Raw genomic sequence first — 72,089 nt, forward strand, 5'->3', positions numbered from 1 at the left:
GGACCCAACTTGGTTATTTAATCTCTCGCGCTCAGGAGCGCAGGATCCTGATCACTCAGTCCAACGCCATGTAAATATTCCGCACGCAAAGTTACTTTCTTCGCCCTACTCGGCCCCAATGTTTGCCCCAACTCTTGACGAAAAGACGCCATCACCGGTTACGCTACCAGATCCGCCACAACGGCCGTCTCGGGGTCTAGTACACTGTATCTGGGGGCTGAGCCGCGTTGTCGGCGTAATTGAGTCGATGATGGCAAGTGAAAGAAAAACCGAACGATGAAAGAAAGTGAAGGAGGAGAGTGTCGCAAAATCGGGAGAGGAAGTCGGTTCGCTGTGGCGGCACGAGCAAGTACCCTCCGAGATGGTACGGTGAGGGAGGGAGGGGAGAGGGGGCAGTATCGCGTGCCGGTGTTGGCTGTGCCCGCACGAGGCGCTCGACGGTGCGAAAAGAGAGAGAGAGAGAGAGAGAGAGAGAGAGAGAGAGATGCTTTATTGGGAGAGAAACGAAAGTCGACCCTTGAGGGCACCTCAATCAAGACTGAGTCTAGGGGGAGGATAGACGGTGAGCAGAAAAAAGATAGAAAAGGAGAATAAGATGACGGTTCACAAGCCGCGCAGCATGGACAGTACTGGCGGCATCATAGCCGGTCCGAGAGTCCCATGTCCTTTAAAAAGTCCAGCAGGGCTCGGAACGCTTTTTCGCGATTTCATTTGTGACAATCCGGGAACAACAGGATTGATGAGGTGCATTAAGGCAGTTCCAGTTTCGCATACGACGCTCTCGGCGCTGATCGAGCCTGCGAATGTTGTGGATACTCACACAGTGCATGCGCGAGTGTCTCTGTTGCATGACAGTTTGGGCAGGCGGTTGAACTGGCGATGTCAAGCCTGTGACTTCTTTCCGCCCAGCGGTGACAGCCAATTCCCAGACGAAGAACGAGAGCACGGTCAGCTCGGGTCAGTCCCCTCGGAGGAAGCGCGTGCGGTGGCTTGCCGGATGCAACTCGGGAGTCAGGGGGCATGGCTTGGAGGTCCCTTGGCATAAGGTACCGCGCAACGTCCAGGGGCCTGATTACCTCACTCATCGAAGTGGATGGATGATGCGCTTCTTTTCCAGGCGATCAGACTCCTCATTCCCCTGATGCCTACGTGAGCAGGTAGCCATTGCAGATGAATGCTAAGGCCTCTGGTGCTGAGGCTTTGCGGTTTGTTGGCAAGACTTTGTACAGCGAGACAGCTGAGGTGGACCCGGTCGAGCCTCAGGAGAGCAGCCTTCGAATCTGATATGATGGCTTCTTTCCGGTTGATGAGATAGCGCTCGCACTCCTTAAGGATGTCCGCAACCAGGTGAAGGCCCGTGATTTCTGCCATTGTGGAGCTGCTGGCCACTGGTAGGCGGCATTGCCTGGCTGAAGCGAAGGCAGACGCGATGGATGCTGCAGCCGCCGCCCTCTTGTCTGGAAGCACGGCGCGAACCTTGGAGAAAACACGAGGGGGGGGGGGGGGGAGGGGAGGGGCGTGCGCGTGCCTATGACGTGCGTTCGCTTAAGACGCACTTCTCCGTCCCATCCTGAGACTCACTTCGCGCCGCCGACGCAGAGGCTCATCATCGCAGCCGTCGAGAGAACCCACGATTGAGTGCTGGCTTAGTGCAATGCTGCTGCGCCCAAATATCGCGTTATGGAATATCGTAATTGCCAACTATTTTTTAATGCGAAGCAGTATACATTGTACCAGCTAAGTATTCTGTCGCGACCGTCCGCGTGAACAGAACACTTCCGTGAACAAATAAAAGAATTTACTGGCACCGCCCGGCATTGAACCTGGACCCGAATAGAGTAACTTAGCGACATCCGGCCGTCTTACCGACTAAGCCAAGCCCACATGAGGAGGCGGGAAGACAGACGGTGCACTCAACGAGCACAGCGGCGGGTCTACCGCCTGCGATCATTCAAAGCCCTCGTGTGAAGTGCAAATTGCATAAGTTGTGATAACGGCGTTCACGTGGTTTGGATTGGCGGCGAACGGAAATGCGTCTGGGTAGGAAGAGGGCTGGAAGAACGCACTTGGCAGTGACGCATGAAACAAAAGCGAGGGGGAGGTAGTGAGAGAGATGACGCCATAGCCGCGCGTGCCGCCCTCTTCCTTACCCTTCGCTGACGCTCCGCTCCGATTTTTTTATGCCGTGGCTGCTGCATTGGGTTGTCTCTGATTTCATTCTTTGTAGAGCCACGAGCGTGAATTCAAGTGACGTCACATGGGTGATCGTTGTGGGTGTCGCAGTCCAACCATCTTCGGAGCGTGGATTGGAGCATTTTTTTTTGTGCAACCGCTCTTCAGCAAACACAGTATTCCTTTATCGCAAACTGGGAACATCATTGGTTTAACATGGGCTTCACGGCAATATTTTGCGAACATGCAAAGCGAAATGAATCACAGGTGCTTGCAATGAAATTAAATTGCAACAGACATTTTTATGCCAGCAGAAGAGTAGTTCAATAAGAGGAGAAACTGCCACCCACGCTAATTACGGCTGCCATGCGCCCAGGCAGACTCACAAAGAGCCAACGTATCCGGGAGGCTCTCGGGTGTTATCCCATTCCTTTAGTGCCCCCCTAATGTCGTCTGCATTTGTGCAATAATTACCACGATCAAATCTGCTTTTGAGGTATCTCTAGACATTCTCAATGATATTCATAACAGCCCCTTTAGGAGTCTACTGCACAACCGCGCAGCTCGTCCTTGTAGCAAAGCCTTTACCTTGCGTGTAGTCTGGACGGTATTGCAATCTTGCTGAAGCAAGAAACTGGCATCCTTAAAATTTCCTCCTGCCGCATAGGGGAGGACATGTTACGCAAGCAAGTCACAGTAGCTGTCAGATTTTAAGGTTCGGTGGCGGACTAAGGCCCACTGCGCTGACTGCGCCCCAAACGTTTAAGGAACAATGGCGGCTGCTGAAGACGCGTCATGAAGGCAGGCAGGTATATTTTGTTCAAAAAATATATCTGGTGATACTCAGTTGGCCTTTAATACATGATTCAAAAAGATGTTTAGCTGAAACACTTCACCGATATGGCGAGAATAGAAAGCAATACTCAGTTTGAGGCTGATGAATTACTAAAAAGAAGACAACCATGCATTTGAACTTCTATATTATTACTTGCGTGCAAGTCACTGGCCTGTTTATTAACATGCCAGTCACTTTATACAAATGATTATTTTTTCGGGGTACATACAACTGTATGGACTCCATACGCGCTGCTGTTGATCTCATCTCGTAGAGAAGGTGGATTCTTTGGTAATAACGACCACTCGCCACTCCTCCAAAGACCACTGCTCGTGAGCGCGAGCAAATGCGAGCCGCTTCTCCTTCTGTATTGCCGTTAAGTACGGCGTTTGCGCATCCACGCGTCCGTGTGAACCGGCGTCTTGCAGACGGTTCCTAATTATTCCCTAACTGGCGTTCAGCCTCAGGGCATCCCGAATTTCTTTCGCCCCCATGAAGAGCACCGACAACAGACGCAGCGACAATCATAAAGTCCACTTCGTCTAAGTACAGCGCTCGGGACCTGGAAGGGGAGCGTCATCGGGGCGGCCGTGCTCGTCCGCAAAGCTTCAATTATCCTGCTGGCTCCCGTTGTGAACACTTTCCCCGCAATAAAGAACGATTTCGCACCTGACGCACAGTGTAACTCTAGGCGACATCTTAAACAATGGGCAGTGCTATCCGCCTCCTGGCCATGGCGGCCACTTTTCTGGTGAAGGCGAAAACAGAAAACGCCCGTGTTCGAGATTTCTGCGGACGTTAAAGTTCCCCAAGTGGTCAAAATTAACCCTGAGCCCTCCACTACGGCGCGCCCCATCCCCTGTGAAGCGTCGGCGCATTAAACCCCACAATCAGTCAATAAAAAAACAATGTCCGCCGATATATGCGAGCATGCGGGCCTGTCGTGGTAACACAGGTGGCAGTCGTTCTCATCTTGGATAATCTATAAGGTGCCATGAGCCCTGTTAAGGTGACAGAAGGATAGGCACCAAGCAAGAAGCCCACGGCACGCACAGTGCCGGACTGTGACAGTGAGATGGCAATGTTGACGACGCTGCCAGCGTGCATTAAACATGGTGTTTCAGCGCCTGCAAAAGACGCAGGACAGAACGAGCAGGCTGAGGAAGATGAACAGTGTGCGCAGCTGTTGGAATGGACGCCAAAGGCGCATACACCAATGCATTTAAACAGTTTTTAGAAACTTTCTGAGAAGGCTAGCTCGTGTTATGCACAACACATGTTCGGATGTCTTTGGGACCAATCAGAAAGGACAAGGACAACCTGTGCGAGCGACCCGAATACTTTGTTTATTACTGTGAGTCGTCTACTTTGTGCATGGCCGATGTAATTAAAGCAACCCAAACTGCAATTCTGATTAAACTCACGTCTTTGCATTAAAAAGGGCTGCTGCAGATATTTGCTTTAACTGTAACCACTTGTAATTCATTTCTCCCTGCATATCTGAAAAAATTACACCATCTTCCCGTGGGGAACCATGAGGAGGATGCGAAGCATCATAGGGGTTCTGTGTAGGTTCTGGTGTGTTGCCGTTATGTTGTTTCATTTATCGGAGCACGAATGGGAACGTAGTGTGAACCCCCATGCAGAGTCAGAGAAATGTAGAGAAATGTAGAGACAGCGAAGAGACCAACACCGGCGTTACCTGATCCAACACCTCCTGGTTCTTGTCTTTCTTTATTGCGTGCTCACGCTCCTACCCCGCTGCCCGGTCTCTCCGTCCTCTTCTCTGGTTGAGCTGCAAGGCGCGTGGCGCTTCCCGCCACAGCTTTACCACGGGAAATTCAACATCCTCCTCTAAAGTCTTCAGTTCGTCGTTTCCGTTGACGTTCAGCTTCGCGTGCCTTCGTTGTATCAGTAGCTTCTTGACGTAGTTTGAATGAGTCAAGGACATAAGGCGCATTCGTAGCACTTGCTCCTGTCCCGGTTTTGTAGCGCAGTGGGAAGAGCGCCACGTACCTCCCGTTGCTGCCAGAGAGTCGTGCACGGATCAAAACTGGGCGCCGCTAACTATTTCTTTGTTTATGGTTTAGGGGGAGAGGTGCGGACGCCGGACGACGGCGGGTCGACTAAGAGATGCTTTGCATATAAAATATTCCCAATCACTTCCGTCTCAAGCAGGGACACCGCTCTTTTTAAAGGAATTTCTGCAAGGCTGTGCCTCCCGCGTAATAAAGTCTATTTGTGTTAAAGTAACTAGACTCCTGTAAGCTCATTTCCTATTTCTGTTGTGCGTCTATATGTATCGTAAACGCAAAGCAGCCAGCACGCGCATGCAATCATTGTTTTGTCATTTTTTATGTGTGATGCATGATGCTGGCCGCCAAAGCTGCTTGCAGCAACAAATTCATAATCGACCAAATAGCGGGCCACCGCGGGCACGCAGGAATTCTGACGAAGCAGAAAGCGTACCCCGCAAAAGGGCGCAATTTTTGTCTTTCGCGGCGTTCGCGTAATGAGCCTGCGATACAGCTTCGCAGGAACCCTTGGCGAGCAGGGATGGCAGTAGCGCGGCAAGCGCGGCTTCAACTGAGGTGGCGATAAGGACGTCAAGGTGGACAAGCCGGATGTGCACACGCATTCTCGCTATCTACGGCACATCCACGGGCGCATCGATTCATAAATCGCGCTGGCATGCAGTTTTTCCTACGTTGTCTCTTCTGCCCGCTCCGGTCACCGTTCTTGTGTCCCATTTAACATGGAGCACCTTGCCTCAAACCACCCAACTAAAATTTCAAGCTCAACAGCCTTTTTTGTGGGAATCTGTGAGCCCCCTGTATTTCAGAGTCGCTTTCTTCGTGAACGCTTTTAAACCCTTCCGACTTCTTTAATTTTTACTGTTCCTGGCTGCCCACCGATCGCGACCCGGTTGTATTAACAAGCCCCTTTCGCTTCCGCTGTCCTCTTTTTTGTTGTACCGGGCTAATATACTGCACTTACTCTGGTGAAGACTAGTCGTCTTTGTTTTTCACGTGCGCCTGACTTTTCATTCATATTACTTTTGCACGCTTTTTCCGAGCACTCGTTGTCCCCAGATTATATATTTATATGTACAATATAATTATGTGCACTTACAGTTCTTACGGTTTTGTTAGTGTTGAAACACTAAGAAATTTCCTGTGAGTGCATGTGACGAACCTAATTAAATGCGTGTCCCATCTGCATCTTTCTAACACAGTGACCCCCTGGTGGCCAGCATGGTTATCAATTTTTCCAGCGATAGCATATCAAAAGGATACAACATACTGCATTCAACACGTTTTGTAGATGAAGAAGACGAAGAAGAAAAAAGAAACAAAGAAGGTAAGGACGTCGTTCCCCGCATCTAGCAACGCTCCATCAAAATTGCCCCTGGAAACTTCCATGCCAAAAGCATTTCCTGGAGTTGCAGCGACGGCCATAAAGCATCAATCAATCACCTCCAACCAAATCACCTGTACAACCAACAGCCTCACATTGCACGCATCAGTTGATAAAGGAGACACGTAGGGGCACGTGAAGGCATTACAGGACACCAGAAAATGTCAGAAAATGTCCAAAAATGTCAATTTTGCAGAAAATGTCAATTGATTTTTCTGAAGGAGAATCGTGGCATCACAGAACGCAAAAACGATACTTGCTTCTGAGCTAGTGAGGTGAAAATTGCTCGTTCGCAACACATGACACGCATATTCTGCTCACTCCCGGTCAGCGCCTCTTTTTACTCCCAGCCCCACACAGGCATACGCCATCCGTGTATTTGGAAGGATAGGGCAGGAGCCGTCAACACGCCATGTCTTCCGATCTGCCACATTTCTTCGCCAATACCCTCAGGAGTATCGGCTTTCCGTGCACATGCGGACGCCCGCGTCTGAGAACAAAATGGCGTGTTCCCCTTCATAGATTGTAAACTTCTTGGGCTATGCAAATGCGAATGTAAATCTATCTTCCACACCTCTCTGGCTTTCACATCTCTCGCAAAGGGGACCGTGCGCTTCAACCCGCGGCAACCAGCTTCGTGCACTCGGCGTCTGTGCTTCCCACTCGAGGCACGAACTTACGTGACCTGGCGAGTAGAAGAGCACGCGAGATATCATGCCACGAACGCTGGGCTAGGGGTTCTCAAAGCGCACGCTCACGTGCACTCGGTATTTTGTGTATTTTTTTTGCAAACTCATCACGTGGCGCAAGCCCACGCGCAAGCCTAGCTAAAGCCAGGAGCTCCTCACGAGGCACGCGCTCACGTGCGCCCGGTATTTGCTGTTGGTATTTTTTTCTGGTAAGGTATTACGGCTGAACTAAAAGCTTAAAAACCTTTGCTGTTCAACCAACACAACTGTTTCCGGTTTCCTATATACTGTGCAACTTGTTGACTAGGCAACAAACAAGCCTTTCTCTTCCGTGCAAGTTTGAAAGGGGAGGGTGTCTTTTCTCTGCTTCGTCAAGCCTCACGTTCTTCTCCTTATGTCTGGGTCCTCCTACAGTAAGCACGGTGGAGGTGCGCTCGCGCAAATCAATTCAATTCTACCGCGTTCCACTGCTCGCTCGCATTCTAGTGGGACCTTCCTTTACCGTAGGACCTTGTCGATACAAGTTCTAGGCTCTTCCCCAAACCGTTTGGTAATTTTGGGGCAAAACATTATTTTTTATTTTGTATATATTATTTGTCATTGCCATAACTAAGCACACATCTGTTTTGAACTAGAAGAACACTGCGAGTAACCTTTATCAATTAATGTCTCCCTTCAACGTTGTCCAATGTTTTACTTTCGCTCAGCAATGGCGACAAGTGTGAAAATGGTGCCAGAGTTGTTGGTTTAGGAATGTTTTTCCCACATAATTTTCTCCTTTCAGCACATATTTAACCTCTGGCTTGGTTGACGCTGATTTGAGGAGTAGAGAGATATACAGGCAGACCAAAGTTTTCTAGTTTAAGTAGCCCAAGAAAGGCTATCACCTCTTAAAATGTGCTCACGGGCGTTTGACAGCCATTGTTTACACGACATATACCATCTCGACAGAGACAGAAAGGTGTAATGATCGACATAGATGTACCGGGAACACCATTTCTTTCCGATTCCTGATGAAGGTCTTTCATAAAACGGCTGTTGGACACTAGAGGGAAAGCGGCAGTCAGAAACATAAACGAGGCGACTACTTCCTTCATATATCTTTTCACTGTACGAGTTCATTATGTGCAAAACGTTATTTCCGTACCTTGCTTTTGTGGTTTAAGAATGAAGCATCCGTTCAGTTTAATTCCTGATTATAATAAATTCGGTAGATGTTGTCCTCTCCTTATCAGAACCTATTTTTTCTACAAACCTACCATTTGCACACGAATATGCTGCTTGCAGTCGGATATGCAGTCAGCGAAGCATCGGAAGCCAAAATGTGTATTTGTATGCGTTAGTGCGGAGCTTTTTTTACTTCATCTATCATCGATATTCATTAATACCGCCTACAAACTCACAAAGTAAAAGCGACATTATTCCGGGAGCAAATGTCGGGGCCTAGATTTTCATTTAATTCTGTGGGCCTGCTCTCTACGGCATGCCAAGGAATGAGGCACACTGCGATTGAGTACAATGAGAAACTCTTTACTCAAATGGTGTTCATTCTCAGTACGCGTCCGGACACACACCGACACCAGCACCAAAAACAGTCTGTCCCCCGAGTCTCAGTCCCCGCGCGCGGTTCTTCTTCACCAGCGCCAGCTCCCTCACCTCGCCACCCGCTGCCCCGTGTCCGTCAGCGCCATCACTCGGGCGCCGACGTCTCCAAGTCTTGCGGCCCGGCAGCCGCACGGCAGGCGAGGGGGGCAAGGAAAGGGAGCTCGCAGCGTGGGGCTCTGGGCAACACCCTCTAGGCCAGAAGGTGTCGTGCCAAGGCGCTCCCCAAAATTCGCAATGCAATTGCGACGACCTGCCGAAGGCCGGCCGAATAATTATGTAGGCGCTGTGGTCGGCAACCCGCGCAGTCGGCGTATTCAAGCCAATCCAAAAGCCTCCTAGAAAATCGCCAAGAAGGATGCAGAAAGGAGAACAAGACCTTCGTATTTATGTTTCTGTTTAAGTAAATTTACCTAAACGGGTCCAGCGTGATTAAAATAAGGCGCACGAACTCCATGCTTTATTCTGCACAAGTAATCTAACAATGCTTACGAATTACTTGTGTGTCCCTTTAAAATACGACAAATAGCGCTCCTCTTGCAACTGCGCACATTCAGACGTTTCGTAGACTGTTTCTACATCGCTCCATTAGTTAAACAAACAGTAAAAAGAGGGTTCATTGAGAACAAGCCGCAGAGTGTCCGGCGAGGTTAACCTTAGGCGCGGCTTTGGCTTATTTATTCCACCTCTTAAAGGATAATCTTGACGAAACTCTCTACATGGGTGTTTTTGGTTTTTGACACACAGAAAAGACCACTGCCGCGGCCAAGAACAGAAGATCTCATTTATGACCAACCACGCTGTGTCAGCAGACCGTTGACATCCTTTTTTCGTAGCCATCAGCATAGGCGTGCGCACAGGGGGAGGGCAGAGGGGGGGGGGGCAGCCCCCCTCCCCTAACCATCTGAAGGGGGCGCCAGATTTGCCCCATACCTTGCCGATGTAACACATGAACGAAAAGCTTCTGCTGCGAAATATTTTGTATGTGTTGCAATTCCATCGCATTAAAATAAAAAATTTATAACCATCCCTGTTTGCGCTGCATTCGGACCGCTAGGCCTTCAGTGGGAAGTGGTCGGCAGTTCCTGGAAGGGGGGAACAGCGGTAAGACTTCGCCCCCCCCCCTAATCGAGAACTCTGCGCACGCCTATGGACATCAGCACCAATTTCTTTCGTAGCAAGTGTTTCCCTGTATTGCCGGCTCCAGATCGCACTACTTTTAGGGGGGAGCCCTATAAAGGAATCACCTTCCATGACTTCCTCGCTCGCAGTGGTGCCGTGCGCCATCATCACTGGAATGTGTAGCTCAGCCAATTGATCTAACGTTGAACATAGCGGGGTTTCAAGTGCTTACGGCAAGTTATAACCGAAGGCCGGCGCCCCTTTCCGTTGTCAGCCGGCTTCGCAGGGGTCATGACATTGTTTTGGCGCTCTTTGCCCATAGTTGACTTCGTGCCATAAAAATGCAGTCACCATCATCAGCAATGGTAATGAGTGTGAAAAATTATTAGCCGCTCCACTCTCCGGAATTGGATTACCAGCGAAGCTTTGTGGCGTAAGTAAGAGCGGTGAAATAGAGTTCAGGTAAAAGTTTTATTTCTCTTGGGCGTTTGCAGCGGTCATTCCCGAGGAAGACACGTAAAGTTACAGCCGTTCTCTGTACATCATGGAAGATAAATTTGGCTTTGTCGCAAGGCATCTTAGCACGCGCAGAGCGAAAAATTGGCCGCGCCTCTGCTCCTTTTGTTGGAAATGTCGACAAAAGACGATAGTCTTTCGTCGACATTTGCCACGTAAATGCCTCTCTTCTCCTTCCCGCTCACCTTTCATGTTGTTCCTCTTCCGTCGTGCTCCTCCCAAGGTAAACACACTAAATGTTTGCTAAAGGTAATTTAAGTTTACCGTGCTCCACTCCTCCAGGCCGGTGCCTCGATGCCAGCGCCGCCGTACGGCGGAGACGCGCGTGAATTGGGTCGCCTTACTACAATGTTTATAGAACCACGTTGCCCTTCCCCACTTGCGTTCCAAGCGGAAAGTGGAACCTATCTAGTGGAACGCCTGGATGCTGTTGCTGTTTGAGTTCTTAAATATCGCCATGAGCTGTAGGAGCGCTGGCAACAGCAGGCGATGATTTTCTGCAGTTGATGTAGTTTTTCCTTTGCTATTGCAAAAACGAAACACTGATAAATTTTTAATAAAGGAACACTGCATACATCACTTATGTATTGATTTTTCGCCTCATATTTCCGTAATGTCTTCTTCTTATTTAACAATGTTGCCAACTATGAGAGTTAACACCGGACTGATACGTTTAGATTTGGCTGTGAGTATATAAGACAATTGTGCAGATTTCTTTTCGCTTTGGCCGGGTGGCTGAATCGAGTCACAGACAGACTAAAAGTAGCCAAAGAAAGACTATCGTCTTTAAAATGTAGAGAATAACCCTGGCATTTGTCCGTCGCGCACTCGGACCACTTCATCCTGTAGCTTAGGTAGCATCAGCTACACAAACGCTTCCCCTACGCGTTCGGGGTGTGTGCAGCTCTCGAGTCCTAGTCCCGAGCTCCTTTCGTGAGAAAGACGAGCATCCCGATGTGTTCTTTGACTGCACAGTCATCCTTCAGATCATACGCCGTTTGGAACATAAGGACACACACACCGGGAGGTTCGTTTGCGAACTCCTCACGTTTTAAAACGGCTCGCGCTCCAAAGACACGGGCAGCCCCGGGAGTACTTGTTCGCAGACGCAAAAAGTACGGGAACCCTAGCCCTAGCCATATAAGCGTCGCTTAATTTTTTTTTAATTGCGAAAGTTTGGTCTACAGCATAAAACGGTGGAGGCGAGTGTGTTTAAATGTACGTAAACAGGGAGTTTTCACTAAGAAACTCTAAAAGGCTCGGGTGATACGGCCCAAAGAGCCAGCGTCTGTAGTCGGCAGGTCGGCCTGGGTTGAGTCCCACACTATGTAGTACTTGCGGTCGGGAACGTTTGAGGCCACGGCAAGTCCACAGAAGATGGTGAATGTCTGCGGTTGTGCAAAATGGACATGTCCGGCCAAACGGAGCCCGTCGATCCGGGGGCCAGGTGTGGGTGGGCGTCTAAGCTTCGTATGACACGTTGTTGCCGACAACGTCCTACCAGTCAGACACACTCAATGCGGGTGTGCGTTACTCAGACTTTGTTGCACCACGTGCCCAACACCTCAGTGGCACTTTCGTTCATTTACAACTCACCTATCTGCTCAAGCTAAACGTTCATTTGAGCAGCTAAGAACAACGTTTATATTGTGCGTCCTTAAGTGTTTTTTTTTCAAAATTCGTCACAAATCATATTAAAAAAGGCCGTACTATAAGCACGTACACTCTATTGACCGCATTATGATTACTAATATCGGTAATTACATTAAATACAATTCTACTCGCTGAAACAGCGTGTACCTAATCTTCTCTTCGTATTAATTCCTTCTACAGCTGGCGAACCTGACTATGATTATCCGCCGCCTCAGTGGCACTTTCTCTACGTTCAAGAAAACTGCACAGTGGTTCAACTACTGGACAATTCATTGCGCGTTCAAGGTAAGAAAGCTACAAAATTCGAGATTTTGAAATATATTTTGAAAGTATATTTGAAATATTTGAAACCCCCCACGTGAACATACTCTTCAACGCATCCCACCGGATAGCTGGTGGGATGCGTTGAAGGGTATGTTCCAGGGGGGAGTGGGGGGGGGGGGGGGGGGATGCGAACCGGTGGTTGTTAGGAGTAGGCCTCTTTCCGGCTGGTTAGGTGCGCCTCGATGAGCTCCTCAAGGGTGTTGTGAACCCCGAGTTGCTCGAAACAGATTGTTGACGGGTTTATAGCCACCCAAGTGCTACTTTGTAACTTCTCAGCATGAGGGCGTTTAATTTATTGCTCTCCGCAGGTTTTAGTGTGAGCTACCGCGTGCCGTATGTTATGCGAGTAATTACGCGAGCCTGTACAAGACGTAGTGTCGCGTTCCTTAAGGTATGATGGCGGTGCGTGATTCGTCGAATGAGGCAAACTAGTTGCATGCCGTTGGTCGGCATTTGGGTAAGAGTTGCGTGGCCGTCTTGTTGTATTTAACGCCCCAATACAATGAATAACAGTCACCTTGGGAACGGGTTTATCCTGTATAGTGAGCGAGGGCTCAGGCTGTGGAGACGCAGGTGGTCCGGTGAAAAGCAATCGAAAGCGGTACGGTCGGTCCTCATGGCGACCAAAGGCAGATAATCTAGTACGATGAACGATAGTGTCTTAGGCGACGCGTTGTCTTTCTGAATGCTGGCGGTCTCCAGTGCGTGTTGCACATCTTCAAGGAGTCACGTTGAAGCTGCATCTTTCACTCACAATTTGCGGTTCCAGATTTATTCGCCACAATATATGAAGCGGTTCGGACGCTCTGTATTGCCTCGGTATTTTCGCTCTTTGCATCGGTAATCTCAGCAAACCAAGAGGGGTATTTTCGTTTGTGCGAACTTCACCGTTAGGTGGATACCTTGCATCAGCACGCATGACGGAGCCATCTTATATTAGTCGGGCCCATATGTGGGGTTCCTACATTGCTCCTAATTTGGCCCACCACTCCAACTACGGATGGGAGGCCATTTTCGTTAGACATCACGCACACTATAGGCAATGTGTGCGCTCTACAGTAAATGCACGCTTCTCTCGTCCGTGTCTTTTTTTTTTTTTTTTTGTTTTTTATAAAGCAATCCCAGCAGTCCTAAACTGGTCGGAATTGTTTGGCTGCCATGATCAATATACAAATATTCGGCTCGTTCAGCCCTTGTTTCTTTCACTCATTTTCCAAAATGGGAAGCTGCGACAAGTTCTGTGGTGGGCCGTCGGAGAGCCACAAAGGTATTCCGGCAGCCGCAAACTAAGTAAGAGTTGCTGTTCTCGAGGGTTACTGGGAATATTTTGAACATGGCGTGAGCCGTTCCCGTGATTTTTTGGACTTAATATGCTTATGAACGACTCCAGTGACGACAAACAAACTGCGTGAGACAAGGCAGACAATATCACGCATTCATAGCAAACCCCTTTCAAAACGCGCGCGACCTGACGCCACGGGTCCGGCGCTTTGGCGGAGTGCTTCACTACATGAGGTGGTGCCGTTCTTGAGTTGTAACCGAGTATAGCTACACGTATCGCATTGATATAAGACTGCTGTAATTCTGCGCCACATTTTCTTGTGAAATTTTACTGATGACAACTACTTATCCAACACTTATTCCTACTGCATACTTCCAAACAACACACTGTACCGTCTCTATCGCGGTTTTTAACATCATTCTTTCGTACATTTCAGCTGGTTCAGACACCCCATCTGAAAGACAACCGGATTTGCTGCGTAACTGTGAATTGTGGGACGCCTTCGCGGGAAACGAAAGCACAAAATGCGAAGAATTCTTCTACTGTTACTGCGACACTAGGAACGTCATTACAGTTAACCTGGCGGATGTATGTTGGGGTAGAACCGAAAAGGATACTGCCTCGGCTGGTGACGGTGACGGTGAAGATAATGGCAGCGAAGATGGGCAGTAAAATGAGGATGCTGATGCAGAAGTAGGTGCTGCAGCAGAAGGAGGAGACGAGAAGGATGACGATGACGACAAAGGAGAGTAGGTGCAGGATCACGAGGAGCAGAAAAAAGAGGAAGAGGTGAAAGACGGAGAGGAGGGCCTGAAGAGTGGGGCAACCACCTTTTTTCGCCGCCCTGTAAATTTATTCAGGGTGGAGGTGCAGTGAGAGAGAGAGAGAGAGAGAGAGAGAGAGAGAGAGAGAGAGAGAGAGAGAGAGAGAGGGGCGAATATTACCCAGTTTTTAAGGGTAGTATGAGGCTTTATTTCTTTGCCTAGTTTGTTCGCATATTACAATAATTTGTTCGCAGAAATGCTGAATTCGTACACGTGAATTTCTTGTGGAAGAAACGGTTTAGAAAAAATTGGCCGCATATCTGCTCGCTCTGCTGCAAACGTCCGAAGACAATAGTCTTCTGCAACTCCCGCCCCTCCTCTCCTTCGCCCACCTCTTATGCTGTTCCTCTCTTGTCTCGGTTGCCCCATTATACATGCAATAGAGGTGTGCTGCGTTCAATTCAATCTTTCAGCCTTTTTTGTATTTTGTAGTTAAAATACTGTTCTAAGGCGGTTTTATGCGTGTGTGTGTTTGCTACCGGAAAACCTATGCCCATTTCAGTTTTTAATAAAACAAGCGTCTATCTTTTATAAATGCACAGTGTCATGTTTTGCTTCAAATATGCCCAGTGGTTTCTGGTTTTCCGGAACAGTGTTGACAAGTATAAAGTATTCTACCACATTTCGTAGGTTACGTATGTTTTGCTTATATAAACGTCTCGTTCAAGATTTTTTTTACCTTTTGGCGGGGTGGCTGCATGGAGAGAAATAGAGACAGACAAATGGCAGTTTGTTTTCCTTTTAAAAAAACGTTAAAGGCTGAATGTCGTTTTGTTATATCTGAAGGATCCCTCTTTTTGTCGATTTCTTCAGTTATCTTAGGTGACCAACGCCGCCTTATTTGCACATAAGTAAATAAATAAACCTGGCATTTCTCCCTCCCGTTTTCTTTTCTATTTCTGTGACGTAGATATCTCATTGCCGACTACGAGCGAGGCACAGATATACTCGGCGACAACTTAACGGCACCGGAAGTTGCCGCTGTGCCTTATCACCGTAGCCGGATGTTTCTCCGCGCGGCGCAAGTAGGGCGTTACTGGGAATATTTTGAACATAGCGTGAGCCGTTCCCGTAATTTTTTGGACTTAATATGCTTATAAACGACTCCAGTGACGACAAACAAACTGCGTGAGACAAGGCAACGATATCACGCATTCATAGCAAACCCCTTTCAAAACGCGCGCGCACTGACGTCACGGGTTCGGCGCTTTGGCGGAGTGATACACTACATGAGGTGGTGCCGTTCTTGAGTTATAACTGAGTATAGTACGGTTTGCGGTTGGCTCCAAGCGTTCCCACGCTGACGCCGGCCCCTTTTACTTTTCCCAATCATGGGCGATTCCAACGACAAAACGAAACTCGCGCTGAGGAGAGAGTGGTGGTTGTTTGAACAATTCGAAGCCCACAGAACCAGCAAGGTTTGAGCTGCCAGTGTTGCTGTGTAAGGTTGCCATCCAGATCCCATCAAGCCGGCCACAGGCGAACCACCGCTAGAGTTACAAGCGATGGAACTATTCCTGGTACAGCCCGGGAACACTCAAGGCTGTCACGGCTTTAGAGCACGGAAATAGTATGCTACATCATATAGTAGCAAGAATTCAGCTCGTCAGAAGCCCCGGTGCATAGTTTTGACAGAAGCGCATTGGGGCCGGCGCGTCCAACTACATTTGCTGGCGCAGTGACTTCTCGGCGTATTCCGAGTGACTCTAGATGCAACATAAACAGGGTTTGCTGTTCTGTGGCAGATATGCACCCGTGTGTGGAGACACATACTGTAAAATTATGTATTCCGTTCGACCTAATATGGTCTTGTTCGACATTCGAAAGGGGCCGAGAACAGCTGGTAGCCAATTGCCCACCACCACGTACGAATGCGGAGCACCTGGAGCGCCTGCGTTCCGATGATAGTCTTCTCGGACGCGTAGCAATTTATTCACTTGCCAGTGGTCTTTACAAAGCAGTGCAGAGTGGTCTGACAACCCTAGTAGGGCCTGGAAACGTCCAATTTGTGTTTTATAGCGTACATGAGATTTTCATTGAGGCTTTCGACTCCCCTTCCCTCATCTTCCAATAACCCACAGGCCCTCAGGCCTATTTCTAAATTAAAGTCGTTCATTCACTCATTATTCCGTTCGCTTTTATGTACCTTGGCGGGAAAGGGCGACTCTCTTCGAGACCAACACCTTTTGTTCGCGGTCGTGCTCGACTAATGCGGGGCATATAGGAGCGGGTAACAATTCGTCAGATATAGTTGCTTGCAGTGTATGCGCGGGTTCTCGTAGTCGGGTGACGTTGCACCTAAAGCAAGGACAAGGACAGATTTCTGGAAAAGATGCGGTAGAGGGAAAAGCTTAGGCGCGTCCCTTGGGAGTGCTCACGAAAACCGTGGTCGATTCCCGTACTTTGTTTGGTGTTATATGGCAGTTGTAATGGCCTAGATCAATCGCATCTACTACGTATAAAGAGCTATTATTTGTGTAATGATGTTATGCCGGCTAGTAATTACCACAGCTGTAAATTCTTGCACTAGCGATACAAGCGAATTACAACGACAGCGTTCGCCCCATTATGTTAACCGCGAATTCAAGTAGGCCGTATATGTATTTAAATAAAAAAAATTTGAAAAGTGTTACTCTATCTTTATCAAAATTACCTATAATTCAAAATTAAACAGCAATATACTACACACAATCTGACTCGCATGATTGCAATGGTCATCACTTGCCTGTAATTGGTGAGTCTATCAACCGTTTTCTTTGCGTTGAACTTCAGGAGGGGAGCAGGATGGGGGGGTTGTGTCCACCCTGCACTGTCCTTGATGTGCTCTCGTGTTTTTTGTGCTTGGAGTCAGATTAACCCAATTAAAGTACCAGTCAATAGATTGTTGATAACGCCAGGGACAGCCAATAGGCCTTCGTACTGGCCCGCACACAAAATGTTTGAGAGGAGTTCTAAAGTTCCTCTTATGTTCATGGGTGTTCCCATTTCTAAATAAATCAGTGTTCTAGTAATCACTTCTTTCCAGAATTTTGTTGGAGCGGTGAGTGTGAGCAGAGTTATCGCTAATCAGAAACTCATATTTCCTGTGGCGCGTTTCCTTTCCGTTTCACCTTTACCCTAGCACCGTGCGAGCGTTCCCCTCGGATATTAGAGAGGTTTAGCAGTCCGTCCGTTCCGTTGTCTCCGTAGTTACCGGGTTGACCGGGAACTGCCTGGGCACTTAGGTATTCGTCACGGTAGGGGGATTAGTTCCGCAGGCCCTCGCCCTTCCTCCTCGATCTTCCGCGCGCGCAGGCGCAGAGCGGTCTCGGTAAACCCGGTAACAACGTAACCAACTGAACGAACGGACTGCTAAAACTCTCTATTGTCCATGATGTTCCGCTTCTAAGTGACGTCTTCAACAACTTCCGTCCACTCGCGTCTGCTACTTCGTCCCAAGCATCGTTTTGGAACAGGATCCTTGTAGCGAACCGGGGCAGCGTTGTCAAACAGGGCGTGGTTGGTTTCGTGCCGTGGCAATCATGAGGACCAAGTTGATAAAGAAAAACCTGGCCATGAACTTCTTGCTTCGCTGCAAATGTTGTGAAAACATGATAGTGTTCTGCCGGCCCTACTACATAAGTCTTCGTATCTTTCCCTTGCGGTTTCTGGGCCTATGTTCGCGTCACGACTTTCCCTTGATTACCGCTGTCATTGTCGCTGAAGGGAGGAAAACCGCTTGATCTAACGCCGTCCATTCTAGAGGTATATGCACTTCGCACACAATAGGTCTCTTCGATTTGGCTTGCACTGGCTGCACTAGTTCCGAAAGTGCCGCAGCGGTGCCGGCCGGTGTCGCGCGCGTGCAGCGCCGGTTCAGGAAGTGCAGGTGCAGCCACGACACTAGCGCGCACCGGATACAACCAAAACGAGGACACAAGTGTAGGCCTGCAGCAGCAGCCGGGAGACGCGAACGTGAGCTTTGTGCATCGCGAGCATGGATCGGCTGTCAGACATGGCACTTTTCGAAGCTGCCGCGCAGTTCGCGCAGCTGCGCGACTCCGACAGCGACGGCAGGGAGTAGTGACTCTGACGACGAGTTCGCCACCGTGTGCATTTCCGTGGCGTGCGCGTTGGTACGCGAAGACGCCAATCGTGCGTCTGGCTACGAGCGTGTTGTCAGCAGATACAACGAACAAGAATTCAAGAGGCTGTTCAGGCTGTCGAGGGAGACGTTTGATTGCCTGAGCTCAAGGTTCAGCGCTTCGGCCTACTATCCGAGCGCAGTGCAAAGCCGGCAACAAATATCAACTCAGAGTACGTGCCTCATTGCGCTTGTGTACATACATCGGCTCGCAAGTGTCGATGTACGCGATCGGAGACAAGTTCAACGGGACGGAGTTGTCGGTGCATGCCTGTGTCACAGGGGTCATTCACTTCCTCCACTCAATTAGCGCTGAAGTCATCGGCTGGCCAAGTAGCGTGGAGGAAGTGACGCGCATCAAGGCCGGGTTTCTGGTGGAAAGGGCCTTCGAAATGCCATTGGCTGCATCGACGGGTCGCATATCGAAATACCGACGCCAAGTGAATCGGCCAAGTCGTATTTCAACCGCAAGAAGTGGCCTACTATCATCTTGCAAGGCATCTGCGACGATAGAAACAAGTTCCGAAACGTTTTCATCGGGTTCCCAGGCTCGGCGCACGACGCCCGCGTCCTGAGAGAGAGCCCCTTCTTCGAACGCGCAGCCGTCGAGTGCGGGGAAAGCTACATTCTTGGGGACAACGCGTACCCATTGATGCTGTGGCTCATGACCCCATTCAGGGACAACGGGTGCACATTTCCCACGTGGAAAAGTAACTTTAATAGGCGACATAGCCAGCAGAGTGGCCATTGAGAACGCCTTCAGCCTCCTGAAACAGCGTTTTAGGAGGCTGTACTTTGTAGACGCCAGAACTGTTGAGCAGTCCTGCTACATTGTAATGGCCGCGTGCGTTCTGCACAACTTCTGCAACGACGACAGACTTCCTGCAGGAGCCGACGTCATTGCGCCGTGATGATGTGGGCAACGACGCCTCCGAAGGGGACTTCGACTGCAACCAACGAGGCTACGCTCAGGCTTTGAGAGATTGCATTGCTAAAGAGCAGTGCTAATTGTGGACACCCTTGCCCTGCCAACGCAAAGTCGACGTGAAAGTGCCTTGTGTTACCACATATCCGACATTACGGAAACTGCTATGTTGTTGAACTGCATCCACTGTGAAAGGTTGGGAACTATCTGAAAAAGGGTGGTGTTCACATCATGTGCAAACCATGTGCATAGAGAACATTTGCATGAAAACAGAGTTGGCACTGCTAGAAGAAACATTTGCATGAAATTAAAAAGTGTGCAGTCCTGACACGCCGTTTTTATTGTTTGTTTCACTTGTACTTTGTCGCAAGCAGATCTATGAGGCGGTCGAATCTCTGCATTCGCTCCTTGTGGCGTTTTTTCCTCTTGCCACTGCTGGCGGGCTTTATGGCCTTTTCCCTGGCCTCCCCTTGCTTCGCTTTGGCCTCCCAAATCTTTTGGAGCGTCTCCAAGAGGGGACCAAGCTGTGACCTGCTATGCCGCACTCTCTTCGGCACAGGACCCCCCTTGTTGTGCACCGACAAGTCCTCAGGAGGTCCATCTCCTCCACCCTCAAGGTCCTTCGGCTGCAGCGCTGGCCCTGGTGAAGTTGTGGATAAACGTCACGCCAACAGACAGCACTTTGCTTACACAATGCAATTTCCACTTACCCTGGGTGGGTTCCCTCCTGGTAGGATTGCCTTCCCAGGCCCCAAAAGGATCCTTGGGTTTATGCTATGTTCCTTCTGTAGAACTGCGGCAAGCTCCCTGTAAGAACACTTCAATGGTTAAACAGGTTCATGGTGTCTTGAGGTGACTCAGGGTATGAGGGATGCCAGAACTGTTGAATAGTTAAATAAATAATTCCCACTTACTCCTCGTGTGCGCAACTTGTGGGGGCACGGCCAGTGGAAGTGTTGAAGTGTTTTTTTTTTTGCCTTATATGATCGGTACAAACTCTTCCATTTATTTTCCACTTGGGTGGCCATCATATTGCATAGGAACTCTTTGTTAATGAGCTCGGTTATTTTAATCCAGAGCTGTTTTTTTGTCCTAAACACAAAAGAAAAGCACAGCTGAAGTAATGTGTGGGTAAAGTAAAGTAACACTTGACTTACACGAGTCGCATGCTAGGGGTGCACAACGTTTTATTTATAACTTAGTAAACATGCGCTGCTATTAAGTGCCGTTCTATCAGGATATTTGTATTTCAGCTGTCACATATTTGAAGCACTCGAAGCAGGAGGAAAAGATGTGTGAACGTTAGTATTTTGTAAATAATTTTAAATTGCTTGGAACTAGAAATTCGAGCGACAATGCCAGAGCCCCTGTACAGTTCATTTGAAGCTACTGAGTTCAGAGATCTAGCGCGGGGAGAAATTATGGCATCCTGAATGTAATTCTGCACACAAAGGATAACATACCAGAGTGTTCTGGTCTTTCTTACCAAGTCCTTGAGCGCGGTGTACTAGGCAATGTAGAACTTCGTTTTCCGGGCGCTCCACAGTTCCGCCTCATCTTCAGCCAGTGCGGCCGCACCATCATCGCCGTCACTGCAGGCGGAAGTCGGCGGTAGCGCCGGAGGGGGCAAATTCTCATCGCCGGCTGCCGTGAACCGCAACGTTACGTGCTGCCCGTCTGCAAAAGTACACACCAACATGTATAAAGTCGGCACAGCCTTTGAGAAATCACAAACTGCGACCCAAAGCAACGTGACGAGGCCGACATGGCTACGACCAAAAATAAAACCGCTCTTGAACGCTACACGCGTTTATCGCCGGCATGCAACAACGCTTACCGGACGCCTCGTACAGGTCGCAGCCGCTGTCGCCCTGCATGGGTGACCCGTCCGGGCTGTGAAGGAGGTACACGTCCTTCTCCACGCCGTCAAACGACGCGCAGCGTCGTCTGCTACGCGTTGGGCGGCCCGTACGCCATGCTGCACTATTCCGGCACCTCCTTTTCGGCGAGTGCACGGCGACCGAGAACTAGTGCCGAGGTGGGCCTGCACTGTACCTGCACCTTGGCAAAACGAGGAAGGAAGTGCAGAGGGCGCGCGCGGCACCGGCAAAACGAGGACGACGGTGCTGCACCCCTTGAACTGGTGCAACTAGTGCAGCCAAATCGAAGAGACCTAATGTGTGCACTAACGAATGACTGAGTACATGGAGGAAAGAATACTCAGGAGAGGCCCCTAGCATCCCAATGCATTGCGAAAAGTGTGGAGGAAGTGATGTCATTTTTCTTGAGCCCATGGACAATGTTGCTTACTTGTTTACAACTGCGGCGGCCAAATTTGGGCAATTAGAACGGACAAATTTTTAAGGCGCTTGGTATGTGGCTGCCTCGCTACGCTTGCAAACCAGCGCAGTCGCTACGACAAACGTTTTTAGATTAGGCAAGTTTGAAAACTCCGCCGTCGGAGGCGGTCTTAACTCATACCCGGCCGCAGCGGCGCTTACGTCCTTACGTCGCGTCGAGATCGGCGGAGCGAGCCGCTGCCGCCGCCGGCGACCTGCCGGGAAAATCCCCTTCGCTCAGCGTTGGCGAGAGCCACAGTTCGTTCTTTGCTCACTGTGTGTTTCTTCGTTGTGAAGTGAAGTGAAATTTATCGCTACCGAGACGTAGCGCGCAAAGACCGAGGTGATGTACCACCCCAAACAATGCTCCCGTCGTCTGCGTTCGCCATCCCACGAGCCTGTTGCTATGACGACGACAAACGCTACTTTGCCAGGCTTAAGAGCTGAAAAATCGTCCTTCTATCTCAAAAACGAAGGCCGTTTTTCGATTGAAACTTTGGGTGAAGGTTAGGATGGGTAAATTGAAGGCGAAATCAACAGCTTAGAACATGACATCGCACCGAGGAATCAGCGACGAAGCTGTTTTCGCTTCGAAGCGGGAGGGCAGGGCGACGCCATGTTATTCAAATCAAACCGGAGATAGCAAAGGATGATGGGATAGAGTGCTGGGCTCCGTGGGCTCAAGTAATGGCGGTACTCGGCTTCACAAATGTGACGTCAGGGCCTCTCCTAACCTTTTCTTTCCTCCATGACTGAGTACAATTTCGTCTGGGCGACAGTCATGGAGAAAGGAAATACGAACCGCGGAGCGCACCACTGAACATATTTCTGTCGAACCTAGTGACGCCAGCTGGTAGTGGCCCTGGGAAACACGTGGGCCTGCGCCCCCGGGCCGCAACCAGGTGGCGCTACCATTACCTCGGTGGTGCGCTTAGCGTTTTTTTTTTATACTTGCGGCAGTATATCGTTTAAAAATAAACTATTCCTGTATTTTTAAGAAAGGAACACTGCAAATATCACCTATATATTGATGTTCTGCCTCAAATATGCGCAATATTTTCTTTTTTCTAAACAATGTTGACACGTAGGAACTCTTGCACCGGATTTAGGTGTTCAGAAATGGGTTTGCGTATACTATAAATGTCTCGTCCAACACCTGCGTTAACATTAGCGGGGGGCTGATTCTAGGGACAGACTCGAATAAACGTTTTCTAATACACGGACAGAAGGACACGCAGACATGCAGACATAGACTGTTCAAAATTTCCGCTTCCCAGTAGCCCAAAACAGACTATCGTATTAAACAAAAGTTTACACAAGTAATTACATCTCCATCAGGGTGAGCAAGCCGCGTGCTTCCGCGCGGGCGACTTTATAAAGATGAAGGGTCCGTCGCCTTTCGCCCTTTCTCCGCGCTCTTGTCAGGAACCAAGCAATCGAAAAAAATCAATGGCGCTGAAACCAATGCCCCCACTCTCACGCTGACAGAACACACTTCCCTATCACACAGATTAATGTCTGGTTTACCCTGTTGAGGAAATCTGCGTAGGGTCAAACTCCTTGCGACCACCAATGTCGTGGCCTGGGGAAGACATCTGAGATCGCCATCTCTAATGCAGCGTTTAGTGGCTCGTTCAAGTACCGCGTCTCCAGCGTCGTCAGCCATGGCGCAAAGGCCAGGACAACGATGCGAGGCACGCTGCCGAAGCCGAACACTAGACCGCGCAGCCTGGGCAGCCTGCCGCCGCAGGCCTTGGTCACCACCTCCCCGGATCGTTTCCGGTCATTAAGACGGCATTCGCCAGTGGGCGCTTGGGGTGGCCGTGCAGTCGCCGAAAGCGGCTCATGTCCACCAGCAACACGAGTTGCCGCCGCGCCATGGGGTGCACGCCGGCCAGTTTCCTGTCGATGACGGAGGCACCCTGCCGACAGCAGACATGGATGGTCACATCTGTGAATATCGAGGACGAATTCCGCAACATACGCTGGCTTATTGCGTTTCGCTCTCGTGGCTTTGTTTTACTTATCAGTCTGCTTATGGGTCCCGCCATGGAGGAAAGAAACTTCCTCCATGGGTCCCCTATTCTCCTCATGGCTGGAAAAGCCAACGGAAGGAATCGGGCGGGACTTTCACGCTTCCACACCCCGCGGAAAGATAGCGCGCGAAGAAACTGACCCTCTCAGAGTCACCGCACCGAAACGGCGACGGCATTTATTGGTACGTATGGGGGGCTAAAATACGTAAGCGAATGTAATGAATCGCCTCAAAATATGTTAGAGTTAGCACGTACATGCGTAAGAAGCGATGTTGAAATATACCTTAGTTGGCCACTCGAACGCGCAAATATCGAGCTCTGTCGTATTCTGGTGACGCCGTGCACGCCCGTGCACGGGCAGTATTTCATTCCGTTACTCCGACTGACTCTAAACATTTATCACCGTGATAAAAAAACAGCCGAAGGGTTGCACAACACGGCGGATAGCCCTTTTTTTGTCACCTGCGTCGTGCAAAACAAATCGATCCCCTCCCGCGTTTCGGAAAGTTCTACGTTATCGCGACCCTGCTTTTCTTTCTTCATCCCTTAAACTTTCAGTTACCGTAGAAGAATTGCTACCTTTTCTGCGTCCTTCTTCCCCATGCAGCAAGGACTGGAATGACCTTCCCAACCACATCCATGCAAACCCCTGTCCATCAATCTTCATTTATAATGTAACCAGTCATGTTAGTCAGTGAAAGCCTGTGGCAGTGTTCTTCATCTCCAATATAAACCACCTCTTTGTAGGGTCTTTAAAAAGAAGGCTTCATTTTTAAGCAGACGGTGTTAGAATGCCTGCTGAAGGGGCGGGAGCTAAAGGCATTGTATGCTGAGGAGGGCTCCTGAGCACCCCGGGAAATTGAGAGTATATTCGATTGAGAGTATATTCGTATAACATTCCCATATATTTTAAAGAACGTACCCGGGGAATAGCCTGTTGACGGTAAATAAGAGATATGAACTGGGCCGCTCACTGGGAACGGAAGTAAAGCACATTTACCCACATTTAGGGTCAAGCGGAGATCATCCAGCCAAGCCTCCAAAGCGCTTGAATAGAGCTGCAAACGTTGATACAACATCAAAAACGGCAATTCGGAACTACGCCAAGGTACGCATCTGCAAAGAACCTTTGCAGTTGCTACGCAATGCTCGCCTAGAAGGCCCAAGAACTTTTCGAGTCAAGTGGATTCTGGCGCATGAGGGAAAGGACGCGTCGAGTAAGAACGCAAACCACAACGAAAGGTCACACGCGGAGGCGCGAGCCATACCTGCGCCCGCGCAACTGACCGCGCAACGTGGTTCGGTGCGATCGAATGAAAGATTATGGCGAAATCACCAAAGCCTACCGCCTGGCTCGAAAGACCTCCCCACCTGCGGACCCGGGGATGAGTTTCAGACCGGGTCCCTACCAACCCCCGCTCTGATGCACCGAATGTATCCGGAGTTGTACCCGACTGACCAGTGCCAGCTCTGCTGCAGGGAGACTGCAGACCAGAAGCACATCTTGTGGGACTGTGCCATGACGCTGTAGAAGCGACGTCAAGAACCATCCCGCCACGGCTTGCAGAAGCTGCTAGGAGCTACACCTACAAGCATCAATACTGGGCCGTCCAGCAGGTCCTGCGGGCGCTCGAAATGCATGAGACTCGCTAGTCGGCAACGGCGAGCTCAGGTCTCCGCTGAGTAGTAGCTAACCACCAGGACGACGCCGAGGCCCGCGTCGCGGCGCGTAAAAACGCCGTTGTGCCGGCTTAAATAAAGTTTATTCAATTCAATCCATCCCACAACCGCCGACCGCATGCATCTGTGCGGAAGTGCCAGGATATATGGTGACAGCTGAAATCACCTGCTAGCACACCGTTGGGTTTATAGGCAGCGAGAGTTTGATTCACACAAAACCCCCTCTACGTGGCCCCTAAGTGTCGTTGCCCCCGTACCACGTCACTTGTACTTGTGCCACTTTGGGCACTTCTCAAAATTTTACCCACTCTCCGTATCATGAAAACCATTCCCGCGCAGACCCCGACAAACTGGATCTGTGCACGCTCCATACAACAATCATTTATACCCTTCAAAGCGGCGTGGCTCGTGTACTGTGGATGCCTGGTCTGTATTGTATCTTTCGCTAATACCTCCAGGACCGAACCATGAGCAAAAAAAGACCAATTTACGACGACCATGAAAGACTTTCGGTAGCAGCATATATTGCTTAGCCCGTATTGCTTCTCACCCCCGTTCCTAATTACCCATTCCCATGCTTGGATCGTGGGTCCGTGTACATCACACTAGAAGTGCTACTGCTAGTAGTAGTACTAATACTCTTTCATGGGTGAAACTTAAAGGTATTCAAGATTTCAATTACTGATGCTATGAAAGTTACCGGAGCTCGGGGACACGATTCGCATTCCCTTACACTACCCGTCTTCTCAAAAATGTAAGAGTTAAAATCACAGTGAGTCTAGTAGTGGTTCCTTTTTTATATTTTTTATTCAGGTACCGTGAAAGCCCTGTCGGGCATTACATAGGCAGGAGGCTACAAGATATTTCAAGCAATGAAGCACAATTACAATGCAAACGCAATTTTGAGCGGAGTAGATACAGGTTACTGAACACAACAAAAGCGGAAAAAGAAATGCATGAAATGAAAACCCAGTCAGTACAGAGCTTGTAAAGTACTTGGAGTTTTCAAAAGCTCAAAATTCCTATTTTCTAAACAAGCACGTTTAAACTGTCATTGAAATGACTAACAAACAAGTCATTATTTCAAATGGGAGCACTTTCTCGTGGCGGCTTATTCAGGGGAAAAATAGCAAGAAAGCGCTGTGATTGCCGAGACGATTTGTGTGTGCGAACACGGGGTCTATTTTGAAGGAACGGTCGAGTTTCGGAAAACGTTTATGTGCGGGCGGGCTTCGTATAGACTACGGAAAATGTTTATGGACATGATACGTCCTGTGGAAGTGAGAGAGCAGTTCTATCAGCCATAGTATTTCTACAGAGGGTAGCTGCAGGAATTCTCATATAGACATTGCGCTAGATGTTCTAATGTTCTAGAGTAGTTGTTAGTGATCAAACGTGCCTCTTTATTTCGCAAGCGTTCACGCTTGTTTATTAGGCACGTCTGACTTAGATTCTATTACAGAGGCGTATTCCACCTTCGGACGAACTAAAGATGCGTAAGCGAAAAGTTTGATTGACCGGTTTGCTAAATACAAATTTCACCTAATGAAGCAGTTTTGCACTTGCTGTCGATGTCGTCATTCTATGTAAGACGAAAGTATAAATTTTCAACCTTCGAATATTTTATGTAGACACGTTTCCTATGTACATGTTCTTCATAAAATATGAACTGAATTGAACGTTACTAGCTCTCGTAAATGTCATTGTTTTATTTTTTGAAACATTTATTTCCATCTGTCATTACTCGCACGAAAGAAAAATTTTGTTTACGTCGGCATGTAAAATATTGGGTTTTTTTTTCAGAGAAATTAATTGGTCTGTAAATAGCACAGTCATCCGCAAAAATCTAACAGTTCAACGCAGGTTGTTACAAAATCTATACCGTAAATGACGAATAAAATTGGTCTGAAGATCGAGCCTTAAGCAACGCCAGATTTAACTTGTGCTACGGAAACAAATTGGTAGCGATTGGTAAAAAAAATTGAACCTTAATTATAAATTTTACTAAGTGGCTAAGCCGGGTTATTTTTATCATTAGACGACGCTGGGGACTTTATCGAACGCTTTTGTGTTAATAAATTTAAATCGCGTCGGGACCAGCTTCATGAAGATAAGTAATCAGTTCAAATAATTGTATTTCACATGAGCCCTCCTGCTAGATTCCGTAGTGATTATTAAAAAATTTATGCTTAGTTAAATATTTCGTAACCGCAAAATGTCATTTCTTGAAGTAACTTACAAGGAATACCCAGTCCAGCATATCTGTAAATAATTGGAGGGCACTGATCGGTGACCCGATCGATACATAGCAGTGATACGACGGATCTTCCAGTCATCCGGTGCGATTTCTATATCCTGGGAGTACTCAATAAGGGCAGCTAAGAGAGGAGATTCAATCAAACCCGTTTTTAATGAACTGCAATATGCACTGCGATTAGTTCGATATATCCAATAGTTCGATATAGCCGAACCCGCTTATAACGAACCTATTGTTACGAGTTCGCAATCCGCGGGAGCCACCCCCCTCCCAACTCCACCATCCCCGCATGCAGAAACGAACACAGTAAATTAGCCATTACCATACACAAAATAATCCATTTATTGCAAATAATAAAGCTACTTTCCGCCTTAACTGCCTACTTTGCAAAAAAGAGGTGATTTTTGTTTTCACTTTCGTTTTGGCGGCGTCAACTAGCATAGCATTCTCTACACGAAACATTGTTTGTACCAGTTCAAGTTCGCGTCCTCCAAAATCTAAAAAAGCATTGGCGGAGCACATCGACTGCCTAAAGCGCTTCATTGTAAGCGTCGGACGGCTTTCACTCGCGACATCATCGGGAACGCTGGCGAGCTCTTCCCACAGTTCACCGATGCTGATGCCTTGGTGCGGACTCGAGGAATTTGCGGGTTCCATCGTGAGTCCCGCGCGCCGGAAACAGTGTCGGGCGTCACGTCACCCCGTGCGAGGCGCAATGTCTCAGTCGCGGCTCTTGCGCCGTGGTCGTGGCCAATCCACATCTCAATAAATAGACCTTTCCGGAAAGTTGCGCGCGCCCCCAAGCGGCGGCCGCAAAGCAGCCTATTCTAGCCACTGTACTGTGAGCGCCGCAGCAGCCGCCGCCACTGCCGCCCGGGCCGCTCTTCACGTAGCTCTACCGTGCCAAACCGTGCCGCGCGTGGCAGCGCCTGTGGAGGCAGCATTTGTTGACGGTGCAGCTTCGGCGTTTAAATGCATGCAGAAAATCTGCTGTCCTGGACAGCTGTTTTGATAACTGGTTTGTTTTTCAAACTTCAGCATTCTTACCAGAGCTCGCAATTCTTCAACTGCTGCATTTTGGGGAGTTTCAGTGTGTATCCCATCGATTCATGCTACACTATGTCTGTATTTGTTTGAACTACTGTTGCATAAGATGTGGCAAGTCTCATTGTGCAATTCTGAGATCTTTTGCTGTTTTCGGCTGTGTGTAAATATGAAAATAGAAATGTTTATTTCAGTCTAAAAAAAGACGAGGCTGCTAGTATGGTATCATTACAATAAAAGGCACGTACACTTTTATTCCGTTACCAAAACTAACCAATACCGACTAAAACTGTTCAGAGGGCGCTAATACAAAACACGCATAGTTGACATTTTGCTTACTTATCGATTGATAAGTGGTTCATGTGTGAAGTTGTTCAGGTAGCAACCAATTTTCCATATCTGGTTTGGCTTGTCAGCCATCGCATTTGAAAAAACATACCACAGTATTCTCAAGTTCTTCACTTCTAGAATAACTCGCTCAACGTGTCTCCTCAGGTTGGCGATCTGACGTGTGCGTGTTTCCTCCGCTACTGTCAGTTGACGCCGACCATTTAACATGGGGAGTCTGTTCAATTTAACGCCAAGTTCACGGAGCTCATCTTCGATCAAGAATCCTGGGTCAGTTATGACGAGCTGTCTCCTTTGTTTTCACACAGGAAGTACACCACACCTTAAAAGTGGGAAATAATATTTCCACAATGAGCGACCGAAAAGAAATAGTCAAAATGCTGAACCCACAACAGCAGAAACCCCGTTCCTTTAATGCCGCAGGAAACGGGCTGCAAGCAGTCGCTGTCGTTGGAGAAACCGCATCGCTGCAAGCGAAAGTATTGCTTTATCGCCCTCTTACGCGCTTTGTGCTAAAATTCATTACAAAACGGGTGTTGATTACTCTGAGCTGACAGGAGTATCTCGACAGTGCTGCATATCACTAGTTCGTCTTGGATGCCTGGAAGCGGGACGAGCGCTTAGGAGGGTGGCGTTTCGTGCACTTCGCGGCAGCTAGGAAACAGAACATATAAAAAGCATAATTTACGTTATAATGATGGGCTTACCTGTCTTTACCGGAGGACACCTCTCGAAGAAGACCCGGTGAGGAAAAAATGGTCGCATACGGTCCATGTAACATTTGCGTCTGCTCGCGTTGAAATGGGCTCCACATACCCTGTGACGCCTCCCACAAAGCGAATCGGCCATCACGACCCTGGCGATTTATCCGGCGAACCCATTCCTTTTTAAGTTTATTGTCCTTTGGAAACTTGTGCACTGAAACATGCCGGTCTCGTAGCGTATTGTCTCAACCGAGCACACAACACGTTTGTCCGCCTCCTACCCGCCGCGGTGGCTCAGTGGCTAAGGCGTTGCGCTGCTGAGCACGAGGTCGCGGGTTCGATTCCCGGCCGCGGCGGCCGCTTTTCTGATGGAGGCGAAAAGCAAAAACGCCCGTGTGTACGAGATTTCGGCGCACGATAAAGATCCCCAGGTGGTCAAAATTAATCCGGAGCCCTCCACTACGGCGCGCCTCATCGCCTGCGCTGCGTCGGCGCGTTAAACCCCACAATCAATCAATCACGTTTCTCCGCCTCCTGCAGCTTCTTGGCGCCATATCGTCAGTCTCGCGTAAACTACAAACGCTAAGGCAGGTCGTAAACAAGTGTAGCTTTACAAATGCGGAAATGCATCACGAATAACCTGTGCACACGATATGGGCTTCTTCGGTTTCCCACTCGGCTCCCCGTGGGCTGCCGGAAGCAAGAGCTGGTTATTTGTATTTTTCTCGGGGAGCTCAAGGGTCACATTTGTTTTCCATTTCCTCGTGTTAAGAAATTTCTCTTTTCCCGCGGGCAGCCAGAAGCGCGAAGACGCTTTTTAACTGGCAGCAGCTGGTTCCACTCTGCAAGCTAGCAGAAGACAAAAGGTTCTCATGCGGTGCAGGCAGTTTCAGAAGGATGCGGAGTTTGTTATTTTGGGTTCAATGGTTTAAAGAGGCTTTAATTGATGCGCAACATAACTTTGGAAGCACAGCGTTTCACTCTACTTAAACTTTGCCCTTTGACGGGCTCGCGCCACGCACGCGGCGCGCGGCGCGACCAGCCCGTCGCCGCTCACACCGCGCGCGCACGCAGTTCCCATGACGCCTTGCGCGGGCCCGCCAGGGGAAGGAGCGGCGCTGCAGTTTCTGGAAAGGTCTATTGCCGCTTCGAGACCATGCATTTCGGCAGCCATTCTAGGCGCGCAGAGTTCGATACATCGGATGTGAACTTCGTTATAAGGAATATTTTCCCCATGTATTTCTGTAACTGAAATATTTTTGTTCAATATATAGCATAATTCGCTCTATCCGGGTTCGTTATAGCCGGGTTTGACTGTATTGCGGGCTTTGTCTTTTTAAATATGTTTGGGCAGGTGCCGTCTGGACCGTGCGCTGCGTTATTGGAAAGTTGATGAATGGCGGATTCTATACGCTCAGGTTTTATTATAAAGTCACTCATAGATAAGTTAATTCTGGGAAACACGGTCAGGTGACAATGGGTTTTCGTTTGTGACTGTGGAGCTGAAAATTACGTCTAATTCTGTCGAAACTTCAGATGGTGAGGGTCGCATGCCTTTATTTACGACGGGTGCTGTAGACTGGAATCGGGTTCGGGATTTATTACGTTCCTAATTTTTTTTATTCTTAATTAACATGCTGACAACGTAACATTTAAAACCCTGGCATTCAGACGCTTCAGTTTCTGATTTGCAATTATACGATTGCTGTCGATAGCGGCGCCAGTCACCATCCCAGTTCGATAACTTCGCTTCAGTATAAAGTGGTTTCTTTTTATTCGTTGTTGATTTCACTTAGGGCGTGAATTATGCGCTGCGTGTACATTAGGCGTCTTCAATTTTAGATATGTGCTTTTCCTTATGTACTGTAAAGTTTATTTGGATAGCGAACAAGTTATTGTTTGCTTTAGGATAAACCACGGATTGCAAGAACCACTCAGAAACTGGCTATAACTCTTCAAGAATTGCGCCGACATTTGCAAGGGAGTAATCATAAATATTTTCGTTATTTTTGCATGTTTACTGATTTTATAATGTATTCACAGCGGGGTCACTATTACATTCAAAGAAGTGAACAACCTATTTCTTGATTCGGTCGTCAGGACAAATGTCTATGAATGAGTTTCCTCGCGTTGGTTTGAAACCCTTTGATACATATCAAATCAAAAAATAACATCGAGAAATTTCCTGCAGTAGCTCACCCATGGGGCGTGCGATTCTGCCAGTGTATTTCTGGGTAGTTAAAATGCCTGGAAAGCCCGATTATGGATGTTAGAATCATGTCTTGAATTAATTTTTAGGTATCGTTAAGGCTCGATAAATTGAACAGTAGAATCACACGGTACCACACCTCGACTGCGCTAGTCACAGAGGGGCACAGCTGTAGCGAAATCTACAAAATTTCAATTGGTGTCCACATCACGAGCACATAGAATAGATTTTACTGCAGCTAAAACTCCACATCCCCTGGCGTCCACCCTATCCTTAATAATTATAATGAACTTCCTAGAGAGATACCTTGTTGTCTGCAATGTAGGGCGTAAGCCAAGTCGCTGTCCCAAAACCAATATCTACAGAGCATGCTTCAATGAATGCACATAACTGATCTTTTTTAGTAAACAGGTTTCGAAAGTTGCATACCAACAGGGACAACGAATTACAATTATTGTTCTTTCCGTCTCAATCACTCGGCTTAGTTTGGTCCCTTCCTGCATTAGCAGAAACTTGCTTGCTTGGCGAAGCGACTTGGGCTTCATTGCGTCTTGAAAGACAGGTTGCGTTCTTTTTGACGAAATAAATGTGTAGCATTTATTCCATACTAGAAATTTATCCCAAAGCACAACATATTTTCATAAATTTACGTGTTTTTTAACGAAATCTCTGAGCTTCTTTCTGATGAGCTGCATTCGAGTCGAGAAGTCTTCAATCCACACGCGTAGTTTCTGCAGACCCTCTAGTTTGGAAGCATTTCTTCAACTGATGTTCCTCTTCGAATTTCCGAAATGTCACTACAATTTGGCGAATGTGTTATGTAGGTCGGATTACTGTGTGACCACACCCTATTACCAGTGCGTTGGAACCTAGGCTTGCGAGCACGAACTCGCTGATGATGCGTCCGTATCAAGTCTTTTAAGAGCGGAGCTGGGTTTTTTCTGCCTTTCTACCTCTAGCAGCCAACGGTTCTTTCGCGGCGTGCGGGACAATAAATTCCCAACGCGGCGTAGGCGGCGGGAGGGGTGTGGGGGAGAGAGGGCGGAGGGTTTCACTCACGAAGCACGCTGTAGATGGCGCGGCGAATTTACCCAGCGTTCCCCGCACGTAGGTGCCTGTCGCCGGTGGGCGCGTCGGCGGTACGGCTTTGTCGTCTGCTTCAGCGACGGCTGTTTGGGCATGTTTTGGAGCAGTTTCGTGTCTACCGTGGGCTTCCTGCGCACGGCTTGATTACCTTGTTCGACAGGACCTCCTGGGTAACCCGGACCCCACGGAATTAGGCGGTCGTAAGGAGGGCGGGAAAACAAAATGTAGAGACCACAAACAGACACCTGGCCGCTAGAGATCCGCTACCTTTTGCGCACTGCTTGCCATGAATGGGACTCCGTTTTCTAAATTGATGAACACCAATTTGGTTGCGTTTTCAGAGGTATTACAAAAGGCGGAAGGAGCAACTGGTCCTGATAAATAGCGATTATAAGAGTTCTCACAGCTTTCTCGCAATTCTGAAACTTACTATACTGACTAGTTTAAATCGGTATAAATGGGAATCACTAAGTTCCCATGTCGAATTGTGTCGGTGTCTGCGCTTGTGTCGCGCGGTGGTGTAGCCCCAAGCTAGCACATCAGGATGGCTAGGTTCCGCTTTCTCACCCTTTGAAAGACGCAACTCTTCGTTTTTTCTCACTTCCGACTCACGGCCGGGCTACAGCGGCGGCGTCCCCCACTCTAGCCCGGCCGTGGCGGACGCTGCTGCTGCGTTCGGGACGCCGCCCCCGCGAATTTCAAGCAACGGCTAACCGAATCTCTGGTTTCGTTCTTTGTAGAGCCACGTGCGTGAATGCAAGTGACGTCGCATGGGCAATTGCTGTGGGTGTCGCTGAAAGCTTTGCTTTCCAACCACCTTCACAGCGTGGATTGGAGCCAATTTTTTTAACGATATTTCTTTTAAGGAAGCGGCAGAGCTACGAAAAGCTAAGTTAAAGCTAGTGAAGACCACCAGCTTCACTGTTCCCCAAGTCTTCACACTTCAATTGTGAATTTGACCGAATTTTTTTTCGTTTGGCTCCTCCGGAATACCTTCGATATAGAGCAATAAACACCATGTACAACACATTCCTTTCCCAGCGTCACCCTTAAATTACTGAAAAAAAATCAAATTATTTTCTAATCGTCTCAACAAGAAAATCTACCTTGCCAAAACAGGATATTTTCTCAACGATTTCACAGAAGCGCTCGAAAACAGAGGCTTCCTTTCGAAAAACGTTACCTGTTGAACCCTAAAATTGAACAGTGGAATTTTGCTTTGAAGAACTGTGGCCGTCCAATGTTGTCACACAGTGGCCCTAAACTTTCTAACCAGTTTATTTAACGTGCCGTTAACTTGAATTCTGTGACGCTTCCTGAACTTTTCGGATGTACCGGCAATATTAATTTTCTGACATTTTTATTTTTATTATATGTTTATTTCTACTGATTATTTTTTATATTTTTTGTTGTTTCTGTGCAACTGTCGCGGCTTGAGTCATCGTTGGCGGGGCCAGCGCGGCGCGTGCCTGTCTCGACACGTCACAGGAAAGCGGGCTTTCCGCAAAGCCCAGGTAGTACGCCACATTACACCAACTTTTTTGTAGCAGGCGGGAACAGGGTAGAGGCGCGCTGAATCGCGACAGCCCCCATGCTCTTCCCCACTACCCTTCTTTTCGGAAACTGTCACATGCCACGTTTACGCCGCTTATGACCCTACTCGTGGCTCCACTGTTTGAGTCAATATGTCTGCCCCCATTGACCCCCAATCAATCAACAGCAGGCCCTTAACCCTTAAAATCCTTTAGCCCTCAAACTGGTGGCAATCGTCCACGCAACTATCGTCCACGCAACTATTCACACAACTTCGAAATCGCTACCCCCTCCTCCCCGCATAGCATTTGCTCTGACTCCATGGCGTCGATTCGAGGTCTTCGCGACAACCGACTTCCCGAAGATCTCCATGATGACCTCTGTGAAACTACCTCGCTCCTCTCCATGACGACCATGAGTGCCAGGCCACACAGGGAACACCGGTCAATCAGCTGGCCCACCAGCTGCCCGCGGGATTACTAGCCGGGCACCGGTGATCCCTTCTTAGACTTCACCGCCCTAGGTGGACGAGGCATATTTTAACAACAGAAACCCCGGGCCATCTCCACTAACTTGAAACCTGGGGAGGGGCGAAGCATGCAGTGTATAAGTGTATTCAAAGATTGTAAGCCTCTCTCTTGTCCCACGGCGCGCGCTGATTGGGCGCCGGGGAAGCGCCCGAGGGAGGAGCAATGGCGCGCTTGCTGAGGCAGTGGCGCCCCCTCTTGCGTTGAACCGGATTTAGCCGTAGGTTGTCTTCGTGTCACACGCAGCAACATGCTAAGAAGTACGCTTTACAGGAGAAAACCTGCTGTTTGAAACCAATTTCGAGATGAAACCAATTTCTGTTCCTAATGCATTTGAATCCTGATTATTTCTGTATTTTAAATGAGTTTAAATCATGTTAGCTTATTTGAAATCATTTTTATCTATTATACACCCAATTCTGGCCATGGTTTGACAACTTGATTTACTGTGACGACATGAAACGACGACGACAGGAGACGCCCACAGCCGGAGCCCCTAAGGTACTTCGCTCCTACAAACGCTCGAACAACACTACAAACACCTCCGACACTCACTACAGACGTTTCCTCCACCCCACACTTCCCTATCTACTGCACAAGTGCACACCCAGCTAAACACCCTCATCACTCCGGCACGTGCCTACCTCTATTAAGTTTAACAGGATGGAAAGTTTGGCGAGTTGGTATTGATTCATCATGAAAACAGGCACGGAAAAGACTCTGACGAAGCAAAGACATCGTCGTGTGTACTTCTTTTCCTGGTCAACGTCTTTTCCGCCCCTGTTTAAAGATCTACCTCTATCGCTACCGCTCATACCCATCCTGTCCCAACTGCCCCTCTACGTACGCAAATGTTGAGCATATCCTTGTATCCTCTCCCGTCGCCCAACAGTCCCTTCATTACCCTAACCCTCGTCCTCCCAAATGGCAGGTGTAGCTAGCGTCGGCGGACCTCGTCGACCAGCTGGCCGTACTTCTTCTGGCGGGAGAGTACCAACACGTCTTATAATAACCGAAAATAAACTCTCTCTCTCCCTCTCCCTCTCTCTCCCTCTCTCTCTCTCTCTCTCCCTCTCTCTCTCTAGACTCAGTGTGATAGGCGATCTCCTTCTTTACGACATCGCTAATTTTATACGAAAGGTAAAAACTGACAGCCCATCGAATGTTTTAAAATAATAGCAAAAGGTGATCGCGAATTGAATCGAGTATTTTCGAACATTAATATCTTTGCTTTAGTATGTATATGGAGCTTTTAAAACATAGCTAGAAAAGAGACCACTTAGGCAGTCACAACGTGATACATCCAGTGTCCATGTGCTTGATTGGTAATGGTGCAAAAAATTGTGGTTGATCCCTCTTTCATAGGAATCTGCAAAACACGAAAGTGAAAGGAGCCTTTACACGAGCAGTATAATGTTAAAGGAATTTTCTTCTTGTGCGAAGGGTTCGCGAGCCTGACCCCCCAGACGAAGTGACACCCACACGCAAGAAACAAAAAACAGGGGAGGGTGCGCCTAGCGTCACTAAATAAGCGTAGCTTATTTAGTGGCTCTGAAGGCGCCGGCATCGAGACGCCTACTGTCGGCGCTCATTAGCGTCATGATGCGCTACTTCGCTTCGCCTCTTCTATACGGCGCGCACCATCGAATGAGTCATAGGGAAGGACATAAGGCGCGTTCGTAGCATATGCTCACGCCTCGGATCGTAGCGCAGTGGGAAGAGCGCCACGTACCTCCCAGAGAGTCGTGGGATCGAAATCGGGCGCCGCCGCGTCAATGGCACTGTTTCTGGCGATGTCACTTCCGTGACGCATATCACGTCACCAAAATCTTTCTGTAGCCGGACATAAAACACTTTCGTGTTAAAATAAAAAATAAAAATTGATGAAGATTGCAAAGCAGTGCAACAGAAATTTCTCATACAATGCCATAAAGAAACGCAGATTCCTCAACAGGCGGCAAATACACCAAGTACGTTTGACTTGCTGCAATTCCTGCAGTCATCATCACTCGCTAATTCTAGGCAAGCTAGTGGCTGGTACACCCACAATAAATGATCGATCATCACTCATGCAACTGCTTCCTTCCTCACTGCTTGTTTACCCCTACTTACTACTTGCTTCCGCACTAGTGCCACTCTACGGGAAGAACAATCTCTCCCGTCTTATGCATAGCACACAGGAAGCGTTCCACTTCAGCAAGTAAAGAATGCCAGAGTTGTCATTCACTTGTTTCGCACACGGCTTCCGCGGGTTCGACTTTTTCTCATGGCTTCCGCGTAATGCAAAAAAGCCAACCCAAAGGAGGGTGGTGTGCGGTGAAATTTGAATGTTCGGAAGTTGTGCGACAGAGCCAACTGTACTACTGTAGTCGCAAATTTAGTACTATACTTCGAGAAGAGAAACAGCGCTGTGGATCGTACCGAATAGCAAACATTTCGTGAAATATACAAACTTTCGAATATTCACACACCACTAATACGCTGTCTGTAAGTCAAGGGCAATGGACGTCAGCTTTTTTTTTTATGTGACAGGTCAGTAAGTGTTGCCCATTATCAGCGGATAAACCGATCTTTGTTTATAGTTCATAAGATAAACGCGTGTCTTCTGCCCTTTTGTGGACTTTAAGCGAAGAGATATGGAGTAATGATGAGTGAGGTCACTCTGATGTATCCACAATCTTGGTTGAACAAAATTCGAAAATGTGTACTCAAATGGAGCGCTGTTGTTGTCTGAAGAAAATCTAGTAGGACAGGACATTAATGATGCGCCAGTAACTGTAGTGGTAGAACATGTTTTCTGCCGAGATCTTATTTTAGGTCAATGCAATATTTTCTGGTTGCGTAACTAGTGTGGATGTAACTACAGATGGACGCTTTTTATGTTCTTGTAGCGCATTGTGCCTGGTCATTGTTCCTTAAAGACACTGCAACATGAAGACAAGTTCGAGGTGCTGTCTGTGGAACTAGTGGGTAGGTCGATAAGGGCTTAGTTAGTATAAAATTTGTTTTGAAGGAGTGAACGTAATTGTGAAGGAAACAAAGGGAGGAAACGAGTGCCTTGTCATTGCCAACAAAGCATTGCAATTACAAAATCAAGCTTTGTGTAGAGTTCCATAGCTAAAACAATACCCTGGTCAAAATAACGCTAAGCTGAAGGGTATTTAACAAAGGGTGACAACTGGGATGAGATAATCAAAAAGTCCGAATGACTGACTGCAACGTTTTTAAAGTGTAGATTGCTCAATTTCAATTAGAAATAGAAACTCAATGCCTCTAACCGTGGATATTTGCTCCAGTACAATTTTTATAATTTTTATAATGTTTTCTTTCACCATGTACAATGCATCGAAGCTTCACATAGGGTGTGAGACATGCCTGTTAGGGGGATACAGATTACTGCGGACAACTTAGGCTTTTTCAACATATGCTGAAATTTTGTACTGCCCAATTTTTTTTTTTTCACCTTCATCACAAGAACAGCTGCTGCGGCTGGACATTTTGATCCAGCACCCACAGCTCTGCCCTTGATGTCATCTGCTGCAAATAACGTCGTCTGTGCCAAAAAGTAAATAGTAGTCAGAATATTGCTGCCTCCCAGCAAATGCGCTGGACAATGGGTATTGTGCTGCCAGCAATTACTTATGAGACCCGCGCAGTGATCTGGCATCAAGTGAAAAGGTCAAGCGGTAAACTGAAAACTAGAAATGGAAGTCCCGGTGACGCGCCACTTTCGTCCGCAATCATGTACTCGTCTATACAGTGTAACAGCCAGCTGCGCAGCCTGTGGGTCGACGTAAGCCGATTTTTCAATACACGTCCTGACCTATTTTTATTCAGATATAAGCAATACCCGCAAGCAGAAGTTCAGGAATGAACTAATCATATGTGGACCTTACATTCTTGTGTTCCCACACACTTAACTAAATTAACACACTGTAGTATTCACACTGCAATCGGATGAGCAGATAATTTTTTTCTCTTTTTTTTTGTTCTTTTTTATACAGTGTCCAAGAGGGCACCGCGGCTAACAGCAAGAAATGCCTTACGAGGCCTCGGTGCCTTTATAATATTCAATAGATACACTCAGAACATAATAAACAGTCCAGCTTTGCAGTTCTGCAATCAAAAGGAACCTCACATAAATAATGTAGAAATACGCACATACAATGCGCAAAATACGTAAAGTACAATTCACATAAATACGCAGAAATACAATGCATATACGCTGTGAATTCTACACGAATCCACCAATCAATAAAGAAAGATAGTATTCACACGCAACATTTTTATCATTTGAAAACCTAGCCCACTCATCAAATTGGCACATACAACATAAACCCAGTGGAATCCCGTTGACACGATTCGGCATAATACGTTTTATCTTTTCATCCCCGGCCAACATTCCTTAGAAATAATGCATTTTCGTGTATTTAGTGCAATCACATTTTTGGTGGAACTTGCATAATACGGTTATTAAAGTTGACCATGACCGACATTTCCAGGGACCTTACCTTTCTCAAACCGCATTCTAATAAGCCACGATCTCCACGTTGCAGAGCCGCTGAGGACGCCGCAGCACCGGTTTTGCGGTAAAAACATTGCTATCAGGCGAGGCTGAATGATTATGTTACCGCGCCATCTAGCGAAACGTATCATAATCAAGGAAGCTACACACTGCTGTCGGCAGGAAGCGACTTCCCGACTTTTTTCCATGTTCCGTGCTTCCCACGCTGTTTCTTCTCTTTCTGCTGAATTGCTGTGTTGGGTGCTGCGCCGTGGTTTCGATGCTTTTGTTGTTGTTGTTGTTGTTGTTGTTGTTGTTGTTGTTGTTGTTGTTGTTGTTGTTGTTGTTGTTGTTGTTGTCCTGTGGCTGCCTTGTCTGTAGGCGATGGTGCTGCTATGCTTCTGACAATGTCGAGGGAATGCAAGGCGCTCAGTTTAAAAGGAAAAAATGGAAATTGTACGCAAATTCAAAGAGGACCCGGAGAAAAAGCGCGTGGACTTGGCACGCGAGCTCGATTTGCCAGTGGCAACGCCCACACTATTGTCGGTCGGCAAGAGGCCTAGCTTCAAAAGAAGCTGCAAGTTTTCGGCCCCGGTGTAAATGGAAGACGTCGTGATTACATCGCTCAAGGAAGTTCTATCCGCAGCAGTGAGCATCGATGGCTGAGTCCTACGCGGAAAAAAAAATTGACAACATCCCGCTCTTTTTGCGCATAGAAGACTTACAAGCGTCTGGCAGCTGGCTTCGCCGACTTGAAGGCAAGACACCGATTGTCCTACAAGGCAGTGTCCGGCAAAGCGAAAATACCAGCAGCTTCTTTTTTTACGTTTCAGAAGAATCTACTCCTGGACGCTGAAAAGCGAAAATTCCGCACTAATTCACCAGCTACTTCAATGTTGCTCTATAAAAGTGAGTTGCTGACAGAGTATGCACTTTTCCGCCTTTTTTACCCTATTTGGATAATACGATTTCCGCATAATACGCTTTATTTTTTGGTTCCTGTGAAAAACGTATCCAAGATATTCTACTACATACACAGTCGCGGATACTGTAATTACTGCATAGTCGTCAGTTGAAGCGCATGTAATCACCATACCTCGGCAAAGTTGGCGCGGCTCTCTCAAACTCACTCACAATTTTTTTTTCGAATCACCACTCACTCAAACTCAGACTGAATGCTGAGCAGCACATCTGCGCTCACTCAAACTCAAACTCACATTGAGCGCAAAACTCAGAACTCACTCGGACTCAAAACTCAAAATGTGCTCAGAGCTCAAAATGTACTCAAACTCAAAATGTAATCAAAACTCAAAATGCACTCAAACTCAAAATGGACTCAAACTCAAAATGTACTCAAAACTGAAAATGTACTCAAACTCAAAGTGAACTCAAAACTCAAAATGCACTGAAAACTCAAAATGTACTCAAACTCAAAATGTACTCAAAACTCAAAATGTACTCAAAACTGAAAATGTACTCAAACTCAAAATGGACTCAAAAGTCAAAATGTACTCAAACTCAAAATGTACTCAAAACTCAAAATGTACTCAAACTCAAAGTGAACTCAAAACTCAAAATGCACTGAAAACTCAAAATGTACTCAAACTCAAAATGTACTCAAAACTCAAAATGTACTCAAAACTGAAAATGTACTCAAACTCAAAATGGACTCAAAAGTCAAAATGTACTCAAAACTCAAAATGTACTCAAACTCAAAGTGAACTCAAAACTCAAAATGCACTGAAAACTCAAAATGTACTCAAACTCAAAATGTACTCAAAACTGAAAATGTACTCAAAACTGAAAATGTACTCAAACTCAAAATGGACTCAAAAGTCAAAATGTACTCAAAACTTTAAATGAACTCAGAAAGCAATACGGGCTGAGAACTCAAAAGGCCTCACAGCTCTCTCATGCTAAGAATTTACTTGGGGTCAGATGGACTCTGATTTCATTAGCAGTCAGTGTTTTCAAATTCACGCGTGGGAAAAATATTTCGGATGCAAATTCGTGAGCTCAAACTCCTGCATTCGCCACGACATGACACCGTAGCTCTTGTGGGGTCGGAAACAATTTTCGTTGCAGATTTAATACAGCTATACCTCCTGCCCATGAAGAGTAGCGCTGGTTGGAAGCAATTGTATGTATATATTGGATATCAAACTCTTGATGTAGGCTCCGTGTTCGTGTTCATGACAGAGGCGGTCCAGGCTCGATGGTGTGCTGGGTCCCCAGGTCGAAACAAGCAATATTGGGTGAGGGGACTTGCGCTCACTCCTCCGTTCATTTATGTCGAAGCTGTTTAGGGTTACGGTTCCGTGTATGCTTGCTCTGCATCCTGAAAAAACGCCTTGTGTCAAAGCGAACTGTACCCGCGAATCTCTAAAGCGCGAGGGGTTCATGCATATACCTTTGCTATTTTATTGCGGAGCATTATTTGCCGAGTACACCCCTCCCCCTATACCCGCCATGATCTTGTGACGCCCTGCATATACACAAAAATGAAGGTATCACGGCAGTTCAACCTGTAATCATTATAAAAGCGTAAGTATAGAGAATTGATCTAACTAAATGCTAAAAATCTGAAAAAGAACTAATAAAAATATCGAAAATGGCGAACCGTGTAACACGGGAGTCATAGATCGTCTCAGATTGGGTCGAAATGCAGAGAGGTGTGGCGCTAAAAAATGTGGGGCATCAAATTGAGGGTCTCGAGGAGGGAAATCACGTGGGACAAACAAAAAATTGCCTCGTTGTTTGCTGAGGCACTTGTATTAGTTTTTATTAGCATTAGCTAGGTGGGAGGAGCTCTCGTAGCTCGGAAAAAACACCACGCTCTCGTTGTAAGCAATGACCGCCACCGTACCCAGCTGTTAACTTCCAGCATGCACGCGTGTGTGAGTGTGTGTGTGTGTTTGAGAGAGTGTGTGAGTGAGAGACTGTGTGACAGAGAGAGTGAGCGAGAAAGTTAGAGAGAGAGTGAGAGAGAGTGAGAGTAAGAGAGTGTGAGAGTGAGAGAGTGTGAGAGAGTGTGTGAGAGTGAGAGTGTGAGAGAGAGTGTGAGAGAGAATGTGTGAGTGAGAGAGTGTTAGAGTGTGAGAGTGAGAGTGTGAGAGTGAGAGAGTGTGAGTGAGAGAGAGAGAGAGTGAGAGAGAGTGTGAGAGTGAGAGAGTGAGTGAGAGACTGAGAGTGAGTGAGAGAGTGAGAGGGAGAGGGAGAGAGAGTGTGAGAGAGAGTGTGAGAGTGAGAATGTGAGAGTGAGTGAGTGTGAGAGTGAGAGTGTGAATGTGAGAGTGTGAGAGAGTGAGAGTGTGAGAGGGTGTGAGATTGAGAGAGTGAGAGGTCAGATAGTGAGAGAGTGAAAGTGAGAGTGAGAGGGAGAGGGAGTGTGAGAGTGAGAGTGTGAGAGTGAGTGTGAGTGTGAGTGTGAGTAGGCTTGTGTGAGTGTGAGAGTGTGAGTGAAAGTGAAACTGAGAGTGTGAGTGAGAGAGAGTGCGAGTGAGAGTGAGAGTGAGAGTTAGAATGAGAGTGTCAGTGTGAGTGAGAGTGTCAGTGTGAGTGTGTCAGTGTGTCAGCGAGAGTGTCAGTGTGAGTGACAGTGAGAGTGAGAGTGTGAATGTGAGTGCGAGTGAGAGTGAGAGTGAGAGCGAGAGCGATAGTGTGAGTGTGAGTGTGAGTGAGAGTGAGAGCCAGAGTGTGAGTGAGAGTGAGAGTGGAGTGTGAGTGTGACTGAGAGTGTGACTGAGAGTGAGAGTTTGAGTGTGAGTGTGAGTGAGAGTTCGAGTGTGAGTGAGAGTGAGAGTGAGAGTGAGAGTGAGAGTGAGAGTGTGAGTGTGAGTGAGAGTGAGAGTGAGAGTGAGAGTGAGAGTGTGAGTGTGAGTGTGAGTGGAGTGAGAGTGAGTGGGAGAGTGAGTGTCAGAGTGTGAGTGTGAGTGTTAGTGAGATTGAGAGTGTGAGTGAGAGTGAGAGGTGTGAGTGAGAGTGACAGTGTGAGTGTTAGTGTGAGTGAGAGTGAGAGTGAGTGAGAGTGAGAGTGTGAGTGTGAGTGAGAGTGAGAGTGTGAGTGTGAGTTGAGTGTGAGTATGAGTGTGAGTGTAAGTGTGAGTGTGAGTGTGAGTGGAGTGAGAGTGAGAGTGTGAGTGTGTGATATGTGAGAGTGAGTGTGACAGTGTGAGTGTGAGTGTGAGTGTGAGTGAGAGTGAGAGTGTGAGTGTGAGTGGGAGTGAGAGTGAGAGTGTGAGTGAGTGTGAGTGAGTGAGTGAGCGTGTGAATGTGAGTGTGAGTGTGTACCTTTTGCTATATACCTTTTGCTATATCCTCATAATTATAACTAGAAAGAATTTTTATATTTGTCCCACGTGATTCCCCTCGACGAGACGTTTAATTTGATACCCCACACACCCTAGCAGGGTCATATGGAATTCATACCAGTCAAACTAACCATGACTCTCATGACTGTAACCAGGACTTATTATTTAAGTGTCCGACGGGATTCCCCTAACTGGAACCTTCAATTTGACGCCCCACATGCTTCAGTGGCCTCACCATGAATTTAACCCAATCTATGACTCATAATGACTATCTCATGATTCGAACTACGAAGCCTTTTTTCTTTGTACCACGTGATTCCCCTCGTCAAGACCTTAAATTTGATACCCTACACGCCCTAGCGGGGTCACTTCGAATTTTACCCCAATATAAGACTCGCCATGACAATCTCATGGTTATAACCACGAAGCATTTTTGTATTTCTCCCACGTGATTCCGCTCATCAAGACCATTAATTTGGTACCCATCACATCCTAGCGGAATCAATTTGAATGTTAAACCAATCAATGACTAACCATGACTATCTCATGATATAGCCCTACCACATTTTTGTCCCACGTGATTTCCTTTATCGGAACCTTCAATTTGATGCCCCGGACACCCAGTGGCATCACTTTGAATTTTAACATATTTATGACCCATTTTGACTATGTCATGATAATAATCAGGAAGCACGTGATTACCCTCATCGAGACCTTTAATTTGATACGCCACACGCCCTAGCGTAATGAACTTGAATTTTAACCGAATCTATGACTTACCATAACTACGTCATAATATATCCATGACACATTTTCGTCCCGAATGATTCCCCACATCGAGACCTTGAATTTGATTCCCCACATGCTCTCGCAGCATCATTTTGAATTTTAATCCAATCTATGACTCATTATGACTGCCTAATGACTACAATCAGGAAGCATATTTTTATTTACCCCGCGTGATTTCGTTAATCCGTACCTTTTATTTGATACCTTACACGCCTTAGCCTCATTAGTTTCACTTTTCACCCAATCTAATGTGGTCATTATTCTGTCTTAAGGGGCGCTGCCCAGTCAATTCAGCTAATTCATTTGAAACAGCAGAAAGGACAGCCCCCGCTCCCATTTCCCCCCGGCTCTCACCTCTTCCTTTGTGACCCCTAGTATATCAAGCCGTTAACAGTAGCAGGCGAACAACCAGCATGCCAGCACCGCCGTGTGCTTTCCCACCACCCTTTCCCAGGCTCTCAGTGGATCCGTCAGGAGGAATAGTTAAGACAACCCTTTTTTTATGACCTCACCAGTCAATTATCACTCGCGCGCACGGCCACGAAAATTAGGCATACAGCAAGTGCTTATGGCCATGAAAATTCAACAAAAAACTAAAAAAAATCAGACACCCCCTCCCTCCCAACCGATCATGCAGATCGCGATTGGTGCCGTACCCGCAGGTAACCCGAATTCCGAGCCCACAGTGGCGCATGAAACTTAACAGCCAACCATAGCTGCCTGCTAGGCTACTCATATGTACTCAAACTCAAAATGGACTCAAAACTCATATGTACTCAGAACTCAAAATGTACTCAAAACTCATATGTACTCAAACTCAAATTGTACTCAAACTCAAAATGTACTCACGACTCAAAATGGACTCAAACTCAAAATGTACTCAGAACTCAAAATGGACTCAGAATTCACTAGGTCCCAGGCGTACTAAACTTAATCGGACTCAAACTCAGTCGGGATCACTCGGCTCAAACTCACTCAAGCTGAAACTCACCATGCCACACAAGCCTCGCGCTCACTCAAACTCAAACTCCCGCGTGAGTTTGAGTCCAAATGAGCCTCAGTGAGTGGACTCATGAGTGAGTTCGCCGACCTCTGCTCGAGACTGTGTGCCTCCCTCCCTTGTTGTCGTTGTTGTCCGCCGTCCGCACTCTACGCACATGCGCGTCTCTTCAGCCCCGTCAGCGTTTGGCCTGACGTCAGCGCAGTCCACTATAACTAAAAAAAATATTTCGCCGGCGCCCGGTTTCGAACCCACGACTCTCTGGCCGCAACGGGAGGTACGTGGCGCTCTTCACACTGCGCTACAAACCGAGACGGGAGCATGTGCTTCGAACGCGCCTTTTGTCCTTCACTCATTTAAACTACGTCAAGAAGCTACTGATACAACGAAGGAACGCGAAGCTGAGCGTCAACGGAAACGACGCACTGAAAACTGCAGAGGAGAATGTTGAATTTCCCGTGGGAAAGCTGTGGCGGGAAGCGCCACGCGCCTTGAAGCTCAACCAGAGAAGAGGATGAAGAAAGCGGGCAGCGGGGTAGGGGCGTGAGCCCGCAATAAAGAAAGACGAGAACCAGGAGGTGTTCGATCAGGTAACGCGGGTTTAGGTCTCTTCGCTGTCTCTACATTTCTCTACATTTCTATGCATATTTCTGTGTCTCTACATGGGGGTTCACACTAAGTTTCCATTCGTGCTTTGATAAATGAAACAACATAACGGCAACACAATGGAACGTACACAGAACCCCCATGATGCTTCGCATCCTCCTCATGGTTTCCCACGGGAAGATGGTGTAATTTTTTTCTGACTATTTTTTTGCGAGCGCTGTGCGCAAGCCTGGACGCTCCTTGTAAAACACGTGCTCACAAATGCAGTACACGATGAGAGTAACTATGACGCAGGGCTTTCTCATGACGCATAACACATTATGGGCAGAAAACAACAGCTCCTTTCAAAAAGGTCTTCCGGCCTCCTTACTTTGATCATCATCATCATCATCATCATCATCATCGTTATCATCACTACCATCATCATATTCCTATCTACGCCCACCGAAGGGCGAAGGCCTCTCCCATAGATCTCCAATTATTCCGGTCCTGTGCTAACTGCGACCAATTTATCCCCGAAAACTTACTTTATCTCCGCAAAGTACTTTTGGTGGAAGCAGCACATGACCGCAATCCAGATGGTGCAGTTCATTGCCATCTTTGTGCACTCGTTGCAATTGCTGTTCCGGCCCGACTGCAACTACTTTGATATAAGATGCTTTTATTTTTCGCTGTGTCTAAAGGTACGTCGGACGTACCCGCAGCATTTCTTAAAGATACGTCGGACGTACCCGCAAGATTTCTTAAAGATATGCGTCGGACGTACCCGCAAGATTTTTTAAAGATACTTCGGACGTATCCGCGAAACTTTTTTAAGTACGTTGGTGTATTCGGTTTCACTCGGCCCAAACGTGCAGCGTACGTTCAGCGTTTTCTCGCGTCGACGTCGCGTCGCCAGAATTGCATGGCGACGCGAGCTGAAACTCGAGCGAGAGAGCATGCGAAAGCGAGCGGCAGCGTCCGTCTTCGCGTGGTTTGGGGTCGTTCATTGAGCAGAAAACAATCAATTTCTTTTTAACTTACGGTAATAGATTGCCTTGAGACAAATTGCAAGCTGTTTTTGTTCGCAAGCGCTCATATCCATTTGTGGCTTGTTCGGCTTTCATCGGGGAGATCGGGGATCTGCGATAGCTTTGTGTGAGTTAAATGAGGGAGCCCTGGTTACATCGCATCCAGTATTAGCATAATCTGGCTTGTCAGCAAGATCGGTGCGTGACGAGCAAGCGTTATCACGGCCAGAATTCTGGCGCATTCCATTCCATTCGTAGCTCCCGTGGCTTGCGCAGGGGAGACCGGGGATGTGCGATAGCTTTTTTTTACTCAAATAAGGGAGCTGTGGTTACATCACTTGTAGCACTAGCATTATTGTCCTCGGCTCCAAGATCGGTGCGCAAGAAGCAAGCGTTACCACTCCTCAAATCTCTCAAATACGACCAAAAGAAAGCACACCCGACACTATTCGTGGGCAGCCTCAGTTGGTACACCGAATTGTGCAAACCTCCTCGTCCCTTCGCGCAGCTGGCCACCCAAACGCTACACGCGCTGGCAGGGCTCGTCCCACGCGCGTCTGGACCGGATCTACGTGTCGGGGGAAGGGATTACACGAGTGTCCGACTACACCGTCACTCCCATCTCGTTCACTGACCACGGCCTCGTAACGTGCACCGTGGCCCTTAACACATACACGGATAGGCACAACTCAAGTACCCGATGGCTAATGAACTCCACAGTGCTTAAAAACGAGACATTTATCGAAAAGACTCAAAAAGAAATTGAAGCACTTCGGTCGGGAACCATTAGTGTGGAAAAGTGGGAAACTTTTAAAGCACGCTTAAAGAGTTTTGCAGTCGCCATAGGGCGCGAGGAGGCCGCACGAAAAAAAGAAAAAAAAGGCCGCCTCACGGAGAATCTCTGCGCGCTCATTGAGGCTGATGAAGAAAAACCAGGGGAGTTTAAAGACGATATCCGGTTAATTAAAGAAGAGCTCCGGGGAGAGCTTGAGAAAAGTTTTTGGGGAGCCCTGGTGCGGAGCAGGGAACAAATGGTAGAGTTCGAAGCAAGGCCATCGAAGCTTTTTGCAGCCTCCGAAAGGGAGAACTCGGAACGAAAAAATATCACGGAGGTCAAACATCCTGCAGGCGTGGCAAGAAGCAATGAGGAAGTCGCAAGAGCTTTCGCTGACTATTATGCAGAACTATTCTCTCGACGGTCAGTCTTAGATGCAATCCCAGCTGAAATGCTAAATGAAATTCCTCAAATACCTGAAGAAACGAAAGAGTTGATCAACAACCCCATAACAGAAGCGGAAATAGAGCGTACCATCAAGAGCCTACCGCGGAACAAATCTCCTAGACCGGATGGTATCATCTCAGAGTTCTATATTGCCTTTAGAAAGGAACTGAGCCCCATCCTAGCCATGGTCTTCGAAGAAATAAGAAAACAGAAGCGCCTGCCATCCTCCATGCGGACAAGCCACCTGGCCTTAATCCTCAAAAACGTACCCACCGATTCTATGCCTGACGTCGCCGATTACCGTCCGATCAGCCTCCTCTCAACAGACTACAAGATCCTGGCCCGAGTTCTCGCCGGACGGCTGGAGAGTGCACTGAGCGCTGTAGTTTGTACTCACCAGACATGCGGTTTCAAAGGGCGGTCCATCAATTCCAATCAACATCGCATGAGGGTAGCCGTCGAGGCGGCTGAATCAGGTCCGCTACCTTTGGCCATTGTTCAACTGGACCTGAGGAAAGCTTTTGATCAGGTGGACCACAATTTTCTACTTGATCTCCTCCAACACTGCGGAATCGGTGACACAATTATCGATTGGTTCAAAACTTGCTACGAGGACATAGCTACCTGCGTAGTAACAAATAGGTCTGTGGGAACGCCCATAGACATCCACAGGTCGGTGCGCCAGGGCTGCCCCATGTCACCCATCCTATCCACCCTCTATCTTGAGCCACTTTTCCGTATAGCCCTTGCATCCGAGGTCATCAATGGCCTGAAGATGGGAGACGAGGAGCTCCGTGTTTTCGCCTATGTGGACGACGTGGCCTTCATTTGCACTCGTGCATCACAAGTGGGCGAGGTAATTAAACTAGCAAACCAGTTCAGCTGCTTTTAGGGAGCAGAGCTAAACTTACTTAAGTCGAGGGGAGCCTGGTTGGGTGACTGGGCCTCCAAACCAAGTTGCCTATTTGGAATGGCCTGGGAGGAGATGTCCAATTACTTGGGCGTCAACCTCAACCAAAGCGTCGCAGTCAAAAATCGGTGGAAACCCAAGCTGTCAGCTGCGGAAAGAAAGCTGCAGCCATGGAGAAATAGAAACATCGCTCTGTTCATGAGGGCTCATGTGTGCAATGCGATTGCATACCCCGCAGTGCTGTACGGGGCCCGCATAACTTCCATCGACGCAGACACCCTGAATAGGCTGCACCGGCGGTATTTCTCTGGCGGTCCACAGTAGAACCCATGCGCCGCTCAAACCTCTTCTGGAGCCTAGAAAAGGGTGGGTTTGGGCTCGTCAACGCGGAGCTCAAACTCAATATCCAACGATTCTTGTACTTTCTGGGTCTACGCGATCCGTTCCTAGTGGCAGCCACGCAGTGCCTGGGCACCAGACATTTGGCCCCGTGGCATGCCACGACAGCATCACTCTGCTTTGACACGCGCGGAACGAGGTTGTACAAAGAAATCGCCCTAGCCTTAGCCCTGCTCGACCAGCATTTCTCTTGAGATTATCTGCTCACAACAAAACCCAGAAAACTGTACTGGGACCTCGTGGAGAAGGTCCTGCCGCCCCCTCTCTACCGGCAACCCCCAATACCCAACGATGTCTTGAAGCGAGTAAGACGACTCCCTGTGCCCACCGCCTCAAAGGACTTTTTCTTCCGCCTCCACATGGGGGTGCTGCCCGCAAAGGCACGTCTGGAGGATAAGGGTTTCTTTCTCCATGGCGGCGCGGGTTGTCTCCTCTGTGGAAAACGCGAAACGGCAGAACACGTCCTCACAGATTGTAACGCCGCGGCCGTCTTCTGGGACAAGCTGCAGACCGCGTACACCGAGCGATGGGACCTGTCGTGGTCAGGCCTCCGGCACCTGAGTGCGCCCACAGAGAACAAGGCACTTCGGGACTGCGTGCTTATCCTGGGGCTCCACTCGCTGTGGAGTGCTCGAGTGGATGCAGTGGAGTGCGCCAGGAACCCCAGGCCTACCTGGCGGCACTTCACGGAAAAGGCTGAATGGACAGGGAGCGTGTTGGGGGCATCAGATTCTGACACGGAACTCCGCGACTCACTGCAAAAAGGATGCCAAGCACTGCAGCGCTTTAAAGAAAAAGAGATGCATCGCTGGCAACGGCTGTGATGTTGCCTCACTAGTACTTTGTAGACACGCTTCTCCCCTCTGAACAGGCGTTCTACATCCTTGCCCAGAGTTTACACTCATATGGGAACATGTTACCTTCACACGATTCTCAGTTCATGTACTCTGATATTACAGTGTCTCAGGATGTCATGTTTTCCTGCTTGTTTGTTCGTTGTTGCCACCGTAGTCCCACTACGTTGCTTACTCTGCGGCTCAAGTAAAGGCACGCCTAATGGTGGTTGGAGTCCCTTAGGCGACAGTATGTACGCGTACCAGCATTGGTCACCGCATCGAGCGTGCCAGTGCATTATGTATATATTGTTATGAGGATATAAGACGGAAGGAACACAATGTATTCACGCTATTCCAGTATTTACTGTAGACAGCACAGCAAGCCGGAATCTGACGTGATCCTCGTGTTCCTTCGCAAGCCCAAAAACGTCCCTCGTCGTCGCCCTCGTCATTTACTTCACCGATGGGTAACATAACCCCCCGGGACGAGGCGCCGTCCCGGCGCACTTTACAGAGCTGTTAGGCTGGGGCAAACATATGGCTTGAGCCGGACAACATGCACAATGTCTGTTGTAGGATGGACAGGCGAGGACTGGAGTGGGGATATCTCGTAAGTCACATCAGTTACTTGGCGCACGACTCGGTAAGGGCCAGAGTAGCGAGGAAAGAGTTTAGCGGAGAGGCCCACACGACACGTAGGTGTCCACAGAAGCACTAGGGTACCTGAAAGAAATTTTGCTGAGGAACGGTACTTATCGTAGCGAAGCTTGCTGGAGGCCTGGGATGTCGTAAGACGGGTGCGTGCAATTTGACGAGCCGAGTCGGCCTTGGCGATGACGTCGCGGGCATATTCAGTGGAGTTGCCGCCGAGGGAATCAAAGTGTCCAATGACACGTTGGGGTGTCGACCGTAGAGTAGGTAAAACTGGGAATACCCAGCAGTGTGGTGGCAAGAGGAATTGTACGCGAAGGTCACGTACGGCAGAGCACCGTCCCAATCACGGTGGTCGGGGGAGACCTACATATATAGCATGTTGGTCAGGGTTTGATCGAGTCGTTCCATTAAGCCATTTGTTTGAGGATGGTAAGCGGTTGCCAATTTATGTTTAGTCGAGCACAAGCGGAGACTGTCAGCGATCACTTTGGAGAGGAAGTAGCGGCCACGATCAGTAAGCAGCTGCTTAGGGGCTCCGTGGACGAGAATGACGTCGTTGAGCAGAAAGTCTGCGACGTCGGTGGCGCAGCTGGTAGGAAGAGCACGGGTGATGGCATACCGGGTCGCATAATCAGTGGCCACCGCAACCCACTTGTTACCTGCGGTCGACGTAGGGAATGGCCCCAAGAGGTCGAGACCTACTAGGAAGAATGGTTCGGATGGCACGTCCAATGGTTGAAGGGGCCCAGCTGGGAGAGAAGTTGGTGTTTTGCGGCGTTAGCAGGTGTCGCAGGCGTTAACGTAACGTTTCACAGCACGGTATAAACCCGGCCAAAAGAAACGACGCTTGATACGGTCGTAGGTGCGAGCTACGCCGAGATGTCCAGCTGTGGGATGATCGTGAAACTGTTGAAGTATGTCTAGGCGAAGTTGTTTTGGTACGACCGGTAACAGCTCAGGTCCGTCGCAGGAAAGATTTCGTCGGTATAGAGTACCGTCTTGGAGGTGATAAAGGCGGCACGATGGGTCCGAGAGGTTAGAGGAGAGAGTGTCGATTAGGCACCGTAAGGAGTCGTCGCGGCGTTGTTCATCAGCCAAATGGTGCAAATCGGAGATGGCAAAAACGACGGCGTCGGTGTCATGGCAGATGATGTCGGGCTGATCGACGGGATAACGGGACAAACAGTCTGCATCTTGGTGTAATTTTCCAGATTTGTGCACAACAGAGAACATGTACTCCTGGAGGCGCAGAACCCAACGTCCGAGGCGGCCAGTAGGATCTCGTAACGACGAAAGCCAGCAAAGTGCATGGTGGTCACTGACCACAGAAAAATCTCGACCGTATAAGTATGGGCGGAATTTAGCTACGGCCCACACAAGAGCCAGGCATTCGCGTTCAGTTATTGAATAGTTGCGCTCCGAGACAGAGAGAAGGCGGCTGGCATTGGAAATCACTCGGGTGTGACCGTCCTGTTCTTGAGCGAGGACAGCTCCGATGCCGTAGCCGCTTGCATCTGTGCGGAGCTCCGTAGGGGCAGAAGGGTCAAAATGTGCCAAGATGGAAGGTGTGGTTAGCAGGGTGATAAGAGTAGAGAAAGCGTCTGCTTGCATAGGTCCCCAAGAAAAGGGAACGTTCTGTTTCAGTAGGTCCGTTAGGGGTCGGGCAACATCGGCGAAGTTCTTAATGAAGCGCCGAAAGTAAGAACACAGCCCGACGAAGCTGCGGACATCTGTCGCAGACATAGGTTGGGGAAAGTCTTTGACGGCACGGATTTTAGCAGGGTCGGGCTGAATGCCAGTGGCATCAAGGAGATGACCAAGGATGGTAAGCTGTCGCCGTCCGAAATGGCACTTTGATGCGTTAAGTGGACGGCCGGTGGTATGAAATATCTCGAGAACTGCGGAGAGGCGCGGAAGATGGGTTTCGAAGGTTGGTGAAAAAACAATAACATCATCTAGATAGCACAGGCACGTATGCCACTTAAGGCCATGAAGGAGCGAGTCCATCATGCGCTCGAAGGTTGCTGGCGCATTCCATAACCCAAAGGGCATGACTTTAAACTGGTAAAGTCCGACTGGCGTGATAAATGTGGTTTTCTCTCGGTCCAATTCGTCCACAGTAATTTGCCAATAACCTGAACGCAGGTCGATCGATGAGAAATATTGAGCACCATGAAGGGAATCGAGGGCATCATCGATGCGGGGCAACGGGTATACGTCTTTTTTGGTAATCTTATTCAGGTGCCGATAATCCACACAGAATCTCCAGGTGTTGTCTTTTTTCTTCACTAAGACGACGGGCGACGCCCATGGACTAAACGAGGGCTCGATAATGTCCTTAGCGAGAATTTTGTCAACTTCCTGTTGAATAACTCGGCATTCGCTTACAGACACACGGTATGGGCGTCGACGGATAAGGATTGCGTCACCGGTGTTAATGCGGTGCCTCACTAGAGTGGTCTGGCCTAAGGGTCGGTTGCCGAGATCGAAAATGTCACGATAACAGGTCAACACGCGGCGAAGGTCCTCCGCTTGTGCAGACGGGAGATCTGCGGCGATCATCTGGTCAAAAGGGTCGTCAGAAGAAACAGAAGGGTGTGGACCATGTGAGGATGACGGGGACGCGGACGCAGACAAACTGAAGATATCTGAGCGTGTTAATGGACAAAGAGTTGCAAGAGACATTCCAATTGGGAGGATTTGGGGAATGTGGCCGAAATTGAGAACAGGGATGCAGATTTGGTTGTTTTGAGCTGTTACAACGGTATGAGGAAGGGTCACGTCACGTGAGAGCAAAATGTCCGTCATAGGCGAGATGATGTAATCCCCGTCTTCAACTGGGGGGCAAGGCGACAAAGGGACGCATGTGGCAGCTTGTGGCGATAACCTAACGAATTTCGTGGAGCGGAGGCGGGAGGGCATGTCGTCGACCGTTGTGGCTGCTTGCGGAAGTTCAAGGCACACGAAACCCGAGGCACAGTCAATGAGGGCCGAGTGTTCCCCCAAAAAGTCTAGGCCCAGTATTAGGTCATGGGGACATTGCGGCAGCACATGGAACAAAACGGAAATGGGACGGTCGTCTATTGTTACACGTGCAGTGCACATTCCGAGTATAGTAGGGACTCGTCCATCGGCGACACGCACCATGCGAGGTGGAGCAGGCGTCATAACTTTTTTAAGTGCGAATGCACTTCTTAAGCGACCCTGAATCACGCGTCCACCGCCGTCCGTCCGTTCGCACCACATATCCACTTAGGGCGATTGGCCAAGAAGAGTTCCTAATTTCTTTAGCACATACCCACTTAGGGCGATTGGCCAAGTAATCTGAATCACGCGTCCACCGCCGTTCGTCCGTCCGCACCACATACCCTCTAAGGGCGATTGGCCAAGAAGAGTTCCTAATTTCTTTAGCACATACCCACTTAGCGCGATTGGCCAAGTAATCTGAATCACGCGTCCACCGCCGTCCGTCCGTCCGCACCACATACCCACTTAGGCCGATTGGCCAAGAAGAGTTCCTAATTTCTTTAGCACATACCCACTTAAGGCGATTGGCCAAGAATCGGGCGTGAGAAGGGCTAATGCACCCGCTTAAAGAAGTAATGACACGAAATTTCAAAGCTCAGATCCGCTCTAGCAATCAAGTACAATGACAACACAAATAGGTGTCTGTGCATGGCACATACCCACGTGGGGGATTGGCCAGGAATCAGGCGTGAGAAGGGCTAATGCACCCGCTTAAAGGAGTACTGACACGAAATTTCAAAGCTGAGATCCGCTCTAGCAATCAAGTACAACGACAATACAAATAGGTGTCTGTGAATAAATGCATCTTTCTTTGTAGTTGTGTGTGTGTGTGTGATCTCTCTTTCGCGAACATTACCGAACCGCGCAAATTCAACTCCTGCATTTGCACTTTCACATTCTTCCCCTCGGGGAAATGCGGGGAAATTTTTTAAGTTCATTTCGAAGTCTTGCACTCATGACAGATATGTGCGCGCCTGTGTCAACTAATGCTTGAACCGGGACGTCATCGACTTGTACATTGATAAGATTGGGCCGGGCAGGTACAGTGGACAGAGGATTTGAGGGCGGGGTCGTCTATGCAGCGATACCTCTCGGCGCTGCACCATTTAGTTTTCTGACGATGGGGGGCTGTTATAGGCGGCAGAAGGCGAGCGGCGAGCTTGCGGCGAAGGCGACTGGCGGCGGCGAGGGGAAGGGGAGCGGCTAGTTCGGGACGTGGAGGCATCGGCGGGGAAGTTGTCTTGTGCCTGGTAGGACGGAGATCGATGAGAGGGAGTTCCCAAAGGGCGATAAGTGGGAAAACCAGTGCGTGGAGGTGAGGATCGGCGGTTGCGACAGTAGCGGGAGACATGTCCGACGCCGCGGCAGCGGAAGCAAATTGGTCGGTCGTCAGGTGTGCGCCATTCTGCGGGGTTGCGAGCACAAGGAAGCGAGTACTGACGCCTAACTGGTTGGGCGGGGCAAGGATTGCAGTTGCCGGCATGGTGAAAAGCGCAAATAGACCGGGCGCCCAAGTTGTCGATTTCTTGACGGACGACCGTCTGAATGAGGGAGACAGTAGCGGCGTCAGGTGCAGCGAGATACGGTGACAAACTAGCAGGGGACATGGCTTCGACCTCCCGGCGGATAAGTCGTGTTAATGCCGGAGAAGGGGGCGCTTCGGGATGTCGTAGGGGCTGGCCCTCACACGTCGATGTCACGGCAGTATTCGGCAGTCGGGCGAAGTGCTGACCGATCCGGCGGCTTTTTGCCTCCTCGAAGCGTCGGCATTCAGCAATAATTGCATCCACAGTTGTGAAGTTCTTGAAGACAAGTAAATTGAAAGCGTCGTCGGCAATGCCCTTAAGCACGTGGCCGACTTTTTCTGACTCGGGCATGTTGCGATCAACCTTCTGACATAAAGCCAGCACGTCTAGTATGTACGAAACGTAGTGTTCCGTCGCAGACTGGGCTCGGGTAGCAAGTTCGTTTTTGGCAGCAATCTGGCGAGCCGTGGACTGACCGAACAATTTCCTGAGCTCCTCTTTTAACTGGTCCCAGCTTGTGATGGTCTCCTCGTTGGTCTCGTACCAGACAAGTGCGGGCTCTTTTAAGTAACAATTCACATTGGCTAACATGATCGTTTGGTCCCACCTGTTGTGTAGGCTGGCGCGTTCATACATCTTCAGCCAGTCGTCAACGTCGATGTTACCGGTGCCGGAGAACTTCCCGGGGTCCCGCGGCTGGGAGCTGACGATGGGAGGAAGAGCCATGGGCGGGGATGTTTGAGTGCCTTGCTGCATGGTTGTTAGAGAATATGTGCGCCCACTGCGTAGCTCCGTAATGGTTGGTAGAGCTTGGAACCCCAACTGGACCCTTGGGTCCAAGGAGAGACGATGCAGAGAAGGGGCGCCGGAGGGGAATGAGTCCGCACACTCCACCAAAAGATATTACGGGGATATAAGAGGGAAGGAACACAATGTATTCACGCTATTCCAGTATTTACTGCACACAGCACAGCAAGCCGGAATCTGACGTGATCCTCGTCTTCTTTCACGAGCCCAAAAACGTCCCTCGTCGTCGTCGTCGTCATTCACTTCACCGACGGGTAACAATATGTATGTCCTTGTAAATAAAAAATTGAGCTTGGAAAAAAAATGCTTCTCGTGGTCATGCGGTTGAGAGCCGAGCTTCTGTTTTGAAAGTCCGTGGTTCGAATCCTAGCAAAGACGCGTTTTTTTTTTTTAGGCAAGGGTTTGATCAGTTTTTTTACAGGGTACAGACAGGGTGCCAGAGTACCCTGCGGTAACCTCAGTATCAAGGCAGCACTGAAATTTGTTTTGCTTACAATTTGAATTCATGAACGTGCCGTCGGTACGCAACATGAAGGTTAAATCAAGTAGCAACTAAAGCAATTGTGCAAGGTGCGTCTTCGTTTATCATTCTATCTTATTTTGTTCTGATTTGACCGTGATGGCTCGAGATACATTTCGCAGCATTTCAATATTTGCTCGCCAACATACTTAGCAATAAATAAAGACTCCAATCTAGCTCTCCTCCACAAACTGGACAAATAAAAGTTATTTCTCTCTCTCTCCAAGTACCCGTAGTGGTCCGCATTCGATCTCTGACCTCAGCGAAGGCTCTAACCGCCCCTTCAAATAAGGTCCAACTAGAGATACACGAGGGAAAAAAATACATTCTGCGTCAGGTTAGGCATCGTTAGATTCTTGGCTTATATACGCAAACGCGTGATGGTTTTGTCGTCGATGGCTCGAGATAGCCACGCTAGTTTCGAGCAACGCCGCTTTCGAGCCACTCTGGGCCCTGTACGTCCGACGTATCTTTAAGAAATTTTGCGGGTACGTCCGACGTATCTTTAAGAAATATTGCGGGTACGTCTCACGTATCTTTAAGAAATATTGCGGGTACGTTCGACGTATCTTTAAGAAATTTTGGGGGTACGTCCGACGTACCATTAGACACAGCGTTTATTTTTTCTAAAACTGTCTTCCTAGCAATGCACTTGTGTTTAGTGGTGAAGCCAAAATTTAAAAATCGGTGGTTGCTTGGTTTTGGTAAGTTGGCTTTCCCACATATTGTATTGCGAAATGAAGCATTGCCATCTACGGAGGGAGTATGGGGAGACAGACAACTCCACTTTCTATTCTTTTCTCCACCACCAACCGCCTATTTCCCGAGTCGCGTATACTGCTTGCCACGCGTGGAGTCTCTCTCCCCCGTGCCATTTTTATGCATGCTTTTGCTGGGGTTCAAGCGCAGGCAGGTTTGAGAGAGCAAGAGAGAGAGAGAGAGAGCTTTATTCTTTAAACAGCCCTAGTCCGGGTCGTCGTGCCATACCCGTTCAACTGGGCAGGGATTTCCATGAAGAAATCTCGGTCTAGGTCTGCGGTCCACCTTGGTCGAGGTGTTCGGGTTGGTTTGTGAAGGTACAGTAAGACGACTGCGACGCGGGAGGGACACGGACAGCCCCACGCTTTTTCCCCTTGAGTACAACTGTAATCCTTCCACGTTTCGTTCAGCTAACTAGCTGGAAATTGCACTCAATCAGAAAGTACAAACAAACAAACAAATCGTGCACTCTTTGCGATACACGCAATGTCGATGGTCATCCTTCTTCACGGAGTAGAAGGGCACTGACTTTTGAAGTAACGACTATTCCCCTGGAGATTAACACTCCGAATGTGCTTCTTCAAGCATATTTTGTCGTTTTATAATGCCTTGTATTTCAAAAGCATGCCTCGAGACACGGGATAGGCGGGCAACATTATGCCGCCAATGAACTTTTTATGGAATGCAACAAGCCCCGTTTCTGAGAGCGCGTAGGTTGCGCGAACCTAGCAGCGGTAGATTCAGTCGCCACTGATGGCGGCTGCAAGCGGCAATGCAAGCCCGCCAACATACATTGTATAGCCTAGCGCTACCCCTTCAAAACTGCCATCCCCAGTCTGACACGCCAGTAGAGCGTCGGTTAAACCTATTCGATAAGGTAGGGGGAGGCAGCGCGAACGCCTTCAAAATTGTCCTTCCTTGGTTCACGAGGTCGCTCCTTCGCGGTGGAGCGGTGCAGCTTGGCTATACCTCAAGTGCTCCGTTTACTTCTGCGTGGACCCGTGCGCTTATTCGTGTAGCTTAAGTGTATACTTGTCTTGTCTGCTAGAGAATCGGACGGCTACTACACATTCATTACACGGTACCCACTCTTCTGTTAGTTAATGCTTCGCAAATGTTTGCTTACCATGCGATTGCTCTCAATTGATATAAAAGAAGTCACACGTTAAACGTAGACGTCGTCGGTCCGTTCAGTCGACGCTGAAAGAATCCTTGAAATATTTTTCTTTTTCAACACTTTTTTTAAATGAAATTAGTTTAGAATGTGGACAATAAGTGCATCGAATCCTTAGAGCCAAATATTGCTGTTCTACACGCATCAGATAACTTAGCAACTTGCTCGATTTTTATCTCTCTCTTACTCGGTGCTCTTCAAAGTTTCAGTATTGTTTGCGTGCATGAGGGACGTCACACAAGCAATACCACCTCTTTTGTCTAGATGTTTGTAATTTACTGCAGTAAATGCATCCGATCACAACCTTAAAAAATTCAAGCAAGACAAAGAAGAGGTGTCTGCAGCACCGAAAAATTCCGCTCTGTCGCTCTGTGTTTGCGATGACTGTGGCTTTCGCAGCACTTTCGGGCACAAAAGAAATACAGGAAGTGTTCACTGCTTTTGCTGCATGGCAACGCGCTATAGGGGACTGGGAATTCTAGAATGCTTGAGAACTCCTCTGGTGTCACGAAAAGAGGATATACGATCTTCGCCATCTGAGGTCGATTTGAAGGAATTTTGGTTGAGAGTGGCTTTCAGCAATAACTTTCCACTCCCAGAAACACACTTTGTCTTCGGTTAAACGTTAGGACGGACGAGCAGGGGCGCCTTACGCCAGAAATTGTTTCCAGGTATTGGCCATTGAGTGGTTGTTTAATATTTGCACAGCAATGAATGCAAATTAAACTTTCTAGTCTTCCTCAGTACATTAGTTGGTTTTAAACACAAACACCAAACAAATTTACCTGTATTCGCAATTATTCTTTCTTAGTTTTCTACTTACTGTTTTCACGGAGCACAGAAACAAAGTCAAAACAGACTCAGTTAGCCTCTGCGGTTGCTCATGAGTTGGCTTTTTATGCAGACAGGGGTTTGTTATATTCAAGATTATGTTCGAGACAGGCAATGTGGCTATGTAGATCTTGACGCATACACGCATAACGTAAAGTTCACGCACCGTAAGGAGAATTTGTCTTGTTGATGGGCGAGCTGCAACTTGACAAGAAAGTCGTACTTCTAAAAGAAGGTAGTTTACACTTATACATAATTTAGTCCTTCAGCTCAATGCATCTTTTAAAAGTAGCGGTTATTTGCAGAACATTACAACTTCTCACCGTTTAGTGTGGTGGCAGAACAAAGTTGCTAAAGCCACGCGTTCTTTGTTGTTCCCCCGCGCGCAGTCTTGAAAGCGCTATTCTGTGGGCCAGGTTTAACGCACTGACAGGCGTATGCTGGAACGTTTATGAGACGCATTGCCTTCGAAAGAACACACTAGCACCAGCTTACTGGTAACACGCCAAACAAAAGCAGCGCAACAGCAGACAACATGCCCAGGCAAGACACATAAACAACCAGAAAGCGTTCGCATAAATGCATACGTCGCCGCCTGTCTCAACGCAACCTTAACCCGAGGCCAACACGGCAGCGCAGACAGTTTTTCGAACCCTTCGAATTTTCGTCGCCTTCGTTTCATTGCACACCGCCCTCAGCTCATTTGCAATTCCTGCGCGCAGCTCGTAGCTTCGCAACACGCTGCCCGTAACTTTTGTGGGGGCCTGTTTTGCGTAACTCAGCCGAGAGATGGAGGGGAGAGAGGAATGAACAGCGGTAAGTCTTCAGGGTCTGCCGAAAGTATTGTGCAAGGTGCCTTTAACGTAAGGAAACCTCGCGGTGGCGTTATGAGAAAAGCGCTGTGCTCCTACATGGTACGTGGCGGGTTTCATTCCCTGTACAACAAGCTGTGTTTTTTTTTTCATAGAAGGCGACATACGCAAATGGCTCTTTGTACGAGACTTCTGCGAAGGTTTAACATTTTCATGTGGTGTGAAAGGCATGTGTAACGGGATGCCCCTTGGCCCTTAACTGGACAATCTGGAAATCGTTGTAGGAAGTTTCTTACTGATCTGCTTACTTACTGGAAGTACTTACGAAATATATTATTTTGTAAGCACTTCCAGAACTCACGTTCTCACATTTGCCAGCCAGAAGTATGTGACATAGATTAGAATCAACCAGGAAACAATTGGCCCCGTACCTCTTGTTTCCCTTCAAATGACGTCGAAAGACAATAGCCTTTCTGCCGCCCCTGCCACGCAACACTCACCTCATCCCCCCTCCTCTCCTCTCATTATTTAGGACAACTTGTTGAGCTGGTTGGTTTATTTCTGCAGTAAAAAGAATAGCCCGATAAAAGGACGACAACGAAGGTAGGCGCGAACGACGAATATGTCGCCTGTATATGTAGTTCGTGTCTATCTTCGTCCTCGTCTTTTCAGCGCCCTATTCTACTTACTCCCATTTTTACCCTGCTGTTCCCATCCACTGCCGCCCTTCACCACCATCATTTGACAACTCCTCTCGTTCTCTTGTTACCCCTTTATCGCTCCTTTTCCTACACTTGCTCTTCCCCTTATACCCTCCTTACTCTGGCTTTTTCCTCTTTTTCCCAACCTCCTCTCCCTCGATCCCCGTGCCCTCATTTTCTCGCCTCCTCATGTTCTAACCTTCCTGTTCATAATTCAAATTCTCTTCCCTATCGCACTCCTCTCTTATTTTGTCCTATTTCCAAACTCTCTTTCATATCTTTTCATTTCTCTACCTCCCGTCTTTCCTCGTCCCTTTCCCCCAATTCTCATTACCATTTCCCAATCACCTTCCTACCCCTCCGCCCCTCCCTTACCCTCATAATTTTTTCGATACCCGTTCCTCTCTTCTCCGACCTTCCCATTCCCCTCCCACCTCTTTCTTGCCCGTCCCCCCGCTACACATTTAGTGCGCAAGCGCTCGCTGGGAGGGTCGACCCCAACAAGCCTGTGCGCGTACTCCAAAGCATAGGACAGCGTCACAAACCAGCAGAAATTATTGTGCAACTCATTACAAGCAGGAATTTGTGCTGTCTGATGTACACTCCTTGAAGAGAACAAGCTACATCGATTTTGACTCGCTTAAAGACGAAAATGATCTAAAGAGTCTTTCTTGCTTACCTACAACGATCTGCATCAAATCTCCCCACAATTCTTCCAGAACCTCTTTTTCTTCCATCTATCTTTACCCCCTTCATTTTCTCTCATCATGCTACACTTATATAATCTTGAGGATCCCCAAGCTCCCCCTCTCGCTCCCTGCATATTCACCGGCACCACTCGCACGCTTCTCCCTGTAACTGACTCCTTTCTTACCTGTCTTCCTCCTGCTACGCGTTCTTGCTCATCGTACTCTCCCTTTTCTATTTCCCTGTTTCTCAATTCTATTCCATCTCCTACCTTTTTTCTTCCCGCTATGCTATGCTATGCTATGCTACATTCGCTCCTTCAATACAACGCTCTCTCCTCTCTTTCTCATCCCTTTTCACCTTCCCACCCAACTCCGTCAACAAAGTCACGTGGCCCCCCCCTGGGTCACGTGACGCACCGGTGATTCATGCGTAGGCCACTAGTTGGTGACCGTCCACCCCGGTGTGTCACTACTAATTTGTGAGTCCCGAGTCTCTGGTTGATGATTCACCCGTGGTTCACGTGACCTCGTAACTCACTGATTAGTCACCAGTGGCGAATCTCTGACCAACCGATTCCCAGTGTACTGGCTGAACCCACAGACAGACAGACAGACAGACAGACAGACAGACAGACAGACAGACAGACAGACAGACAGACAAAACATTCTCTTTTAGGTAGACCAAAAAATACCACCGGTTTCAAGAAAAACTTCGGGCCATTATATCATTATTACTCAGTCGGGCGGGAAACAGCCCCCGTTACCTTCGAGACAGTATGTCTGAGCATGAATTTATGCTTTTCACCCTTTCTTTGGAGGAGACGTCGTATATTCTACCATGCCTAATGCTACGGCTCATCACGATTGCAAAATCAAGATGAAAGAGTGAATTAATATTTATGTTACTGTCGGTTTGGAGGCGCGCTTCGCTTTTCTGAGGACGAAACCCTTATTGGGTGTGTCGTCCCCAGCTACGCTATAAAATGTGGTCTTTCCATCTAATATGTATGCGCGGGAGATCAATAAGCGTTCTAAGTCAAATGCGCAAGAGGCCCACGCACCGACGCAATGCCGACCATTAACTATACGGCCAGTCGAAGAAGGCGTCCTGCCGCCTTGCACAGGAATCTTTACGTCGCTAGACTTCGCAGCTTGTATACACCAATGGTACGACCGTCATCACTTCCAGCCCAAAGTTCAGCCGTCGGTGCTCGCTTGCTGCCCGTGGCCTTTCTTCGTCAGGAAATCACCAACGCCCGCGCTCGGAATAAGAAAACTTTTTATCTTCTTCCTAATCTAGAGGCGTCCGCACCACATAGATGGATCCCACGCAGTGATGTTAAGAAGAAAAAAAAAACTGGGGTATATAAGGAGTCGTAATTGAGGTTTGCGGGCATATATACATTTATCCACTGCTAGTGCAAGGCCTCCGCGGCTGTCGGCCAGCAGCTCTATCATTTGTCACAACTCGGGCCCGGCAACAGAAGAAGCCCCGCCAATATTAAACTACGTCTGTGGCGTGGTACGGTCAGCCGAGTCTTGCCTGCCCACCTCCTCCTCAAAAAAAAAAAAGAAAAAAGAAAAGATATGAGGGAAAGACAGATAGATAAAATAAACGACTGAGAAAAATCGACTTTTAAGTGCGAATGCACTTTATAAGCGACCCTGAATTCCGGTGACCGCCGTCCGTCCACATAGCAACAGCTGCGGGTGCGCGCGCTCCTCGTCTTCCTTGGCAACGGGGGGAGATGGGCGCGCGCTGCCTGGCCGCTGACATGGCACATACCCACGTGGGGGATTGGCCAGGAATCGGGCGTGAGAAGGGCTAATGCACCCGCTTAAAGGAGCACTGACACGAAATTTCAAAGCTGAGATCCGCTCTAGCAATCAAGTACAACGACAACACAAATAGGTGTCTGTGAATAAATGCATCTTTATTTCTTTGTAGTTGTGTGTGTGTGTGTGATCTCTCGTTCGCGAACATTACCGAACCGCGCAAATTCAACTTCTGCATTCGCACTTTCACATTCTTCCCCTCGGGGAAATGCGGGGAATTTTTTATTTCTGGCGGCTTTCCAGAGCGTCTCAGAAGGAACTATTCGCATTGATAGACTAACCGTCTGCCAGATATATCAAGGTCTCTTGCTTCTTCTAGGAAGAGGAGTGGAAGGGGTCTGTGAAGGAGGGCGTTCTTTTTTATAATATCTAAATCCGAACAGGCCAATGGGGAACGCGGTCAACTTGTTTAGCTAAAGATTAGCAATTTCTCACGATATTCATCCTCTTGTTTATGCTGTAACTGAGATGGCTTTAAAATGAATGGTTTGTAAACTAGTCCCCTCTTATAAAAATTATGTTACTGGTTTATTCAGGCCAGTTGGCGATACAAGAAAAGTAAGCGTGGGCTAAAACGGATTAACGTCATCCGTAACTGTTCCTTTTTTTACGAATTTGTTCAAAGTGACTCTTGTTTTAGCATTCAAGTAAAGAAGGCAGCAGTGTCAGTAGTTTAGAGAACTAGCGCGAGCACCGAAAGTGGTGAGCACGGCGAAGTGCGGTTACGCCTCACAACAGAGAGAGGGGCTTTTCGAAATCTACCGTGATTCGGCCTATTTATTGCAGATATTGAATCAACTGCGCTACCCACTTGCGATAGAGATCATAGAATACGTTGCGAATTGGGAGGTCACATTTATTTTTGCTTCTTTTGCTGTCTTAAAACGCGTTTCAAAATTTCGTACATGGGTTATAAAATCGATTAGCCATGCTACGTAACTGTGGGACCAGGTGAAATGGTGCAGTTTTCTACCACTCCGTAGCTTACTCGTACACAAAAATGCACAGGTTAAGTAGACGAAAATTCAAAGAAATATTGTTACCCTAATTCTGTCACTTTTCGCTGTAATATTTCTGCGCTCAGCTAAACTGCCTAAAACTTCAGTCCTACCGCATACATCAACAGAAGATTATAGCCACGGTCACCAGCTTTAGAGGCATGTCCGTGGTGGTGGTGGTGCTGGCCCATAAAGTGGCGCATACCCACTCAGGGGGATTGGCCAAGAAGAGTGTTTTTTTTTTAAACTAAAAAACCAGATTGGCAAAAAGGTGCAGTCGAAGAAAGAATTTAGAATATAGGTTGAAGACAGGAATAGAACAAGAAAGAGGAGCGAGAGAGCCTGATCAGAATCATTTCAACAAGGCAGACGAGCCGTCTCTGAAATGAAGGAATGAATGGCTTGACAGACATCCCCATGGCAGTGGCCTAGCTGCGTGCCTCCAAACGACAAAAGCACTGGCAAGGTTAGTGGCATTCCAAGACGCCGCAGGGGAGCCTCCAGCAGCCTTCTCCGGTGATGCGAAAATCGGCGGCAAAAAAGGAAGAAATGCTCATCCGATTCAATTTCAAAGAAGAATAGTGCCTTGTTTTTTTTTTTCTTCTTTTTTTTTGCTTAGCTTTAATTACGTGGGCACACCCAGCCTTCCTTATCGGGAAGTTTAGCGACTTTCAGAAATTAGGCCATCACCTTTTGAAGTTTTGCTGGAAGATTCTGTCAACGCCGCTATTTTCGTTCTGCCGATTCTCTCAGGACTTCTGAGTACAACAATGGTGGGCAAATTTCTTTAAGTGCCAATGTGGCTCGATCCTAGCTCTAAGTGTTCGGATCTAGGCAATGTTTTGCTCGCGAGGTTTTTCTTTCGCTAGAGGGCTAGGGTTCAGCAGTTTCATAAGAACCTTTGTCTGGAGTGCCGTCCGACGGTACTGTAAGACCTCCACTATATCGACATCCACAGGCGTTTTGTAAAAAAAATGCCGCGTTTTGCACTACATTGTTCTACATAAGGTAAAGATGGGTAACCTAACCAATACTAACGTAACATGACCTCATAAACACAAACCAATAATTTGAAACACCGAACCTGAGCCGTGACAATTATAGTTCAATTTAAAGCCGCAGTTGTCGTCGTCGTCGTCATCATCACCGCCACCAGCATCATTATCGCCAGATACGTGCCACGCCAGCGCTATTGATTCTGAGGACGGTGGCTGCAACGCCGGTGGTGAAGGATGCCCCAATCGTCGGCCTACCCGATGCTTCACTGCAGTATCTACTCCGCCATCGAGAACATTACTCGGGCTGAGCTCGTCGCCTTGATCGGCGCCTGCACTGGCACATGTTCTGCTGTCTACGCCGGCCCCCGCACCGCCGAGCCCTACTGCAAACCGGCCGACATTCTGAGTGCGGGCAGCGTTGTTCCCGGTAAGGTGGAATCCAGTGGTAAGCTCGAGTGCGAGCGGATGCGAAACTTCAAGCTGCTTCAGGAGCGTGTGGAAAAAGCGGGCCAAGGCAAAACAAGTTCCCCGAAACGTCTTCTCACAGGCCACTAACGCGACTACTGCGAACTGATGGGATCGTCTGAGGAACTCCTGAAGCATGCTAGCGACGCGGGCTGGACATCAGGGGATAGGAGAAAGGTGGAGCAGGCCCACTGTCCAGCTGGAAAAGGACACTCCAGGCGTGAAGAGATAAGCGCATGCGCGCGCTGCTCTTTCAGGAGGGAGCTTCAGTACAGGGCCACCACTCGGGCGGCAGTCTACGCCAGCGACCTGAGAAGTGTGTTAAAGCGGGCCAGATGAAAGACCTCAAAGTGGCTGGGAGCGAAGAGCGGAACACGTCCCGTTCAGTTCTTTACTGAAGCTCTGCGCAGGCGACACAACAACAAGGCTGAAGGGGTGGGCATGATCGACGAGGCCCGGGACGTGCTCCGTCCGCTTAGGGCGACTGCCTCCAAGAAGCAACGTTACCTAGCAACAGGGCACCCGACTCTTAAATTGATGTAAAGCGCCTGGCCGAGGCCATTGAAACGATGTAATTGTGTACGTGATTATTAAAAAAAGGATGTGGAATGGAACCATGTTTTGGGACTGTAATCCATTTAGGTTGAAAGTGGGGGAGATGTCATGTTATTTGTACTGAGAAACACCCAAATTTGTTCCTGGGCAATGCTCACTAAGTGCGTTTATTTTGTAACAGTTAAGGTTTCGGACGTCGATAATTTTTCTCTGAGGGCGAAGGCCAAGGGAACGCCGTTTTTATATCTCCCAAGCCGAGAGGTTGGGGGTGGGGGTAGGTCAAGCGAAGATCTGGTTATATTTCCGGGTCCCCAAGAGGGTCAATCTAGGGACGCACTATTAAAACGGTGAGCGTCATAGGGTGGGGAAGGCGGGGAAGGGGGCTTTGCAAATTGCTGCACATGTCAAGCGCGTATCAGACCGAGTGAAAAAGGCCAAAATAGTGCCCTTTCACAAGTGTAGCTGCGGACATAGGGTTTCACAATCCTACGAAATTCTATGGCTGCGAGGGCCTGTTTTGGGCTTAAAGGCCAACTGCACTCAAATTTTCGACAACGTAAAAATAATGTCACCTAACAGTTCATATAAAAAGGGTGCGAAATGCAAAATATTGCGCTTCAAACATCAATGCGCGTGACGAAAACGGCTCGCGACATTCGCGTTTTCGGAACCGAAACTGAATAGAAAAGGCGACCATAGCGGCGGCCGGACGTCACGTACGTGAGGGAACGGAAGCGACCGCGCCAGAGCCGGCGGCCGCTCAGAGCCGCCTTCAAATGCGCGTGGTAGCGCCGCGTTTCGCTTTTTTATTTCCACAGAAGAACTTCCACTAACGTTTGCCCATGATAATGGAGTTGGGCGCAATTCCGGCATCCCGTTGATATCAATCGTGATGAAGTAGACCACGCGACAGTAATTTTTTCCATCATAATAACTGCCGGAATGGCAATTTTTGGCATTGCAAGTAAAAAACGGACCCTGATTTACAAAGCTATTTGCTCGTATACGATATCGAAAAGCAGCTTTTATTATAGCCGACCCCTCGGCTATCACGTCGCCCTTTCTGAAGGGAACAAATCGCACGCGGGCGGAGATAAATCACTATTTCTACTATACATTACATACAAACAGCTTCGTGAATATCAGCCCAGTATTTTTTCCCCTGCGTGCACATCGAGAATCGAATTATAAAAGGGATCTGAAACTATAAGCCCGCCTCCAGAGCTAAATGACGCACTAAAACACGAAAACACTTCCTATCTACCGCTGTTTTCTACTTTAACCAGAGACAGGTACTGTTGAAAACGTTTTACTTTCAAATAAACTAAATCTAACGCTCAAAGTAAATACTTCAATTGGGAATCTAACAAAAATATAATCTATTGTTTAGGAGAGGAGCAGTTTAGTTTTCGCACTTCCCAAATACGATGGCCAATATTTGTGCGGGTGTATTTGTTACTACGAGAAAGGCTGATTTTGGTTCGCTTAGCTAGCGAGACAAAAGTCGCACAAATTTTTATAGCCGCGTGTACAAGAACTCTATTTGGGTCGTAAAACTTTTGGAAATGTCTAAAGGATAGAGGTGGCGTTGGACCAGCCCAAATGAGGCCAATATTGGACGCGAAAGTGCAAGTGGTCAATAATTTATAATATATCTTTTTTTTGTGTGTGTGGTAAAAGCAATAGGAATGACAAATGTAAGGCAAGTGCTCCTTTCGCGCTATTTTTTTTTTCTTTGAGTAAAAATAGTATTTTCAAGTAAAAAGAGTTTTGCTAACTCCAACACGTTCGCAAGCGCCTGAATAGGTTTAGGCTTCTAATCCTTTTTTTTTTTTTTTGCATTGAGAAAAATGGGGGATATTACTGCCTATGCGGTTAGTTTAAACATTTGATGGCGACGCCGGTACAGCGCGCTGTTGTAGCAGAGAAACACCGGGCGAACGCGTCATTGCTCCCGGCGGAGCGCCCTGCAAGTCGCCGGAGAAGCGCGAGCTTCACGGGACAGGTTCCCCAACCTCCGTCACAGGCCGCTCGGAACTTGTTACGGCGACTCTCCGCCAGGTGCAAACGTCGTCTGCTCGGAGGTACTTTGAACGGCGGTACCTAGCGCTCTTTGTGATTACGAAGCTAAGGATTTCGCCATGGTGATTTTAAGACCATAGACTACTTATTTGGACAAAAAAAAATTTGAGTGCAGTTGGCCTTTAACCCTGCAACGGGCATACCCTAAGGTCAAGAGTTCGGTACCTGGTAACCTTTGATCGTGACACGCATCCACGCGCCTGAGTGGCCGAGAAGTGCGAGAAGCAAGGTCAATAGTTTTAATATATCGACCGTTGTCATACTTGTCGGCAAAGGATTGCCACGATGCCAGGTACGACTGTCCTTGGCGCAATCATGGGTTCAATGCCTGCTTTTAGGTTTCTCTTCTCGCTATCTGGACACTTCTGTGCTGTGTCTTTCTCACATTACAGCGCCGTACTTTTGTGGATGGTAGTGGTGGTAACACGCATTTTTATTTACAGAGGGTATAATGACCATGTTACGCCTTGGTGAACTTTGCCGCTAAGGGAAATGGGATAGGTTATGAGAACTCGAAAAAAAAAATAAAAGTTTCTTTCATGCAGCCTGAGCCAAAGTTGAATTCAAACTACTTCGACCGTGTCGTTATGGCGCAATAGAATAGACGTCACTGTCACAAAGCGAGGGACCTAGGTTCAATTTCGGCCACGGGAAACGTTTTATTTTTATTTTGAGGCGCTTGATCTACCTTTATGGAAACTAATAATCGTAATCATGTACCTCTGCTACGATTCAGCACACCGCTACCTTGTGCGCGCGTGCAACTTGGTGTAGTGCGGTGAAGTTCTCCTGGGCTTTGCCGGATAGCCCGCCTTCCTCGAACGTGTTACAGCGTGCGCCTGCCGAGCGGTGCCTGCTGACGACGACTGATACCGCGGCAGCTGCAAAAATACAAAACAAAGTGTTCTAGTGAAGGCATGTAGAGTCGTGCATCCGAGAGGACGCCGCTCGCCGAGATATTTTCTCCCCGCTTTCCTAGACTCCATGTGCACCCATACCATCGGGTCTCACAGACCCGGAAAAGAGTGTTCATGTGTACCTGTACTATGTTCGAGCCGTGTGCAAAGCACTGAGAAAGCGGTGAAACGGTTGACGCTTCACTTCTCTCAGTGACCGATCTTAGAGCGCTTAGGGCTCTGTTAAGGAGTGCTGTTCCGTTCGAGTCATGCTGTAAACTCGCCCGGAAGGGTGCTCTTCCTGTGTCGTCGCTCTTCATCTCAGCCATGCAGTAAAGCAGTTTAGTTTTGGCTTCGGCTTTTTGTCGTCAACACCAAGCCAGTGAGAGAGAGAAATATCTTTAATAGGAAGGTGAGAGAGAGAGAATAAACTTTATTTCGAGGAATATCAGTGATGACGAATCTTGAAAATGGTGCTGGTGGTTAGATCGCTTTGATGGCTGTCAGCTTGAACAGATCAGCGACCTCGGCAGCCCTGGCGACCAAGCGGGCCTGTAGGGCGGGGTCCGAGCTGCGCAGCGCAGCCTCCCACCGCTCCTCGAAGGGTATTTCGGGAAAGGGATTTTTTGGGCAAGCCCGCATGATATGGGATAGTGTGGCCTGAGGTGAGGTCAGCCAGGCTAGGCGCCCGACTTGCTACACCAAAGGGGAGTAAAGGTGTGATGAAAATATATGAAAAGAACTCTTACTTACACATGGATGCTCGAACACACTGACGCACACAAAAAAGTACACACACAATCAGGCGATGCAGACACGTTTCTGAGAGTTCATAGCTCACTGTCAAGTCCAGTGTTTCAGTGGAACGTTGAGATCGCCTTCATTGCGCGACTTGCCATGCCTGTTTTAAGCCAGGGCCCAAGGAGATGCTTCCGAGAGATCTGGGCGGACAGATGCTTCTGCTCACCGTTAGTACACCCCGCTACCACAACATAACGGAGGCGGCGGAGCCTGGTTCGGGGACGCCATCGCCGATGTAACACACCCCATTGTGTAAAGTTGGCTTTCTTGCAGTGTGTTTTGGTCTACGGTCGGCATCAGTAAGGCGAAAAACGCTTCCCTTTAATAATGGCTTTAAAGGGGTTGTGAGTTAAATGAGTAAGACCCGGACTAAAAATCAGAAGTGTTGCTTGTGAACAGAGAACTTCGCTGGACGCAGCTTCCCAGTGAATTGACGAAGAAGATTGAGGAGTCAACGTCGTTATCAACCCTAAAGCGCCTGCCGCTTATTCGTTAAGCGCAAGTAATACGACTCATATCAACCGCGCTGGCGCTGGCGTAATCATTCAAATGACCTTACCTTGTACCGAGCAAAGCTGAGATCGGCGAAATTCTTTGCACTGCGTATTTCCTTAGTTCCCATGGTTCCCGTGTAATAAATATCTCCGGCGGGACGTTTCACGCGAGAAACCAGCCGCCAGAGAAAGCTTTATCTTAATCAAAACAATGATCTATTTATGATACTGTTCTTTTCTTTTTTGGCGAAAAAAGAGGGTAAGTGCTGATGTGAGCTGTTTGTGTGATTTACATTAAATATACGAAAATGTGAATGCATACTTGCCTGCATGTATAAATTTTGGCGCGTATGTATGTTTGTATTTTTGTTTATTGCTCTTCATTTCATAATTAATTCACAATTTCAGACTTTACTTCATTCGCTTTACCTTTATTAGTAAAAACAGGCTAATTTTATGCTAGTCCGACTGTTTCGGCAATACTCTATATCGCACCAATTTTAAAAACCAAGCGAACCATTCACACCGGGCAGTAATACCCTATACACACTACTGGAGCTGACAAGCTTAGCCTGCTGCTGGAACAAAAACAAAACAAAACGGAAAAAAGAACTCAGGCTGGTGGTGTGTT

This window comes from Haemaphysalis longicornis, unplaced genomic scaffold (assembly GCF_048455015.1).
Source record: "Haemaphysalis longicornis isolate Haplotype H1 unplaced genomic scaffold, Haemaphysalis longicornis Haplotype H1 scaffold_2, whole genome shotgun sequence".
Taxonomy (NCBI): domain Eukaryota; kingdom Metazoa; phylum Arthropoda; class Arachnida; order Ixodida; family Ixodidae; genus Haemaphysalis; species Haemaphysalis longicornis.